Raw genomic sequence first — 72089 nt, 5'->3', positions numbered from 1 at the left:
TACGTTTTTTGGTCGCCGCGATATTGCATTAAAATGAAATAACAGGCGATCAAAAGAACACATCTGCACCAAAATGGTTTCATTGAAAAGTAAGGTCAGCACGCAAAAAATAAGCCCTCACCCAATACCAGGTCACGAAAAATGGAGACGCTACAGTTATCAGAAAATTGCGTGTTTTTTTTTTTTTTGTTTTGTTTTTTTTTCACCACTTAGATAAGAGATCCTAGACATGTTTGGGGTCTATGAACTCGTAATGACCTGGAGAATCACAATGGCAGGTCAGTTTTAGTATTTGGTGAACCTAGCAAAAAAGCCAAATAAAAAAACAAGTGTGGGATTGCACCTTTTTTGCTTGGAATTTCTTTCCCAGTTTCTGTTACACGACATGGTAAAACCATTGGTATAGTTCAAAAGTACAACTCGTCCCTCAAAAAATAAGCCCTCACATGGCCATATTGATGGAAAATTAAAAAGTTATGGCTCTGGGAAGAAAAGGAGCGAAAAATGAAAAAAGCTCCAGGGGGTGAAGGGGTTAAGGAAGTCAAACCAAGTACATTTGATACTCCCTTGGCATGGCCAAACATTTAAGTGCATCTTCCCATGGTCCCACCTACCTTTTCAATCTGTCTTCACCTTCCCCGTCCACCACCCAGTCTTTGACTCACAGCTCTGGCTTTATGGAGTCATAGAATGGAAGGAATAGATGGGACAGTGCGCTGAAATGTTCGGTCACACTGAGTCCACCGAGCACCAGTACTTGGTTTGAACAGTCATTCTGTTGCCCATAGACTCCATTCACATGTTATTTGCAAATTACTACTATAACTGCAGGTAACTAATATTTATAGAGGTGACCGGTTCCCTTTAATAAAAAAATTGCAGTGATATGTGATATATATATATATATATATATATATATATATATATATATATATATATATATATATATATATATATATATATATAAAACTCAGTAATAATTTTTTCTGTTTTGTTCTAATTTGACTGACATTAATTTATTTGGAGGTACATCTTAGACAAAGCTCAAACCATGCGTATAGGGGTTTCCAGATTGTCCCACAATGGCAGAATTTGGGAGCCAAAAGATCAGGCATTTTGCATTACAACATTCCCTATTCTTTCTTCTCTTGTGGGAAGCAGTTGCCAGGTACATCTGGATGTAGCTTATCCATCTCCCCCCCATAAAGAATCAAGCCAAGCATAAGGGAGGGATGGTAGATGGGAGGGAGGTGATGGATGTCCACTGAAATCTCTGAAATGACAGCCATGATGTAAGGTGATTGGCCACGGCTCTGCATTCACTTCTAAAGATGTACTTGCGGATTTAACCTTCTGCATATATTGATACAAATTTCACTTTGCTTTAGATAAAGTATCAGACTGGTGCCACACGGGCATGGGAAATCACATGATGCACAGGCCCATGTCCGATCCTGGAGTGTTTTCACAACATCAAGGAATAGAGCGAGATACATCTGGCATTGTAACGGCTTCAGGAGCATTCCATCAACATGTGCCTGCTGGCTACATGGACTTTCCAAAAGTTGGGGTAATAGTCCTAATCATAGCATATCATTGTTAATGTAGATTTCTATTTCCTCCCATATGAAATTGTATTGTTTCCTTGCAGGGCATGCCATTCTCCATGTATGGAAATGCTATGATTCCGTCTGTAACTCCAATGCCAGACGGCACCGGGGGACCGATTTTCAATGGACCTCATGCTGCTGATCCTTCTTGGAATTCACTCATAAAGATGGTTTCAAACTCCACAGAGAATGGGCCTCAAACTGTAAGTTATCGAGCAAAAAGAAAAGCCCGATGTTGGATCGCAGTGCTAAGGAAGTTGGTTTTCTGAAGTGCTGTCTTTGTTCCACAGGTATGGACTGGAACCTGGAATCCCCACATGAACAGTGTACACATGAACCAGATGGGTTGATCGGAATTACCTCGCTAGCATGGGAAATCCTTCAGCGAGTAGGGAAATTAAAACACAGATACCTTCATACCACAGAGGCAAAAAGATGACATGCTCCCAGATCACTCTACTGAAGTGCTTGACTGAAGTGTGCAGGCTTTTTGCTGATGAAATTACTAACTGACCTTTTTCTGTGACCGTTGTGACCGCCCAGTTCTCATTACCACAAATTTCAATATAGTTAGCCCTCTCCCACCTTTTATTTTATTTCCCTTTTTCTTTTACTTTTTCCCCCCCTCCTTGTTTTGTTTATGAACATAACTTTATTTTCCTTGAAGCTGTTTGGCTGGTTGGTTTTAGTACTGTAAACTGCTTTTGAGCAAACACAGAAAAATTAGCAAAATTATGTAACTGATTCTGAAGTTTTAGAATGGCAAATGTACAATTGTTTACATAACAGAAATGGCTAAGCAGAGAATTCAGTATGTCAGTATAGAGACTCTACATGACGTAGACTTAAATTAATGTGAGATGTACCTTCATATTCAGAAATCTGGATGTTTCCTTCATACATTAAACTATTAATAAGCATATGTTTTCTGCTTGATTCATTTTCAACTGTACTAAACAGGCTTGTTATGTGTTCCACACCCTATCTGGTACTTTCAGCTTAAAAAGGAAATGCTATCCAAAAGTAAACCTTGCCATGTTTTGTTTTAGAGCAAACCTGTCATCTGGTTTGGCCGATACGAGGTATGGCCAGCACCTTTTAGGGCTGATATACAGCTGTATATACAGTGGGGCAAAAAAGTATTTAGTCAGTCAGCAATAGTGCAAGTTCCACCACTTAAAAATATGAGGCGTCTGTAATTTACATCATAGGTAGACCTCAACTATGGGAGACAAACTGAGGGAAAAAAATCCAGAAAATCACATTGTCTGTTTTTTTATCATTTTTTTTGCATATTATGGTGGAAAATAAGTATTTGGTCAGAAACAAACAATCAAGATTTCTGGCTCTCACAGACCTGTAACTTCTTCTTTAAGAGTCTCCTCTTTCCTCCACTCATTACCTGTAGTAATGGCACCTGTTTAAGCTTGTTATCAGTATAAAAAGACACCTGTGCACACCCTCAAACAGTCTGACTCCAAACTCCACTATGGTGAAGACCAAAGAGCTGTCAAAGGACACCAGAAACAAAATTGTAGCCCTGCACCAGGCTGGGAAGACTGAATCTGCAATAGCCAACCAGCTTGGAGTGAAGAAATCAACAGTGGGAGCAATAATTAGAAAATGGAAGACATACAAGACCACTGATAATCTCCCTCGATTTGGGGCTCCACGCAAAATCCCACCCCGTGGGGTCAGAATGATCACAAGAACGGTGAGCAAAAATCCCAGAACCACGTGGGGGGACCTAGTGAATGAACTGCAGAGAGCTGGGACCAATGTAACAAGGCCTACCATAAGTAACACACTACGCCACCATGGACTCAGATCCTGCAGTACCAGACGTGTTCCACTGCTTAAGCCAGTACATGTCCGGGACCGTCTGAAGTTTGCTAGAGAGCATTTGGATGATCCAGAGGAGTTTTGGGAGAATGTCCTATGGTCTGATGAAACCAAACTGGAACTGTTTGGTAGAAACACAACTTGTCTTGTTTGGAGGAAAAAAAATACTGAGTTGCATCCATCAAACACCATACCTACTGTAAAGCATGGTGGTGGAAACATCATGCTTTGGGGCTGTTTCTCTGCAAAGGGGCCAGGAAGACTGATCCGGGTACATGAAAGAATGAATGGGGCCATGTATCGTGAGATTTTGAGTGCAAACCTCCTTCCATCAGCAAGGGCATTGAAGATGAAACGTGGATGGGTCTTTCAACATGACAATGATCCAAAGCACACCGCCAGGGCAACGAAGGAGTGGCTTCGTAAGAAGCATTTCAAGGTCCTGGAGTGGCCTAGCCAGTCTCCAGATCTCAACCCTATAGAAAACCTTTGGAGGCAGTTGAAAGTCCGTGTTGCCAAGCGAAAAGCCAAAAACATCACTGCTCTAGAGGAGATCTGCATGGAGGAATGGGCCAACATACCAACAACAGTGTGTGGCAACCTTGTGAAGACTTACAGAAAACGTTTGACCTCTGTCATTGCCAACAAAGGATATATTACAAAGTATTGAGATGAAATTTTGTTTCTGACCAAATACTTATTTTCCACCATAATATGCAAATAAAATGTTAAAAAAACAGACAATGTGATTTTCTGGATTTTTTTTCTCTCAGTTTGTCTCCCATAGTTGAGGTCTACCTATGATGTAAATTACAGACGCCTCTCATCTTTTTAAGTGGTGGAACTTGCACTATTGCTGACTGACTAAATACTTTTTTGCCCCACTGTATCTACCCCCAATCCGAACTGAAAGGGAAGAAAACAAGCTTTTATTAAACTCCCCTGTATGGCGATCTGGTCCAAGGGGTACTTATGTCGGTGCCTCCCATTTTCTGACTATCGCCGCCCTCCTTGCTTCATGTCAATGACTCGTCCCAATGTCGTCTACAGTCTCCCTGGCATTGCGCTCCTGCACATTTCTCTGCCCTGACTAGGGGCTCTGTAACCTTTCCCAACATCTGCGAACTGCAGTACTTTACCCTGCCCTCAACAGGGCAGAGAAGTATGCCTGCGCAGTAGCGCGATCCCGGGGAGACAGTGGCTGACGTAGGGAAACGTCATCCACACGAACCAAGAAGGACTGCATCCCAAGAAGATGGGAGGTGCTGGACTAAGACGCCCCTTTGGACCGGACCGCCCCGCAGATGAGCATAATAAAAGCGCTTATTTTTTTTTCTTTCAGGTTGGTTTGGGGGCAAATATACAGCATTAGAGAGTGCTGTGTGTGTCAGGTCAGAAAGGTGGTGGCTGTACCTCATATCGGCCAAACCCGCTTTAAGGAATTTCATGTGTCTCCTACTTGTTTTTATGTCCACCACCAAATGTCCGATCCCTCACACTGGGTAAGTTGCAGTCTGATCTGGCTTCTGTGACATTTCTGGTCAGTCGTCCTGTGTTATGTAATAATGGACTTCTCCAGACAGGCGGTAAATGAGATTGGTTACAGCTGGTAGAAATATCATAGAGATGGTCTATATTTATATCTGGATCTGTACATGTAATCTCTTTGGGTGTATTCACACCGGCCGGATCACATCTGATAAACTTGCATGTAGCTGATCTGCGGTTATTTGATAGCCTGGTCAGACACTTTTGTTTACACAGATCAGCCGTAAATAAGATTATTCTGTGCTCATAGAACATCATGTTCTCAGCAGCACATCTTGTTTACATATGATCATGTGCTGCCCAGAGCAATAATTTGTATAAGCAAACCTAATTATTTCACCAGACGAACAAGCATTTTACTCATTTGTCAGGTTATTGGCAAACTGCTTAGATGGGCCAATAATTGGGAATTGAGCATTCCCAGGAATACTCATTTCTTATCGGCCAGTGTAAATACACCCTTATTGTATTCATATCTGTAGAAGCCTAATGACAGCAGGCAGAGTACTGGAGGAGCAGGGCTGTGAAGTCGGTAAGCCAAACCGCTGACTCCAACACCGACTCCTCAATTCCCATGACACTGACTCCACGACTCCCTCATACATGGCTCATGTTTAAGCAATAAATTTACTGTAGTAAAATGGTAACATCAGGGTTTTAATCTTTATGATACAATAATCAAGCCATTTAGATAGAACTTAAAATATATTTATTGCAATACAACTTTAGAACAAAAAACTTTGCATATTTACAATTATACACTCTGCAGTAAGTGGAAAAAAGTTTTCAACAAAAACATACTGAATAACATTTGTGCAGGCAAGAAATGGTATCGCCTCCATCAGATCTTCCTTTATAGATGACCTCAAATCTGACCTAATTATTTTAAGGCTAGAGAACAACCTCTCTACACTAACTTGGGTTGGTGGCAAAGCAGTAACCACACGGGCATCATCTCTAACAATATCATCAGGGTATAAAGGAATTGCCTTGTGTACAGTCAGTTTCGATGAATAATTGAACTCTTCTACTTCTTTGAGAGCAAGTGAAAAATTTTGCTGAAATACGGTCAATCTGTTTTCTATAGGAGTGGAATCTTTATCCTGCAGCAACGCTGTGCCTGCTCCATGTCATCCAAATACTTGTTGAAATCAATAATCTCATCTGATGAGGATGATGGAACGGCAGCAGCAGCACTGGAAGGGCCAGAGTCCTCTTGCTCTTGCCAACTGTGATTAAACCTCCTCTTTGGGACAGGCAAAACAACAAGTTCTTCCACTTCTTTAAAAAAAATGGCAGGAGTTAAATCCTCTACTTGTAATTTTTAGTCACTGTAAATGGGTGATGAAGGAATTCCTTCAATTAAGCCACATGTGTCCATTGACCTTTATGTAGTGTTACCGGAGGGTTGGCCACATCTACAAGAAAGGATTTCAGCTCAAGCAATCGCTCAATCATTAAATAGGTGCTGCCCCACCGACTGGCTTGATCCACAATTGCCCCTTTTCCTGCTTGTCTCTTCAAGATTAAATCAATTGGGGGTTCTGGCAGCAATAGCCAATTTTCTCACTTTGCTAATCAGAGTTCCAGTGTGCCCTCTTGCAGACTATCACTTATTGCCAGCTGCAGCATGTGCACAACACAGCACATGTGATGAATCAGAAAGAGGTGTGAAGCAGCTTCAACAAGATCATCTACAGTGCCTACAAGTAGTATTCAACCCCCTGCAGATTTAGCAGGTTTACACATTTGGAATTAGCTTGGCATTGTGACATTTGGACTGTAGATCAGCCTGGAAGTGTGAAATGCACTGCAGCAAAAAAAAATGTTATTTCTTTGTTTATTTGTTTTTTTAAATTGTGAAAAGTCTTTTCAGAGGGTCATTTATTATTCAACCCCTCAACCCACCAGAATTCTGTTTGGTTCCCCTAAAGTATTAAGAAGTAGTTCAGGCACAAAGAACAATGAGCTTCACATGTTTGGATTAATTATCTCTTTTTCCAGCCTTTTCTGACTATTTAAGGCCCTCCCCAAACATGTGAACAGCACTCATATATGGTCAACATGGGAAAGACAAAGGAGCATTCCAAGGCCATCAGAGACAAGATCGTGGAGGGTCACAAGGCTGGCAAGGGGTACAAAACCCTTTCCAAGGAGTTGGGCCTACCTGTTTCCACTGTTGGGAGCATCATCCGGAAGTGGAAGGCTTATGGAACTACTGTTAGCCTTCCACGGCCTGGACAGCCTTTGAAAGTTTCCTCCCGTGCCGAGGCCAGGCTTGTCCGAAGACTCAAGGCTAACCCAAGGACAACAAGGAAGGAGCTCCGGGAAGATCTCATGGCAGTGGGGACATTGGTTTCAGTAAATACCATAAGTAACGTACTCCACCGCAATGGTCTCCGTTCCAGACGAGCCCGTAAGGTACCTTTACTTTCAAAGTGTCATGTCAAGGCTCGTCTACAGTTTGCTCATGATCACTTGGAGGACTCTGAGACTGACTGGTTCAAGGTTCTCTGGTCTGATGAGATCGAGATCTTTGGTGCCAACCACACACGTGACGTTTGGAGACTGGATGGCACTGCATACGACCCCAAGAATATCATCCCTACAGTCAAGCATGGTGGTGGCAGCATCATGCTGTGGGGCTGTTTCTCAGCCAAGGGGCCTGGCCATCTGGTCCGCATCCATGTAGATGGATAGCACGGCCTACCTGGAGATTTTGGCCAAGAACCTCCGCTCCTCCATCAAGGATCTTAAGATGGGTCGTCATTTCATCTTCCAACAAGACAACGACCCAAAGCACACAGCCAAGAAAACCAAGGCCTGGTTCGAGGCAAAAAATCAAGGTGTTGCAGTGGCCTAGTCAGTCTCCTGACCTTAACCCAATTGAAAACTTGTGGAAGGAGCTCAAGATTAAAGTCCACATGAGACACCCAAAGAACCTAGATAACTTGGAGAAGATCTGCATGGAGGAGTGGGCCAAGATAACTCCAGAGACCTGTGCCGGCCTGATCAGGTCTTATAAAAGACGATTATTAGCTGTAATTGCAAACAAAGGTTATTCCACAAAATATTAAACCTAGGGGTTGAATAATAATTGACCCACACTTTTATGTTTAAAATTTATAAAAATTTAACTGAGCAACAAAACTTTTTGGTTTGTAAGATTTATGCATCTGTTAATAAATCCTGCTCTTGTTTGAAGGCTCTAACTTATTTGCATCTTATTAAACCTGCTAAATCTGCAGGGGGTTGAATACTACTTGTAGGTACTGTAAAAAGAATCATTTTGCTGTTCTTCTGAAGTAATATCTGTGCTGAATCAAATTCCAGAACACACACATATATATGTCCTCATCGATCCTGTTACTGTATTTCTGAATTTGAGATGTTAAAAAGGTTTTTCACCTTATATTCTATGTATAGTGTATATAAGTCATCAGAGCAGCTAATTTCTCCAAACATGAGCTAAGAGGAAAAACAAACTAAAACATCAAGCATACAGAGACAAAATATTACTGGACTATTGATTTCTGCACAGTTTATTGAAAGTTTAGATATGCTTTAGGAAGTGCTTACCTTATTTAATCCCGATTTCCTGTTCACTCCAGAAATTCTGAGATGAATGTAGGCTTTCCTTCCCTGTTTATTTTTCTCCTTATCTGTAGAGGAGGAGCTTCACTACTTATCATGAACATAAACTCCAGCAGATTCATCTCCGCTAAAAGTCTAGATCTTAGATCAGGATTAGGACAGACATTTATAGGACATTTCATAACTTTCCCAAATTCTTATGAAAAATATTGCCCACAAACTGCATTGAACTGCTGTACCCAAGTTATTATATATTTTAGGAGTCTGAGTCTGTCCATTTTATACCAACTCCGACACCACCAAAATGGACTTGGACTCCAACTCCACAGCCCTGTGGAGGAGTGGTATAAAAAGAAACTGTTAAGTTCCCAGGGGTCACCATGACTTTTACTTCTCTCTATAATTCACTTTAACTCCTAAAATTAAAATGGTGCCCATATGGATGTATCCATCACCCCTCTTTATGGCTATTAGGTGAGAGACTACACTGTGGTGTTAATCTGCATGCTGCAGTCTGACTTGGTAAAACAGTTGATCACTTACAATCATACGGAGTGCTGAAATAATGAAACACAAATATTTCAGTAGAGAAATATTGATGCCTCACTGCGCTGTATTTAGTTCACATATAGATTTCTGTTCAAATAGGCTGTGTGAAAATACAGAATTACCAGTACTCTGCTGCTATTCAGAAATGGGCCTGATGGCCTTACTTCAAGACTTTAGAATTGACAGTTCTGTGCTGTGTTGTGTATAAATACATGACTCTTCAGATGTTGTATTACTCAATGCCTGATGAGACCTGCGTAGTCTCGAAACCTTGCAATTTGTTACCATCTTTTCAGTTAGCCATTAAAGGTATCAACCACTGAGGACTCTCAATTCCAAATATTATTATTAAATTGCCATACCTAATTTTTATTACAATATACCGTACTGGCATTGTTACACAAGATTAGAGTTCTAAAAATATAGTAAAACAAAATGATTGCATTAATAAAAAAAAAAAACTTTTATAAAACTGGAAATGCAAATGTACAATTACAAGGGGTTAAAGTTTCTGTAGGACCCTCGAGAGTAGTAGTTTTCTATTTTGATGGCTACACAGGGCCCATGGAGTGCTATTAAGTCTGTGCTGAGTTTTTGACACTTCATATTTTCGCTGCGTCAACAATGCAGCATATTATGGTTCCAGCAAAGTGGATGGGATTCATAGAAATCTTATTCCCACTGTGCTTTTTTTCACGTAGTCTAAACTAACCTGCGGTGCGTGTTTCAAATCTCCAACAAGTGAATTTCTCTTGCGAGCACTCATTTGTTTTATGTGCAGATCTTTCCCATAGACTTGCATGAGATGTGTAAAATTCATAGGAAAAAAATGTACATGTGCATTTATGCCTGCGGAATTGCCTCAAAAACTAATGTAATCTGCAAATATCAATAAAGATTTGTCAGCCAAATACCAGTAGGTATCAAAAAACAAAGCAAACATGCAGTGTCAAAAACACAATGAAAACCTGTCAGAAGATTACGGCTGCTCGTGGTTTGACTGCATTATTGCAATCAGATCTGTTCTACACTGAAACACTATGGCGTTTCAGAATAAACATACCTTGCCATGCTAGCCAGGGACTATGGACTCAATTTATTATTCCATGTCCACCTTTTTTTTTTTTTTTTGTTTAGTTTTTGGTGGTTTCAACTGTTTCTCATTTCCACTATTCTTTTAAGTTGCATCTTTTTTAAAGTTTGCTTTTACAAGTTCCCCTAATTTTCTTGTTCGTCTTAATAGCCTGGGTTTTGGCTGATTTAAAAAAAAAAAAAGCTAAATTTCTGCCCAAACGTACTCTAGTCTTCCCTTAAGGTACCGTCACACTAAACGATATCGCTAGCGATCCGTGACGTTGCAGCGTCCTGGCTAGCGATATCGTTCAGTTTGACACGCAGCAGCGATCAGAATCCTGCTGTGATGTCGTTGGTCGCTGCAGAAAGTCCAGCACTTTATTTCGTCGCTGGACTTCCTGCTAACATCTCTGAATCGGCGTGTGTGACGCCGATTCAGCGATGTCTTCGCTGGTAACCAGGGTAAACATCGGGTTACTAAGCGCAGGGCCGCTGGTTACCAGCGTAAAAGTAAAAAAAAAACACACTACATACTTACGTGACGTCACCGCTGTGCTTTCCGGCCGCTGTGCTTACACAGGGCAGAGCGCCGAGGGACAGACAGCGGAAGGTAAGTATGTAGTGTTTTTTTTTTTACTTTTACGCTGGTAACCAGGGTAAACATCTGGTTACTAAGCGCGGCCCTGCGCTTAGTAACCCGATGTTTACCCTGGTTACCGGCATAGTTGGTCGCTGGAGAGCTGTCTGTGTGACAGCTCTCCAGCGACGCTGCAGCGATCCGGATCGTTGTCGGTATCGCTGCAGCGTCGCTTAGTGTGACGGTACCTTTAATGTATTCTAGTCTTCCCTTGAAGTAATTTTATGTACAGCACTGTGCAACACTTAGGCAAGTGTGGCAAGAATACGTCAAAGAATGAATGCTTTAAAACATGGAATTGCTTAGTTTGTTTTTGCAGCTAAAATGCAAAGTGAAGGAACAAAAGAAGTTTAATTTCATCAAAATCACCGCTCTTTGCCTTCAAAGCCCGCACAAAAACATCATTTCTTCTAGGTACACTTGTAGACAAGTTATTGATGGAACTCAGCTTGTGCAAATCCTTTTCACCCTTCATGTAACCCAAGACATATTCTATCACTTCCAGGACTCCTTGCTCTTAGTTACACTGAAGATAGTAGTTTATGACATTGTCTCACCATTTATTCTGCAATAGAACAAAGACCCCAAACATACAGCCAATCAGATGCCTCCCTGATGGTATTGCATGATGGGTAAGTACCAGTATTTCTCTGCTTTGCGGATGCCAAGAAATGGGCGACACTGAGAACCATAGATGTAGCAGTTGGCCAAGGAAACTTCATACAGTGGATGAAAGACACATCACTCTTCCCTTTGAAATTGGAAGGTGTCTAGCAGTGCGATTAGCTCAGAACTGGCAGCAACTAGTGGTACCCAGCTACACTCATCTACTGTTTGGATAAGACTGGCCAAAGTGGTCTGTATGGAAGAATTGATGCCAAAAAACTTCCATATGGAGACGAGGCCATGTGATTCAACTGTGCTTAAAAAAAAAAAAAACTGCTGAAAAATCGCACCAGTTGCTCGACTGATGAATCAAAAATCGAAATATTTGGCTGTAACAAGAGGCACTTTGTTCATCGGCTGAAAAGCAGTCAAATAAGGAGTGCAGGTAAAAATGAGGCATGGTGCAGATTAAATGCAAGTTTTACGGCAAATGGAATAGGAGATTTCATCAAGACCAGAAAGATTGCCCCTGTTCCCATTTTAGTTGTCAGGCTGTCCCGTGCGGTAAGCCAATGCCTTAATTTCTTGCAGCATCCAGTGTCCGTAATCCATGCAGCACTTTTTTTTCCTGACTTCTTGTTTACTTGGTATTGCAACCTTGGCAAGGAGTGTATGTAGATTCAGCTTCATGTAAAAAACTACACTTCCCAATGCTCCATTGCCCCTTATTCGGGTCCTACTGCTTACTGTTGTTCTGGGACTTCCTGCACTCCAGCTATGGTAAAATAAAAATAGAATTATTCTTACCGTTAATTCGGTTTCTAGGAACCTTCCACGACGGCATACGGAGGTTGCCTCTTTGCCCTAATGGGGAACAGGAAATGGAGAGGTTAAAAGGCCCTCCCACCTCCCTCTCACCAGTGACTTATAACTGAAAACCATAGCACCGGTTTACCTTAAATCCCAGATTTTAATCCAGGAGTATATAGGGAGGGAACTAGCGCCGTCGTGGAAGGTTCCTAGAAACCGAATTAACGGTAAGAATAATTCTATTTTCTCTAGTAACCTTCCACGACGGCATACGGAGGAATACCAACTAATATTGGCGCTAGGGAGGGACAACAGCCTGGAGAACTTTCCGGCCGAAGACTAAATCCTTGTTGGACATTACGTCTAGTCTGTAATGTCTGGTGAAAGTATGCAACGAAGACCACGTGGCTGCCCTGCAGATTTGCTCTGTTGATGCACCTGCTCTTTCTGCCCAAGAGACTGAGGTTGATCTAGTCGAATGAGCCTTGATTCCTACTGGAGGAGTTTTATCTTGAGCGAGATATGCTTCTGCTATTGCTTTCTTTATCCAGTTGGCAATAGTGCTTTTTGCTACTTTCTTTCCTTTATTTTGTCCTGATGGATGGACAAACAGATTCTGATCAATTCTGTACGAGCTGGTCTGCTCTAGGTAAAATAATACAATGCGTCTGACATCCAGAGTATGAAATTTCTCTTCTTTTGGATTTGTTGGATTCTGGCAAAAAGAAGGTAAAATGATTTCCTGAGAGCGGTGGAAATCTGATACGACCTTTGGAAGAAAAGAGGGGTCAAGGCGCAGTATTATAGAGTCATCACGGATAGACAAATATGGTTCTCTCATTGAGAGAGCCTGTAATTCTCCTACCCTCCTTGCTGAGGTAATGGCCACTAGAAAAATTGTTTTATAAATCAGATTTTTCTGCGAGCAGGAGGATAATGGTTCAAAGGGTGCACCTGTAAGTCCTTGTAATACCAGGTTCAGGTCCCATAAAGGTACTGTTATTTGTTTTTTAGGATTCATCCTAGAGGCTGATGTCATGAACCTCTTAATCCAGCGATGATTTGCCAGATCCTGGTCAAATATTGAACTGAGTGCGGAAACTTGTACTTTTAAGGTACTCGGCCTGAGGCCTATTTCTAGGCCTTTTTGTAAAAAATCTAGAATTTGCGACAGATTTGGATTAAGAGGATCTGGTACTTCGGGAAGACAAAAGGATGAAAATTTCTTCCAGATTTTATTATATATAGCAATGGTCACCGGTTTCCTTGATTTTTGAAGTGTGGAAACCACTGCTTCTGATAGTCCTTTGGCTCTCAACACCTGGGCTTCAGTAGCCATGCCGCCAGATTCCATTTGTGGACGTCTAGGAGATGTATTGGTCCTTGAGAGAGAAGATTTTCTTCCATCGGAAACTGGAATGGCCCATCCACTTGTAATTCCACAATCAGGTTGTACCAACTCCTCTTTGGCCACAAAGGAGCTACCAATATAGTTGGTGTACGTTCTTCCCGAATCTTCTGCAAGACCTTTGCCAATAACGGAATTGGTGGAAACGCATATGCCAGTCGAAAATTCCATTCCTGGGCCAATGCATCCACTCCTCTGGAGCCGTCTCTGGGGTTTAGGGAGAAGAATGCTTCGACTTTCGCATTTTTCCGAGATGCAAAAAGGTCGATTTCTGGAAGACCCCATTTGTCCACCAGCATTTCGAAACTTTGGTTGCTCAAACCCCATTCCCCAGGGTGAATGTCCTGACGGCTTAGATAATCCGCCTGAGTGTTGGATGAGCCTTTCAGGTGAACTGCTGTCAGGGATAACAGATGTCTTTCTGCCCAGGAACATATTCTGGCAGATAGTTTCTTCAGGTTGTTGTTTTTTGAACTGCCCTGATGTCTGATGTGAGCCACCGTGGTCACATTGTCTGAATATATTCGGACATGATGTCCCTTGATAAGATGACCCCCCATCAGGAGGGCTTCCTCTACAGCTTTTAGCTCTCTGTAGTTGATTTTCTGCTCGTCGATTGATCCCAGAGCCCTTGGAGAGGTGTGTGATTTATCATGGCCCCCCAGCCTCTTTTGCTGGCATCTGTTGTGACCGTAGTCAGAGGAATCTGAGACCAACTGACTCCTTTTTGTAAATTTTTCGGAGTCATCCACCATGCCAGAGAGGCCTTGACACAGCCCGGTGTGTATAGTCTCCTGTTCAAAGAACTGGGCTGACCATTCCAATTCTGTAGGATATGTGCCTGAAGAATCCTGGAATGGGCTTGGGCCCAGGGTACCGATTGGATGCAAGCTGTCATCGATCCTAGTAGAGACATGCCTTCTCTGATTGTAGGAGATCTGGTGTCTCTGAACATCTTGACTTTTGATAGTAGAGTTAGACGATGTTCCAAAGGGAGGAAGGACATTTGTCTTGCAGAGTCCAGAAGAACTCCCAGGAATTTTCTGCATTTGGAGGGTCGTAGGTGAGATTTCTCTACATTGGGCACCCATCCCAGAGATGTCAGAATATCGAGGGTCTTTGATACATGAGACTCCAGAGATTGTTTGGTGGGAGCCACTAATAAAAGGTCGTCTAGGTATGGCACTATACAGACGCCTTGCCTCCGGATGAAGGAGACTACTTCCCCCATTACTTTGGAAAAAACTCTTGGAGCAGAGGAGATCCCAAATGGAAGGACGTTGAACTGATAGTGTTCTATCATATGTCCCTTCTGCACTGCAAACTTGAGATATTGGCGATGCCTCTGATGAATGGGGATGTGAAAGTAAGCATCTTTCAAATCGATAGTGGCCATGTAGGAGTGCGGGCTTATCAAGGGAATCGCATTTTTCACTGATTCCATCTTGAATTTCCGGTATTTGACATGCCGGTTGAGGCCCTTCAGATTTATAATAATACGGGACTCGCCCGATGGTTTGGGAACCAGAAATAGACGAGAGTAGTGTCCCCGATCCTTCTCTGATTCCGGAACCTGTGATATCACATTTGACATCTTCAGGGTCCTGAGACCCGACTCTAGAGTGGACTGGTCTTTCATGGAGGGAAGGGAGGTGATCTTTAGACCCCGTGGGGGAGAGGAGATGAGTTCTATTAGAAGACCCTCTTCGATGACCTTGAGGACCCAGGAGCAATTGGTAATTTTTTGCCACTGGGGAATAAAATCTGAGAGTCTCCCCCCCACCGGGTCGAAGTCACCGCTTCTCTTGTTGAGACTGCTGCTGCTGTTGCTGAGGGATAAGGATGTTTCTCCCGCCTCCCTTCGGGTAACTCCATCTCCCAGACTTGCCTTTCCCTCTCTGAGAGGTTTGGCCCTGAAAGGGACGAAAAAACTTCTTTTTGGGAGTTTTTTGCTCTGGGAGGGCTTTCTTTTTATCGGTTGCCTTCTCCAAGATGTCATCCAGGGAAGGTCCGAAGACATAATTACCTTTAAATGGTATGGCGCATAATTTAGCCTTGGAGGTGATGTCACCAGACCACATTTTTAACCAAAGCGCCCTTCTAGCCGAATTGGTCTGTACTAATGACCTGGCAGCAACTCTGATGGTTTCCATAGAAGAGTCTGCTAGGAAACCCGTGGCTCTAAGGAGACTGGGTAGTGATTCCAATAATTCAGCCCTAGATGTACCTTGGGATATATGAGATTCTAGTTCACCTAACCAACGAAAAAGTGCTCTAGCCACGCAGGTTGAAGCAATGTTGGCTTTGAGGGCTACCGAGGAGGTTTCCCACGATTTTTTTAACAGACTTTCAATTTTTCTGTCCATCGGGTCTTTCAATTGAGACGAGTCTTCGAATGGAAGAGCCGTTCTTTTAGCCACTCTTGCCACCTGTGAATCAACTTTCGGAACATCCCATTTAGTCAGATCTCCTTCTAAGGGGAATCTATGCTTCATCTCAGATGGAGTACTGAGACGTTTTTCAGGAAGTTCCCACTCCTGATCGATCATATCAGATATATTTGAGTGGATCGGGAACCCCACCCGTTTACCCTTGGATATACCGCCAAACATCTGGTCCTGTATGGACTGTGGTTCTGGCTCTTCCTCCAGCCCCATAGTACTGCGTACAGCAGCTACTAAATCCTCAACCCATTCTGAAGAGAAAAGGTATTTCCGAACTTCAGAGGTTATAGGGGACGTAGGTTCCTCCCGTCTACCCGAGGATGAGGCATAGGAGAGGTCTGATTCGGATTCAGAATCCTCCTCCTGGATTTTTCTTTTTTTAGCTGGGGAGGGTGGCTGTGGGGGTGGGGGGGTAAAGGCCGCTAGGGAGGATTGCACCTCTTGTTTGACCAAGGAGCGTATTTCTTCTAATAAAGAAGGTTGCTCTGCCCTGACAATCTTGTCAGTACAGGTCTTGCAGAGTTTTTTCTCCCAAGTTGGTGGCAGCTTAACGTTACAGATGGCACACTTCTTTTTTGTAGTAGTTTTGGGGGTAGACTTTTCTCCCTGCAATGAGAGGGGAGAGGGAGTCATGCTAATATTAATATCCCAAAAATACCATCTAAGGACCCCTTGTCCCTGCAACACTTACTGTGGCAGGGGCAGCGCTGGGCTCTGCAAGTGCAGGGCAGGTACTGCTCTCCATGATAGGATAGTCTTACCTGCGACGTCTTCTGGCAGGTTTTATGCTCTAAGGCATGTCCCAGCCCCCAGCGATTGGAATTCCTCCTCCCCTCCATGGCCCAGGGTGGAGGACGCCGTCCTGCACGAGATGCCGCCGGCGGAAGTGTCTCTAGGCGCCCAGAGAAGACCGGAAGTGACGCGCGCGCTCACTTCCGGGTTGCCAGCGGCATGTGGAGGAGAGGACACCGGAGAGCTCCAGGAGGACTCCGGATAGGAACACTAGCCTGCTTTGCCCTCACGGGGGCGCGGGAAGGCTAGGACCAGGTCCCGAGGACACCGCAGCGCGGCGCGACGGGAGCAGCATAAGCGGGAAGGGGAGGTAAGAAACGACCCCATGCTGCCCGGTATAATTTTTAGGCAGAGCCTGCATAGCAGTAGTTACCGGCCACCACTGCATACGAAGTAAACCTCTCCTGTCCCATGGGGAACAGGAAAGACACTGGTGAGAGGGAGGTGGGAGGGCCTTTTAACCTCTCCATTTCCTGTTCCCCATTAGGGCAAAGAGGCAACCTCCGTATGCCGTCGTGGAAGGTTACTAGAGAAAATGTGAATACCCATCTTTAGGTATAATGCATACAAGAATAGCTGGTGCATGGACATGCATGTGATATAAAAACACAGAGCCATTAATCTTATGAAAAAGTGGGCACGGCGAACGTAACATCATTTGCACATAAAACAAGCCAAACATACAGCATACTGGTAAACATTCTGAGGGTATGTGCACACGTCAGGATTTTTTCCTGACAAAATCCTGAGATTTCTGCCAGAAATCCACGTGTTTTTTTTTGCGCAGATTTCTCGCGGAAATTGCGCGTTTTTTGCGCAGATTTTTTGCGGATTTTTAATTTTTTTTTCCCGGAATGTCATTTTGGCTTAGAAATCCACAAAAATTCCGGAAAAAGATAGAGCATGTCCGGATTTTTAGCGGTAAGCGTTTTTTGTTTTTCGGAAAAAAACGCTTACATCTGCACAAAAAATCCGGAATACATTCTAAATGATAGGATGCATAATTTTAGCGTTTTTAATGCGGAATTATAGCGTTTTTATAGCGAAATTCCGCAAAAAAAAAAAACGCTAAAAATCCTGACGTGTGCACATACCCTAAGGCCACCTATAGCAAATTCTGCAATGTGCCCACTTCATGAAGATCCAGGGGGTGTTGCCGCCTTCTCTGACTTTATGAAATTTGTCCTAATCCAGGGGAATGTGTTATCCTGGGCTGCTTTCCCAATCATGTTCCAGAGGAATAGCATCAGTCCGTGGACAGGTCAGTGCTTTAGAAGCATTGTACCACCTGACCAGTTGACGTGATGCCAGCAGAGGATTATGGATGGCGCTAAAGGAGTCGGGTGACCAGAACTGAAATAGATGTTAATTGAAAAATTGCCTACCCTGATGATTTGAGCACAGTGTGGGGTAAGTAGATGAAAGGGAACAACCCCTTAATCCCATATGACGTATTATCCCGTCGAGATGACCTGGGACTTAATTACCAGTGACGGGATAGTACGTCATATGCAATCGGCCTTTCTCACGGGGGGAGCGCGGCCGGGTGTCAGCTATCGCAGCTGACATCTGGAACTATGTGCCAGGAGCTGTCACGGACCGCCCCTGGCACATTAACCCCCGGCACACTGCGATCAAACATGATCGCAGCGTTCCGGGGGCATAGGGAAACATCGCGCTGGGAGGGGGCTCCTTGCGGGCTTCCCTGAGACCCTCGGTACAAGGCGATGTGCTCACCTTGTACCGAGTGTCTCCTTGTACCGAGTGTCTCCTACCTGCAGGCCCTGGATCCAAAATGGCTGCGGGGCTACATCCGGGTCCTGCAGGGGGGTGGCTTACCAGCGCCTGCTCAGAGCAGGCGCTGGAAAGCCTGCAGCCCCGCATGTCAGATCGCTGATCTGACACAGTGCTCTGCAAAGTGTTAGATCAGCGATCTGACCCTGTAAACTGATGCCCCCCCCCGCCCCCGGGCAATGTTATAAGGTAAATAAAAAAATATTCACATCAAGTGTAAAAAAAAAAAAGAAAATTCCTATATAAAGAAATTATATATATATTATATATATATTGTTCCCATAAATACATTTCTTTAAATAATAAAAAAACAATAAAAGTACACATTTATTATCGCCGCGTCCGTAACGACCCCACCTATAAAACTGTCCCGCTAGTTAACTTAGAAGGAATATAAACCAGCTCACCCGTGATGCATAAACCAAACCTCGGGAGCACGGACCCGCTGTGTCCAGGCGTATAAAGTCCAAAAAAGAAAAGAATGTCCAGCTTCACCGAGTCCGTAAAAAAGAGTTTTCTTTATTCACAAACTTTAAACATAGAGGATACAGACTTCAGCATGAACCATATGGGTAAGAATCTCAACGTTTTTCTGGAGACTAAGCTCCCTTAATCATGACTTGTCAAGAAACGCGTTGAGATTGTTACGGACTCGGTGAACCCGCTATTTAACCCTTTCAGTGAAGGCGGTAAAAAAAAAACCCCACTTTATTATCATACCGCCGAACAAAAAGTGGAATAACACGCGATCAAAAAGACGGATATAAATAACCATGGAAAAAGTCATCTTGTCCCACAAAAAACGAGCCGCCATACAGCATCATCAGCGAAAAAGTAAAGTTCTAGTCCTCAGAATAAAGTGATGCAAAAATAATTTTTTCTATAAAATAGTTTTTATCGTATAGAAGCACCAAAAACATTAAAAAAATGATATAAATGAGGTATCGCTGTAATCGTACTGACCCGAAGAATAAAACTGCTTTATCAATTTTACCAAACGCGGAACGGTATAAACGCCTCCCCCAAAAGAAATTCATGAATAGCTGGTTTTTGGTCATTCTGCCTCACAAAAATCGTAATAAAAAGTGATCAAAAAATGTCACGTGCCCGAAAATGTTACCAATAAAAACGTCAACTCGTCCCGCAAAAAACAAGACCTCACATGACTCTGTGGACCAAAATATGGAAAAATTATAGCTCTCAAAATGTGGTAACACAAAAACTATTTTTTGCAATAAAAAGAGTCTTTCAGTGTGTGACGGCTGCCAATCATAAAAATCCGCTAAAAAAAAACACTATAAATAGTAAATGAAACCCCGTCATCACCCCCTTAGTTAGGCAAAAATAATAACATTAAAAAAATGTATTTGCATTTTCCCATTAGGGCTGGGGTTAGGGTTGGGGCTAGGGTTTGTTGGAATTGGGGGTTTCCACTGTTTAGACACATCAGGGGCTCTCCAAACGCGACATGGCGTCCGATCTCAATTCCAGCCAATTCTGCGTTGAAAAAGTAAAACAGTGCTCCTTCCCTTCCCAGCTCTCCCGTGTGCCCAAACAGGGGTCTACCCCAACATATGGGGTATCAGCGTACTCGGGACAAATTGGACAACATCTTTTGGGGTCCAATTTCTCTTGTTACCATTGGGAAAATAAAAATGTGGGGGGCTAAAAAAAAACATTTTTTGTGGGAAAAAAAATTATTTTTTATTTTCACAGCTCTGCGTTATAAACTAGTAAAACACTTGGGGGTTCAAAGTTCTCATAACACATCTAGATAAGTTCCTTGGGGGGTCTAGTTTCTAATATAGGGTCACTTGTGGGGGGGGGGGTTTACTGTTTAGGTACATTAGGTGTCTGGTGTCCACATGCGGTCTCGTCCTCCTTACTGGCTAACTCGGCGGTATCCGGCTCTTGCGCCGCACGGACACCGAGGGACGCCTGTCACCGGCAGGGACAGCTCCTCCGAAAATACAACTATTTTACAGCAAATGCCTCCATGCAGCGGGAGGACGACACCTGAAGTGGACACCAGACACCCTAGCAGCTTTGAAGAACTCGCAGCGCATAAGGTAAATTTATACAACACGTACTTGTTTCTACTCATTCAGGTTAAACAAGCAGATTACACAGTGCCATCTGATTTGTGACAAGAGCAAAACAGATATATGCACTCTCATGACCACATTCTCCTACCTTGGCTTTCCTCTTAGTTTAGGATTCATAGCGCAAATATTCTAAATTTGCATTAATCATTTAGGGACAAAAAGTGTGGGATTGTCCCATTATTTGCAGCGGGTGTCCTATCAAAGCTAGCGCCCCTGCTTTGCCTGTAATTTTATTAATTGGATGCTATCCCTGGTGGCTTCTACCTACCACATCTCTCCATAAGTTTACACACAGAGAAACCTGTTGATCAAAGATATCGGGGTGGGGAGAAGTTATCTGGAACCTCATCGGACTACTCAGCTCAGACGATGCAAAGTATGTTTATTCTGAAGAACTGCAGCATTTCAGAATAAAACATACTTGACTGTAGTTGCGCAGCCAGGATCTGATTCATCCCTGCCCGTGGTTTGGGCAGCATGAAACTAATGACAGGCGTTTGTAACTAAAAGAGCCACCTTGTGCCGCACTGATGCTGCATTCTGACAAGGTGGCTCTTTTAGTTCGGGTCCCTGGCACTGCTGCAATATTCGCTTGTGAAATTTGTTCCTCATACCGTGAAATCGTCCCGGGGCAGATCTTTCCCCCCGAATCCAGATACCTCGCAGCCGTCAATCATGGCCTCTGCGCGCCGCCTCCTCTTCCTTCAGTAGCGTCCCCGGAGGGGATTATTTTTATACAGAGGATCACTATATGTTCCATGGTTTATCACCAAGTTTACCTTCTCATCACAGTGCTGAGCCAGGGCTTGTGTTTCCTGACTACAGAGTGTAGGGATGGAACAGAAGCTTCTAGATACTAGGAGACCCAGTCAGCTCTGCTGTGCAGGCAGAAAGATGAAATTCATAATAAAAAGATGATGTACAATAACAAATTGTATTGTGGTACCATGTTAGCCAGAAAAATCGATGTGAATACTTTTCTGCCCAATGATGACGGAAGCACACTCCCAGAATACTTGTCATCAGTGGGCAGAAAAGTATTCACATCGATAATAAAATGATCAGATCTTATGGGGGGGGGGGTCACAGTGTGCAAACTTTGTGATGAAAAATAGCAAAGATAAAATAGAAAAAAAGCATGCAGGAGTCTGAATTGCCGTTTCTAGCCTCGGTCATCAAAAAAACATACATTATATACAAAGAATTTAATATGATTTTAGCGGCGGCAAGAGAAAAATATATGAAAAGAAAGTAATGTAATAGACAGATATTTCCAATTTTTCTTTACATTCCCCTATCTGCAATAAATATAAAAATTGAGACCCCTGTGTCTTGGTTACCGCACCAATGCCCTGTGCGCTGCCTGGTGGAGACAGCACCCTCACAGGGTGTTTATAGGCACACGCCACCCCGGCTCCTGCTGGATAAGGCCGTAGTAACAGCAGCACTAAAGTGGCGAGAGAGCGGGCAGCCATTAGCCAGCCGCCGTATACAAACACAAAACCACTGTTCACACAGCGAGAACGTGAGCGCCGCCATCACAGGAAGCTCTTTGGTGACGTCACTGACTCGCGCAGGAAGTCGCACAATGATGACTGCGAGGATTGAGAACCTCCCGTGATCATAGAGTGAGCAGAGCGCACATGACTGATGCAAGCGAGGTCAGCCCGGTAACTCTGTTAGACGGCGCCTTCTGGCGGCTGCATTGTGGTACTGCAGACGTGGGGGACTGATTGAATGGACGTATTTCTAGTAAGTGACGGGCGTGTCATACTCTGCGGCGGGTCAGGGCTCCGCTCAGTCCTAGAGCTCAGGGTCAGATTGCTGCAGAGACACACCAGGGGTAGTAGTGATTGCCCAGCATGCCAGCTCCTCATCTCTGTGCCATGCACTGGGTAGAACACATGTGCACACGATTATGTCATTTTATTTTTGCAGTGGAGATTTTCTACTTTCAATTATATTATTTTGTGCATGTTTTATATGGATACGAGTCATTTCTCCACAATTTGTACCCTGATAACTAATCCCATAGTTCTGGGGAACATTTTATTCCCAGGGTAACTGCGGCATCCATGGGGGCACTGCCCTCTGCAGCAACACCCCGAAAGGATCCATGCACTATAATGAGGCCACAGAGCTAACGCTGTTCAGCGGTTTCCTTCTTTTCAGAAGTGCACAAAACTATGGTGGAGCACGTTCTATGCCCGCCTAAAAAGGCGACCCCGCTGGATCATGGGGCAGACGGCGTCCTCAGTGCCTCCATCTGCCTCATCATAGGGAATCTTCCTGAATCACGTATTTCAGAGATTTCCACGGAAGCCCCGGTTGTAGCTTTCAGAGCAGAGCGCAGGATAAATGTGTGCCGAGCCCTACTGCGATCTTTGGGAGCCAGAAGGAAAAAATCAACTTCAGCTGAAGAGTTAATTTTATTTTTTACTCTGTTCCTCGTGCGGTATAAGTGATTAGGCGACTTTATTCTTCACGTCGGTGCGATTTACAGCGATACCATATTTATATTGGGTTTTTATGTTTGACATTTGTCAGACTATAAAAGACTTTTTGTTTTTTGCATCTCCACATTTAATCTTTCCATATTTTGACCAGCACAGTCATGTGAGGGCTTTTTTTGCGGGACGAGCTGACGTTTTTATTGGTACCATTTTTGGACACATGACATTATTCGGTTTCTGTTCTGATTTTTGCACTTCCTGCAGTCTTTTCTCTTGTAAAGCAGGAGTTTTGCTTTGCCTTATAAACGGTCAGCGCTGCACTGACACACAATCATGCTACATCGTGCTCTTTTTTAATGAATGATTCCTGTCTGCATGTGAGTGAGCTGGCAAAACAGCTTTCTTTCTCTTCTGTGTGCTCTGAGCATGGTGTAAGCAAGTTTGCAGCTATGGTGACCCGGATGTTGTCATGATGACATCAGGTCACCATGGCAACGATCTGCCCCTCACGATGATGATCGGAGTGCTAAGGGGGGTTCCCTTTCTCTGCTTGCCTGCTAAACATTGCTGTCAATATCGATTGCAGTAGAGGTTAAATTGCCTAGAGCAGCGCAGGCCCCACTCCTGCACTGAGTGCCGGGTGTCAGCTGTCAAAATCAGCTGACACCCGGCGCTGAACGTGCACGCACAGCCTTTGTGCGTGCAAAATCAGCATGACATTTCAATACTTCTAAGGTCAGTAATTACCAGGTGACTTGGACATATGGATACATCAAAGGTCATAAAGGGGTTAAAACACCACTCCAGCGTTTTGTGTTTTTTTTCAGCACTGGAGAAGCGCTTTAAATGTAAGTCCCCTGCCCCTTGTAATATACTCACCCCCCAGCATCTTCATCATTTTTCGGCGTCTCTCCAGTCCTGCCGCACCATATTGTGACAGTAGCTCCTGACTGGCCAGAAGTCAGAAGCTATGTCTCTAGCTCTCAATGCAAGTCTATGAGAGCCAGAACAAGGCTCTCATAGACTTGTATTGAAGAGCGACCTTTGGCGCCTCCATGAAGCACTAGTCGCTTTTCGCTGGAGACCATCAAGAGCGGTGGCGAAAACAGATGAAAACGCCTGAGACAGGGGGCAGGTCAACTACATTTAAATCACCACTGCAGCAGTGCAATATAAAAAAATATTGGAGTGGTGCTTTAAATGCTACCTCAGCACTGCTCTATTTACATTTTATAAGAGTGATGGACTGTCCTGCAGATGCCTGACATATGTACGCTGATGGGCAAAAGGGTAGCAATGATTTGAACTTTTGACTTTGAGACTCTATATCTCACCTTACACTACTGCTTTGAATGTGAGACTACCATCATTTATAGACAATCCTCTTGGCTATCTCTTACGTACATTTGACATACAACTATTTTGCATATGATTAGTTATGCAGACACTTGTCACTGCATTGATACTGTTTTGCTCCAGGTGGTGGAAAATGTTTCTTTTCCTGTATACCACAAATGACAAACTTTTCTCAGTTCCCTAATAAATCAGTGTGTTATTAGGTTGATTCCCAAGCAAAAGGTCACTGGTTCAAATCGAGGCACAGCCATGAAGGAGATTTCCCAAGAAAGAGAAACCGCATCATCCAGCTCATTGATAGCGGTCTCTCGGCCAAGAAAATTGCCAAACTACATCATGTGAGTGTCATGACAGTTGGTAGAATACAAAATGAAGTCCATCCTTCCATTCAAAAGCCAAGAGAAGGACGTCCAGGCAAAATATCAGAGTCAACAAGTCGACTTATCAGAAGGTGTAATGTGCTGCTGCAGTGCAGTTTAGAGCAACCTCCACCAGGGGGTGCTGGTTAAGGAAAGGAGGTTGCACACACAGCGCAGCAACACTGAACAACAACACAGGTGTCACAGGTAATGAAAGGGACATGAAACAAGCCAAGGTCATACACGGAGATAGCAACGCGGTACAGAAGGGGCAAGCAGAGAATAGTCGGGAACAAGCAAGACGTCAGAACCTACCGGAAACGTGGTAACCAAAACGTGAGCCGTAAGACGGAGTCGGGGTACAGGCCAAAGGTCAGAACAAGTCATAAACGGGTGCAGTCAGTCAGAGGCAAAGAGGAACACTAGTATAGGGATCCAGGTCAGGAGCTCAAACAGTGCAGGATGAACTATAGCTGACACTGGCCCACAGGCTGCAGAGGACTTAAATAGCTCAGCCAGCTTCAGAGTGAGGCAGAGAGGATTAACTCCCACATGACCAGTCCAGAGACAAGAGAGCTGAACATAATCTCAGAACTGGATCATGACAGAAGGTCTATCAGTTCTGACGCAACAAACACGGCAGTGGAGGTGGCTCGTCTGCTTCGTAAAAGTGAGATCGATTAAGAAGAGTGGGCTTGAGTTTGAAAAAAAAAAGTACGAAAAGTGGACAGTAGAAGATTGGAAACGGTGATTTGGAGCAATGAGACGAAATTCTAGGCTCTGATGGGTGCCAATAGGTATGGAAGAAACAAGGGGAAAAGGGGCTAATGGAAAGAAAAATTGAAGAAACTGTCAAGTTCTTTTGAGAAAACCTGATGATATGGGGTTGTTTCATAGCAAAATTGTTGGATACTTGACTGGGATCCATGGTGGTCTCAATGCTGAGCTTTATGTGAGTATCCTGCAAGATAAGTTACTTCATACACTCGAGTACTATTGGTATAATAGCAGGACAACGGCCTAAAGCATACTTCAAGATTAGCGAAAGATTGGTTCAGTGACAATGAAGTAGAGTTGCTGGATTATCCCCCACAGTCCCCAGATCTCAACCCAATTGAACACTTGTTTGTAGAATTGAAGAATAAACTGCATACGTACCCAAGTGAGTCGACCAGTATGCACCAACTTTGGGAATGTGTAGAAGAGACCTGGGATCAGATTTTGGTCGAGACATGTTTGAATCTGAGCGAGAGCATGCCCAGAAGTATTCAGCCAGCGTTGATAACTACAGGTGGATTTACAAAATACGGACTAACTAATAAACATTAAAATTTAGATTTTTAGGAACAAAACAGTAACAATGCAGTGACATGACTAAAATTTGAACAACTAATAGTGTGCGAAATAGTTGCAAGTCAAATTTATGTATGAGATAGCCAAGATGATTGTCCATAAAATGATAGTAGTCTCACGTTCAAAGCAGTAATGGATGGTGAGTTATTGAGTCAGAAAGTGAAAAGCTCAAAACATTGCTACCCTTTTGCTCTTCAGTGTATGACATCAGCACTGCTTCACTCTACTATAGGACTGATGGACAAATCCAAGTACAGTGTTCAACTATCTCCGTCAGTTTCATGTGCATGTGTGACTCCCTCCCCCCCCCTCGCTCCATTGAAACATCTCTGAAATGGGGACTCACAACCCCTGTTCTAATAATCAGCTTAAACCCCAGCAATCATTATCCTGTAGTTTGTTCTGTGTTGTATTATTTTTTTTCTGGGTTTATCGTTTTATCGTGCAGATCTGGTCAACAGTGGGCATTTCTGAGAATCCAAGGAAGGGTGCACGAAATTTGTGCTGGGTCAGGCTGTTTCTCCTGGATCTACTGCTGCCAATATGCATTTAGCCAGATACGCAACCCATGCCTACTGTAAACTCACTTCCTTGGAAAAAAAATGATTGTCCTCCGCTAGTGAGTCTCCAGCATTGTGGACCTCATGCCCATCAGAATAACCTTTCTCAGCCTTCTTGGAGTATAATTCAGCTTTAGAGCTTGGGGTATTTTAAACTGGAGCTACATGACCACATTTAGTTGTAGCCCAGGATTACTGACCAGTGATCACAAAGTTTCAATGTTCCGACTTTCTAAAAAAGCCTAATATTGTTTGTGATTATCACAAAGAAGCTTGCGATATTGTTCTTCTTTAAGGAACCTCAAATTTCCCATTACTCACAAGAAAGTAAATGTCTCCTTTTAGTTTAGTTTTATGTTTTAAAGGAGTTGTCTGATACTAAAAATGTTATCCTTAACATGCCATTGTGACTAGATCAGTATTTCCTAATTTATATTTATTCAAACTAAATGTACCCTTCTGCCTATATTGATCTTGGTCAAGTCATGCTCTGCTCTCAGATGCCCTCCACTGCTGATGGCGTTCCATTCGAATGTCACATCATGCCAAGCACAATTTTGAGAGCAGGGCCTCCTGACCATGATGGATATCGACAAAAGGCTTTGTTTTTGTTTTTTAAATTAATGCAAATTCGAAAAAGGCTTGGATGGGATATTAGGGCTAAGGTGTAACTAAACTTGATTGTATTAGTTTGTATTGTGTAAGCTCTTAAATTCCCTGCAGCTTGATGGAGGTACATGCTGGAGACCCCTTCTGATTGTTTAGAAGTGCTGAGCCTGGGAGGCAGAAGTTCTCACCTTCTGCCTGAGTTCATAGAGCGGAGTACAGACCAATAGACTGTCTATTGACCAGGGCTGTGGAGTCGGAGTTGCGGAGTCGGAGTTAGTTTTGGTTGGAGTCGGAGTCGGTAGAAATGTTCCGACTTCATTTAAAAAAATGTATTAATATTTCATAATTGAACTTTCATATGAATTTTATAAATGTTACTCAAATATATATGTTCTATCAAACGATGAACAACAGTGATAAGCAGTTCTGCTGGAGATAGAGACATTTCCTAAGGTACCTTCACACATAACGATATTGTTAACGATATCGTTGCTATTTGTAACGTAGCAACGATATCGTTAATGAAATCGTTATGTGTGACAGCGACCAACGATCAGGCCCCTGCTGGGAGATCGTTGGTCGCTGAACAAAGTCCAGAACTTTATTTCGTCGCTGGATCTCCCGTGGACATCGCTGGATCGGCGTGTGTGACACCGATCTAGCGATGTCTTCACTGGTAACCAGGGTAAACATCGGGTAACTAAGCGCAGGGCCGCGCTTAGTAACCCGATGTTTACCCTGGTTACCATGCTAAAAGTAAAAAAAAACAAACACTAGATACTTACCTACCGCTGTCTGTCCTCCAGCGCTGTGCTCTGCACTCCTGTACTGGCTGTGAGCGTCGGTCAGCCGGAAAGCAGAGCGGTGACGTCACCGCTCTGCTTTCCGGCTCACAGACAGTACAGGAGGAGTGCAGAGAAGCAGAGCGCAGCGCTGGAGGACAGACGGCTGTAGGTAAGTATCTAGTGTTTGTTTTTTTTTTACTTTTAGCATGGTAACCAGGGTAAACATCGGGTTACTAAGCGCGGCCCTGCGCTTAGTTACCCGATGTTTACCCTGGTTACCGGCATCGTTGGTCGCTGGAGAGCGGTCTGTGTGACAGCTCTCCAGCGACCAAACAGCGACGCTGCAGCGATCCGGATCGTTGTCGGTATCGCTGCAGCGTCGCTTAATGTGAAGGGGCCTTTACTTCTTGTGTGTCGCTGTTCTCCACTGCCCTTATCTAATCTTATACTTGGTTAACCTCATGCTGCCCCAACCCCCCTACTTACAATGTATGAAACTGAAAGTGAAAATGTGTTGCAAATTGTTAGTAGTAAAGCTCCTCCTCTAGACTAGATGTTTGGTGTGCGTCTTCCAAGCATCTCACAGCTGCTAATCAGAATAGGAAGACTGTAAGAAGTATTATCCTTTCAACAAACTTTGCATCAGTTAACTGTGAGTACATGAGGAATAACAGTATTACTGACCACTATATCAGTTGTACGACCTGGCAATAATTTTGTACAATTGTTTTTAGGAAAAACATTTGTCATTTGGATTGTAAATGCAGAATTAAAAACCTGAGAATGTCAAAGAAACGTCACATTAAATCAGCTGTATTTGAACATTTCACCATCACTCAAGATAGAAAACATTATGTCTGTCAGTGTATGACAAATGATCCAGACGAAAACAAATGCTGTGAAGCTAAGATCAGTGCATATTCAGGCAAAGATAAAAATGCTCCTACCAGAGCTTCTAATCTAAAGAGACATTTACAGCGCTTTCGTCCAGAAGTACTGAAAGCAGTGGATGAGAAAGACTGCATCCAAACCAATGAACCAGTGCCCAGCTCTTCCAGCCAAACAAAGGAGCAGAGAACTTTGTAGCCATCATTTGCAAGATATTTTGTCAGTGACAAAGTTACTGTGACAATGACAGTAGATACATTTAAAAAACAGATCATGTATTCTAATAAATATAGTTTTTGCTCTAAGTGGTCTGATTACTTATATGATGGTGAGAAACTGAATAAGCACGTTGTTAATATTTGACAACAGTAAATTTATTGTTACGAATTGGCCATTTATGAAGGAGTCGGAGCCGGAGTCGGAACCTGATAAAATCCAGGAGTCGGAGTCGCAACTGTGGCTTTCTGACTTCACAGCCCTGCTATTGACACCATATGCCACTCTGTAGACGCTCAGGCAGGACGTGAGCACTCCTGCCTTCTGAACTGTGCACTTTGTCTTTTGAGCAATCAGTGGGTGTGTCAGGACTCTATCCTTCACTGACCTACAGAAATTTAAGGGCCTACACAATATAAAATAATGCACTAAAGTTTTGCTACACTTTGTCATTTTAGTATCAGACAACCCCTTTCACGTAGAGTTCCCTTTTAAGAGGAATTGTCTTGCCTTATAAACATTTAATTTGGATAATCGTGTGAATGAAATATCTTATATACTGTGTATTTTTGCCTTTAGTCTTAGAGCAATGTTTTTTAAATGCTTGAAGACCCTGACAACTTGGACCAGAACCACTGAACTTCATTCTTTGAATGCATTGTTACCCAAAAGATGTCACCAGGCACGATCCTTTGGAATCACCACTATCCAAAAACATCAGCAAGGACTGAAAAATCCAGTGCAGACCTTACCACACAGCCACAGATGTGTTTCTGTTAATGGCAAAAGTCTTTTGTGTGCCGCATATGTGGCTACTGCACCCCATCACAGGACTATTACCACTACAGGTGTTATTGCCGCTGCTTCGACAGGGCAAGTGAACAGTGATTCTGGAGTATTTGCAAAAATGGCCGACTCTGCTCCTGTTCATTTGGCTGAGAACATATTAATGTCTGTTCAGGAAGTCACGGGGCTACCATGGTGGGTGACTATAATGTGCACAACAATAGTTCTGAGGACGGCTGTCACCCTCCCTCTGTCAGTATACCAGATGCACATCCTAGGCAAGGTGCGTATTTTACTGCATCATACTTTCTGCAATCTAGTGAATGAGAGTGTCCCATCATTAAAGGCTCTATATACATTCACTTTACAGAATGAATTATGTATCTGTCAGATGGGGTCTGACTGCTGGAACCCCCCAATCCTGAGAACCAGGGCTCTATGTTCCTTTGTAAATGGAGCCGTTGTAGATTATGCCGCACTTCCGCTCCAATCGCTCTCATTTGGACCGCCGGAGATAGCTGACCTTCGGCACTCCCATGAAAGTGAATGGAGCAAAGGTACGCATGATCAACCACTGCTCTTCTGAGCCCTGGTTCTTGGAATCAGTAGGGGTCCCAGCGTCCGATCCCCCTATTGATCTGGAAGTAGAATTTAGAATATCCCTTAAAAGATTTGGTCTGTCTTATGTATAAGAGTTAAAATCTGGTCTAAAAATGCATAGTCCGTATATGCTGTGTAGGATATCTATATCTAGAAGTTTCAACAGTTTCTTCCTATGTTTCTTTGTGTGAGGACTGGGGTCACTGTCAGGGGATGTCTATAGAGATGGGATGGTGAGTGCAATATTTAGTTACAAGTCCTAATAACACTGACCTCTGCGTTATCTTCAGCTAGGTGGAAAAATTACAACCAGAAATAAAAGATTTAGCAAAGGAGCTACAGTATGAGGTGGCGGTGTATGGGAAGCAGCAGGGCTGGAGTGACAAAGTTGCAAAGTAAGTTTTTTTTAATATTTCTTATGTGTTGTGTATATGTAACTGCAGTTACCTATATTTGTCCAGCACACTTTTCTGCATATTTGTATTAGAAAACAAGCTTAGGTTTTTTAGGCCCCTAAATGGTAACCCTGACTATAATTATGGTGGCGGACACTAATTGGGGGTATAGAGGAAGCTCAGCAGATGACCACGTAATAACAGCGGCCCTCCTAGTGCCCCACATAATAATGCTCATCACTGTGTCCCTACTTAATAATACCTCCTTTGTGTCCTTTAGAAGGTAAAATTGCCCCCTAGGAAATGTTAATGCCCTGTGCAAGTGCCATAGAAAACAGTGTCCAGCTTTTGCCCCTAGAAAGTAATAATGCCCCATATGCACCTTTGACAGTCACTTTACTCTGAGTGGCCCTATAACAATAATGCTTCTTTAGTGCTCACATAGCATGTAATATTGTCCCCTGAGTCTGCCAATGCACAGCTCCCCTATGCACAGTATGATGGGCCAACAGCTCCCCTATACACAGTATAATGGGCCAATAGCTCCCCTATGCATAGTAAAATGCCACCCCAGCTCCCCTTTACTCAGTATGATGGGCCCATATTTCCCCTATACACAGTATGATGGGACCACAGCTCGAAAAGTTTGCATCCCTTAACCCTTTACTGACATTGGACGTATTAGTACGCCAATGCCAGTATCCTCCTCTTTGATGTGAGCTCCGGCGGTGAGCCCACATCTTGCCGGAGACATGTCAGCTGTTTTGAACATCTGACATGTGCCCACAATAGCCGCGGGTGGAATCGTGATCCACCCGCGGCTATTAATTAGTTAAATGCAGCTGTCAAACTCTGATATCGGCATTTAAATTGCGCTTCCGGCCATCGGGCCGGAAATACACACACCGGTAACCTTTGCTTTTCATTAAATCGATACTCCAGTCTGTGTGTGCGCTCAGGAAGGATTTACAATAAGGTTCCTGAAATATGGTTCTTTTTATTTAATGCTAATCGTGTAAAAATGCAGAGCAGCCTAAAGGCACTCCCCCAAGAATTCTGCGAGCCACACCCCATTGGAAAAAAAACATAAAAAGTAGCACTACATCAAAAGGCCAATATTTCTGGAACCGTATGGTGGATTTAAAAATAAAAGGGCGTATTTATGGGAGTAGCAGAATAAAATAAGAACAAGAACTGTCAAATTTTTTCGTAGTTGCACATTCTCTTAAAAGTTAGCTTGATCTGCTTGTGTGTATCTTATCCTCTGACACAGACCACATTATGGATAATTTTATGTAAAACAGGACAGGGTGACTCACAGGGATACTTTGAACTCGATATTAATGTTTCCTATCTGAAATTATGTAGATTATTAGACTTTTTTTTTCAATACATTAGAGCCCTTTCACCCAAAACCTGTAGAAACACTTGGTCTTGCTGTCATCGTCCACCAAAAGTTAGAATAGGATTACAACAGTACTATAGTTGGGTGGACATTTTCCTTTGTTTACCAGCTTGCATTGCTTCTGCCTTTTTTGAAGTTTGACTGGAGAATGTCTTCCACCACTTCCTGTAAACTGTCTCTGTGCCTCTGCTGCTAGAGACGGATTATACTCGGCAACAGGCAGTAGACAGCAAGTCAGACCGAGAGGAGACATCTAGTGGTCGGCAAGGGGGGGATTTTGAGGTTCAACTTCCTAAGTTGAAAATAAAAGGATTTGTGGATTGTCTATCATACTTTCAACATGATCTAAAAGTACAGGGACCATTTATCAGCCGCTTCTCCTGACCTCACAGTGAACCTACTAGCTCTCTAGTCACATGTCATCAGTCAAGGAATGTAAAGTGTTTTTGTAGTTTATGGGGTCCTTAGCCTACACTAGTGACAGATTTTGATGACAAATTTTCATGTTCGAATTTCTAACAACGATTTTCCCATTAACATAGACATGTGTGGACTTGTTTTTGTGGGACAAGTTATAGCTTTAAATGACACTTTTTTACCATGTGATATACTTATTAATGAGAAAACAAAATGCAAGAGGGGTGAAATGGTAAGTTAAAAAGAAGTAGTTCCACTGTTTTTTTGTGTTTCATTTTTACTGCATTCATTATGTGGTCAAATTTAGCTGGCAGCATGATCCTTGAGGTCAGTTCTATTACAGCAATACCAAACTTGTATAATTTAGTGTATTAATTTTTTTCATATACATTTTAGTAATTCTTTCATATCACAAAGTAAAAATAAAAAATCTTTCAATTCTCTCTCTGCCACTGGGGCTATGCTAGACCTTTTTTTTGTTTCAGGAAACTACACATGTACATAGTCACAATGGTCGGAATCTGAACCTATCTTTTATATTGACATATTTAAAGAGCATGTGCAAAAGTCATTGTGAAAGGAGGGGGAGCAGAGCCAGCTGCGACATCACCTATTATGATTAGTGGATTGTCTTCCTGCCTTTGGTGATAAGGAGCCTGCTGAATACTCTTGCTGAAAGCACAGGAAGTATGTGTTAAATAGCCCTAGAGGCCACCAGTAACACAAAAACCTGATTTACACAATAGGTCATTTTTTACAACATGTTCCTTGAAATAAAGTCTTAAACGTAATGTTAATTTGTATGTTGGGTTCTTTTTTTCCATGCAGGTTTCATTTCCGTAAAAACATGAAAAGGTTAATAAAAGATCTCTATGTACGAGATAATTGTCATCCGTTTAAGGCCAGCCTGATCATGTGGATCCAAATACCCATGTGGATCTGTGTTTCTTTGGCTCTGAGGAATTTCAGCTTTAATTCAAGTGGCTCAAATACAGGTACATTCTGTCTCGCCTTTTTATGTGTATACTAGATGGAGGTCCGATGCTATCGCATCGGGAGAGTGGTAATGTCACGATGGGGGCAGGCTTTGCAGTGTTGAGAATCTCTCCCCCATGTGCTCACCCACCTATCCACTCTCTTTTCCCCATGTGCTGACTTCTCCCATCTGTGCTCCCCTCTTTGACCTGTCTACCCCATGAGCTATCCCCCTTGTATGCTGTCTCTCCCCTTCCTGTGCTGTGTTCTCCCCTCATGTACTGTCCCGTTGGAGCTTTCTCCCCCTTGTGTTCTGTCTCTCTCACCCCCCCTCTGCACTTTCTCTCTCCCCATCTGCTGTCTTCTCCTCTCATGTCATCTCTTCTTTGACCTGTGTACCCCATGTGCTCTCCCCCTTGTATGCTCTCTCTCTCTCCACCACTGTGCTGTCTTCTTCCCTCATGTTACGTCGCGCATCTGCCGCCTGGATCAGCCGAATGACTCACTGCGCCTGCGTGGAATTGGCGCAGTGAATCAGACCGCCGCCATCTTTGTGCAGACAGATTGCGGTGGTCACATTAAAACTGTGCATGCGCTCCTCCTGTACAATGATGGTGGCGGTCAGTGAATCATTCAGCTGATCCCGGCAGCGGCGTGTTCGCGACAGTGTTCCGCTGTGTTCCTCTGGTGGTACCGCGCAAGAGACTGTGTACAGCGTATACAGTGTGTGTGTGGTGGGTACGGCGTATACTCTGTGTGTGGTGTGTGCGGCGTATACTGTGTGTGTGTGGTGCGTACGGCGTTTACTGTGTGTGTGTGGTGCATACAGCTTATACAGTGTGTGTTTGTGTGTGTGGTGCGACGGTGTGCCAATGGTGGTACCGCACAAGAGGCTGGTACCACCAGCAGTTTCCATATTGAGACACCCATTACTTGGGTGTCCCAATATGGAGGTCTGTGAACTTCCGCCACTTGGAATTCTGGGATCCGGACACATCTGGACGGAACAGGATGTGAAGACATTACAAGGTAAGAATATATTAAGATAGCCTGATATCTTTCACGAGTGCCATTCATATTTGATAGTTCAGGTAAAAAATAGGACTATTAGTGCCAATTAATAAAGTATTGTAACAATGTATATTGCTATGTAGTACAGCATGTTTGCTATATACACAGATTTGTGTGGGAAAAAAATGCAAAACCGCTTCATAACATGGTACGTACCCAGCCTTAGTGTATGTTCACACTTCTGTTCTTTCAGCGGTGTGCTTAAAAAATGTCAGGAAAAGCACTGACAAAGCAGTAAAAGAAACAGTCCTAATAACTTGTATGGGAAAACATCTTTCTTTTCATATGTTTTTTAACCGTTTTAGGCTTTCAAGGGCGCCAAATGTGTAAAAGAAGCAACATGTACAATATTCTGCCGTTTTCTGCTAGGATAACGCTCAATGCATTTTAACATAAGCTAATGTAAAGGCTAAAAGATGCCACGGCACCTTTTTAGTGTTTTGTCAGTGTTCTTGCTTCAAGAAATATTAGCATTTTGTTTAATAGTTTAAAAAAAAAAATTCTCTAACACTAATTAAAAAAAAAAAAACTCCAGCAGAAAGAAACAAAAGCTCAGGAAATGACAAAAAAAAAAGACGCTTCAGGTTTACAAAACTCCAGAGAAAAGGAACAATTCCTGGCGCATCGGGAAACGGATGTTTCATCTCTGACAGATGGTCATGAGCCATGTTAAAATGCTTGCAACAAAAAAAAAGAAATGTGGCCTTAAGCCCCTGCTTGCGACTACAATAAAGACAGAGATTAGGTGGTGGTTGGGTACGGTCTCATTCGCTAAATTCTCATTTTTTCCAATATACTTTTATTATTTTAATAATTTTTTTAATTATTGAATTCAACCCTGCAAAAATATTAAACTCTTTTGATGTTTTTACTCCTTTGTATACCTTTTGAATGTAGACAATTCTCCATGTCAAACGTCAAGATGATTCAGTGCATCGTCCTTGGTTTATTGCATTGTAGTTGGCATTGCAACCATTAGGTGGCATTTTACTTTCTCCCATGCTTTCCGTGCATTTCTACAAGATTACTTTCCCTTCCTACGTTAATGTAGGTGTAGGCACGTTCTCCCTCTTGTGGCGGTGACTCCATATGAACAGATGTGCCTTAAGTATCTGACGCAAGTTCTTCTTTTGGGATTCGCTCCTGTGTTAGGATTTAAGGTTCTCCAGTCACTGTTCCTAATGAGGTTCTGTCTCTTTCCATACAGAGAATTAGTTTTTTTTTTTCATCAATATGGATATTTATAGTCACACGTAACTTAATTTTAGTAAAACTCTTTGTTATTGTCCATGTTCATTTTTCCCATTAGAAAAAAAGACCTTATACTATTATCATGGCTAATTTCAATGAAATCTCCCTTGTTTTTTCCAGATGAGTTGGTTCACACGCAGCTACAGAATGGGGGAACACTGTGGTTCCCGGACCTCACAATGCATGATTCTACTTGGATCCTTCCAGTTCTTCTGGGATCTATCAACTTGCTACTAGTAGAGGTATACATGCCAAAACAGTGCACACTCCTTTTTTCTCTATTTTCTTCTCTGTTACTTTTTCTACACTATTCTACTTTTTATAGAAGACTTTGTAACCAAGGTGTGAAACGTGAAGGGTCCTCACCACGCCACCCCACCTGACGTCAATATTACGTCAACGGGATCACGTGGTAAGACATCCGCACTTATACCAATGTGGCGTTCTGTACCCCCTGGGGACACGTAAGGTCAGCTTGGCACAGTTTTACACAGACACTCCCCTGTCCACACAGGCCCAGGGAGGCACAGGGTGTAAAGGTACCGTCACACTTTAGCGACGCTGCAGCGATACCGACAACGATCCGGATCGCTGCAGCGTCGCTGTTTGGTCGCTGGAGAGCTGTCACACAGACAGCTCTCCAGCGACCAACGATCAGGGGAAAGACTTCGGCATCGTTGAAACTGTCTTCAACGATGCCGAAGTCCCCGGGTAACCAGGGTAAACATCGGGTTACTAAGCGCAGGGCCGCGCTTAGTAACCCGATGTTTACCCTGGTTACCATCGTTAAATTAAAAAAAACAAACGCTACATACTTACCTACCGCTGTCTGTCCCCGGCGCTGTGCTTCTCTGCTCTGGCTGTAAGCACAGCGGCCGGAAAGCATAGCGGTGACGTCACCGCTCTGCTTTCCGGCTGCCCGCCGCTCACAGCCAGAGCAGAGAAGCACAGCGCCGGGGACAGACAGCGGTAGGTAAGTATGTAGCGTTTGTTTTTTTTAATTTAACGATGGTAACCAGGGTAAACATCGGGTTACTAAGCGCGGCCCTGCGCTTAGTAACCCGATGTTTACCCTGGTTACCAGCGAAGACATCGCTGAATCGGCGTCACACACGCCGATTCAGCGATGTCAGCGGGACCTCAACGATCAAAAAATGGCCCAGGCCATTCCGACACGACCAGCGATCTCACAGCAGGGGCCTGATCGCTGCTACGTGTCACACATAGCGAGATCGCTACTGAGATCGCTGTTGCGTCACAAAACTTGTGACTCAGCAGCGATCTCGCTAGCGATCTCGCTATGTGTGACGGGGCCTTAAGAGAAGGTGGCCCACGCAGTCACTGATGTGGTACCACACTCATCTACAATCCTGACAGGCTTGAGAGGCCCCTTTCACTAGCACAGTGAAACAGAACCTTATCAGCCTGGTAGGACTGTCATCAGTTCCTCGCTCAATATACGTCTGGTCCGTTAACAAGGTTTTATCAGGCCAGAATCCTGCCTCCAGTAGCATGTGAAATTAGACAGAGAAACGGACGTATGGATTCGTGGATCGAGATAAAAGAGCAACCTAAGCTTAAATTACATATTTAATCGCCTTAAGGGCATTCTAGGCAATACACTATATACACACAATGGTTATACATATATACTGGTCATATATGCAAATACAGTAGTCGTAGGACAAAAGGTATAAGCAGAACATATGGTCAGTTACCTGTTAAATGAAAGGCCTGGCTTTTGGGGGGAGAGCAGTCACATGAGAGGCTTGTGGTCCCCTTTGTGTGTGACTTCTCCTCACACGATGTGTTCTTGTGAACTCCCAAAACATAGGATATACTTAACACAAGCATTTAACCTTCTGTGTCACTCCTCTCCTGCCCTCTGGGCTGAACCTAAATCTCCTTCCCTGTAGGTTTGGAGATAAATCTCCCAAAATCTATGAAAGATCATAAGTCTTTTCTGGTCGGTTCTAGGGCAGAGGTTCTTGCGCCATCGATTCTGACCAGGCCACTGCTACTCATTGAGGCTATACACAATTTCACTACCTATCTGGTAGTGGCTATTCTTTATATCTCTCTTCCCGTGTGGGTTACGGTACGTTCACATTTGCGTTGTTGGGCGCAGCGTCGTCGACGCAGCCCACAGCGCATATACACAACGCAGCGTTTTCATAAAATATAAAAGTTCAGGAATTTGGGCACAGAGAAAACGCTACAAATAGCGTTGTCTGCGCCCTGTCTGGTGCGTCAAAATGACACATGCGTCGTAAAACGCATAACAACGCATACCGGCGCATGTCCATGCGCCCCCCCCATGTTAAAGATAGGGGCGCATGACGCATGCGTCGGTATCCGTCGATGCCGCTGCGCCCAACAAGGCAAATGTGAACATGGCATTATAATGACTCAAGACCCAGGCAGGCGCTTGCCCTGTTCTGAGGATCTCAGAAATAGAGGCGATGTACAGCTAAGACGTATAGTATTTCCATAAATCAAGCCACATGTCTTGGATTCACAGGGGGTCTTTCCTGTGGAAGTTTGCATGCCAGCTGGCGCTGTGGTGTGAATCTTTTGTTTGAAACTGATCAGGTGTCATGTTAACACTGCATGTGCTGAAGGATTTTTTTTATAATTCTATGCCCAATAGTGTACAGATGATTGACATGTAATTATGTCTCCAATATTCTTCACACAAGGAAATACAGTATATTAGCAATAAACAGTACTAAAAGTTTTAGGCAGGTGTAGAAAAAATTATTTGAAAAATAGAAATGTTAATATATTATTTATATCAATTAACAAAATGCAAAGTGAATGAACAAAAGAGACTTTGTCTTCAAAACAGCATCAATTCTTCTAGGTGCACATGTACAAAGTTTTAGAAAGAACTCTGCAAGGAGGTTGTTCCAAATATTTTGGAGGACTAACCACAGATGTACAGGGGCAGGCTGGGTGTGGGGGTCAGAAAAGAAAAGGCCCCCAAGCAAATACTCAACAGCTGATTAGATTAGATCCGCTGGCAGCCGGCATTGCGCCTTAAAATGAATATTATGTGTTAGATAGGGGTGACCTGGCCTGTGTGAGAGCAGGGCCCTCCAACGCCAGCGACTATTGTCAGCTAGATGTGCATCCAAAGACACACATTCATCTACTTTGTATTGCGGTGCAGACACCCTTCGGCTCCCTGCACAGCAATACATGCCGCTGGCCAATCCGAGGACAGCACCTGGCGCCTGTGTAACTGTCACGGGGAACACACGGCAGTGATGTCATGCGCCACTAGTGGTGAGCATGCTGATGTCAGTTGCTGGACTCTACATCAGCTGTGGAAGAGGATGCCGCATGTCATGGGAGTGGGAGAGGGTAAGAAGAATCATATATATATATATATATACAGTGGGGCAAAAAAGTATTTAGTCAGTCAGCAATAGTGCAAGTTCCACCACTTAAAAAGATGAGAGGCGTCTGTAATTTACATCATAGGTAGACCTCAACTATGGGAGACAAACTGAGAAAAAAAATCCAGAAAATCACAGTCTGTTTTTTTAACATTTTATTTGCATATTATGGTGGAAAATAAGTATTTGGTCAGAAACAAAATTTCATCTCAATACTTTGTAATATATCCTTTGTTGGCAATGACAGAGGTCAAACGTTTTCTGTAAGTCTTCACAAGGTTGCCACACACTGTTGTTGGTATGTTGGCCCATTCCTCCATGCAGATCTCCTCTAGAGCAGTGATGTTTTTGGCTTTTCGCTTGGCAACACGGACTTTCAACTCCCTCCAAAGGTTTTCTATAGGGTTGAGATCTGGAGACTGGCTAGGCCACTCCAGGACCTTGAAATGCTTCTTACGAAGCCACTCCTTCGTTGCCCTGGCGGTGTGCTTTGGATCATTGTCATGTTGAAAGACCCAGCCACGTTTCATCTTCAATGCCCTTGCTGATGGAAGGAGGTTTGCACTCAAAATCTCATGATACATGGCCCCATTCATTCTTTCATGTACCCGGATCAGTCGTCCTGGCCCCTCTGCAGAGAAACAGCCCCAAAGCATGATGTTTCCACCACCATGCTTTACAGTAGGCATGGTGTTTGATGGATGCAACTCAGTATTCTTTTTCCTCCAAACACGACAAGTTGTGTTTCTACCAAACAGTTCCAGTTTGGTTTCATCAGACCATAGGACATTCTCCCAAAACTCCTCTGGATCATCCAAATGCTCTCTAGCAAACTTCAGACGGGCCCGGACATGTACTGGCTTAAGCAGTGGGACACGTCTGGCACTGCAGGATCTGAGTCCATGGTGGCGTAGTGTGTTACTTATGGTAGGCCTTGTTACATTGGTCCCAGCTCTCTGCAGTTCATTCACTAGGTCTCCCCGCGTGGTTCTGGGATTTTTGCTCACCGTTCTTGTGATCATTCTGACCCCACGGGGTGGGATTTTGCGTGGAGCCCCAGATCGAGGGAGATTATCAGTGGTCTTGTATGTCTTCCATTTTCTAATTATTGCTCCCACTGTTGATTTCTTCACTCCAAGCTGGTTGGCTATTGCAGATTCAGTCTTCCCAGCCTGGTGCAGGGCTACAATTTTGTTTCTGGTGTCCTTTGACAGCTCTTTGGTCTTCACCATAGTGGAGTTTGGAGTCAGACTGTTTGAGGGTGTGCACAGGTGTCTTTTTATACTGATAACAAGTTTAAACAGGTGCCATTACTACAGGTAATGAGTGGAGGAAAGAGGAGACTCTTAAAGAAGAAGTTACAGGTCTGTGAGAGCCAGAAATCTTGATTGTTTGTTTCTGACCAAATACTTATTTTCCACCATAATATGCAAATAAAATGATAAAAAAACAGACAATGTGATTTTCTGGATTTTTTTTTCTCAGTTTGTCTCCCATAGTTGAGGTCTACCTATGATGTAAATTACAGACGCCTCTCATCTTTTTAAGTGGTGGAACTTGCACTATTGCTGACTGACTAAATACTTTTTTGCCCCACTGTATATATATATATATATATATATACATATATACATATATACATATATATATATATATATATATTTTTTTTTTTTTATTTTTTTTAAGTGTTTTCGAGAGGAACTGCAGAACAAGGGACATTATAACAGGAAAGGGCTTGCGATGGAGAAAATTATTACTGGAAGGGGCCAAGAATTATGGACGTTACACCAAGAATGGGCCAAGGATTTGGAGGCATTGTTACTGGAAGGAGCCCAGACTGGGGAACATTATTACAGGAAGTGGACCAGGATGGTGGACATTATTAAAGCGAACATGTCACCCCATTTTTTCAGTAGGAGATAAAAATACCGTTAAATAGGGCCTGAGCTGTGCTTTACAATAGGGTATTTTTTGTCCCCTGATTCCCTACCTATGCTGCCGAAATACCTTACAAAAGTGGCCTTTTTCGCCTGTCAATCAGGCTGGTCAGGTCAGATGGGCGTGGTCACAGCGCTGTTTCTCCCCCACATCTTGCTTATGTTCCCGTTGGTGGCGTAGTGCTTCTCGCATGCGCAAGTGCCGAATGCACTGCGCAGCTGTAGAAAAAGAGCGCGCTCGCCGCTATTCAGCGGTTTCTCGGTGGGCGCGGCCATCTTCCTGAGGCCGCGCGTGCGCAGATGGAGTCTCCTGCTTCCCGGGGCTTCAGGAAAATGGCCGCGGGATGCCGCGCGTGCGCAGATGGACATCGCGGCGGCCATTTTCCTGAAGCCGAGATTCGAACGAGGGCAACACATACAGCTCTGACAAAAATTAAGAGACCACTGCAAAATGTTCAGTTTGTCTGATTTTTCTCTTTATAGGTATATTTTTCAGTAAAATGTAAATTGTACTTTTATTTTATAAACTTCTGACATGTCTTCGAATTTCCAATTAATAAATTTTGTATTTTTTTCTGAAAAGGAGAAATGGTCAAAATTAAAAAAGAAACTGTGCTTTCAAACCTCAAATAATGCAAATAAAACAAGTTCATAATCATTTAGAATCAACAATACTAATGTTTTAACTCAGGGAGAGTTCAGAAATCAATATTTTGTGGAATAACCATGATTTTTAATCACCGCTTTCATGCGTCGTGACATGCTTTCCACCAGTCTTTCACACTGCTTCTGGCGCAAAAATGTAAGCAGTTCTTCTTTGTTTGATGGCTTGTGACTATCCATCATCCTCTAGTCTTGATTACATTCCAGAGGTTTTCAGTGGGGTTCAGGTCTGGAGATTGGACTGCCCATGACAGGGTTTTGATGTGGTGGTCTCTTAATTTTTGCCAGAGCTGTATGTATGGGAACTAGAACTCTACAAGGACCCATAGATATGATTAACATTTAGGTGGGGACACAGGTCCAAATTTTTCATCAAAGTCCATTGGTCTGTAGCTACGCCACTGGTGCCGGCTCAGCCACATTACAACTAATGCAGACATGCTCACACTGCACCCTGTGTGCGACCCCTGGCTGCTTACTCCTGATGAAGATGAGAAATCGGTAAGTATGAGCTCTCTGTACAGTGAAGGGGCGGCAAGAGGCTGCTAACCTCCTGATAAGTCCAGGGCTGGATAACGTATTGCCTGCAGTCACTCTGCCTGCAGGAGGTTCAATAACATTTATTGCAGCAGCTTAAACTTTCATCTTGATAAGGTCAGGCTGTTGGGATTCTCCAGCTTCGGGAGCGGCCAGTCACATTTCCTCAAGTGTAGTTTTAATTTCCCAGTACAAACAAAAGGCACCACCTTTAACAGGCATATGATCACACTCCATCATCCTGTATATAAGCCCTCATCTCCCTCTGTATATCCCCAAAAATACCTTTTATAAGTCACAGGTGCCTTATATTAAACAGCACAATCTGGTGTGATGGGCATTGGTGGTCTGGGGTCTGCGCCTCCTCTGTTGAATGAATCACCATCCTTTTGACCTGGTTGATTGTGGATGACTTGTCCTATGTCATCCACAGATCATTGCAAATCCTGCGGAGGCACACTTTACTCTGCCTAATAAGGTTGGTGCATGTGCATTATAAAACTTTGCTCTGCCCCTGGTATTTTACGGGATACGTATGGGAAGTTGTGGGTTTATTTACAGGTTGATGAACTGTGGTAATAGAGCAGTTAAAGGTGGTGGCTTTAGTTTGTATTGGCAGAACCTGGTGACAGGTTGCCTTTAAAGCCTTGTTACCTTTACTCTCTTTATGAAGCAGCCAGAAATAAATACAGGCTCAGTTTTCTGTTGTGAAATACATTGAAATTTCCCCAAATTTTTGTGCAGATTGGAAGCTGAGCAGAAAGTTTGGGACTTTTGGTGTTTTCATGCGAGTCCTACAGAGCTTCGCAGAAATGAGCAGATCATGGGCGGGAAAAGGCTGAGCGCTCTAGTCTGATTCATGAAAATGTATGCCAAAGTGGTGTAAATTTCATAAGAAATGTACTCCACTTACGAATGACGATCAATTCATTAAGTGGCATGCACCTCTTAATCTGAATCATACATGCCAGTTTTAATAAATTTGGTCCAATAATTATAGGCCGCTAATCAAGGGCCATTGTTTTGGGCTTGCCACCCAGGCCAAAATTTGCTAGCCAGCCCCTGGATCTGTGAATGTAGGCTAAGAAATACAGGCAAATACTTTATCGATACCATCAGAGAGGCTTCTGATTTGCTCCAAATTTATTCTGCAGGACAATAACACCAAACACACAGCCATTGTATTTAGGAACTATCTTCCTTGTAAAGAAGAACAAGGAGTCCTGGAAGTGTTGATAGAGCCCTGATCTCAACATTATCAAGTATGCGTGGGATTATATTAGGCGACCAAAGGATTGGCCCAAGCCTCCCTACACAGAAGATCTGTGGTTAGTTCGCCAAGATATTTGGGACAACCTTCCTGCAAGTTCCTTCAAAAACTGTGTATTAGTGTATCTCGAAGAATTGATGCTTGCATGTTGTTTTGAAGACATAGTGCCAGTGCCATAGTGCCATATTCCTGCCAGTTTAGCTGAGCTGCAATTACAGAAACAACCCAATGACACCGTGACAATAGCTCTATTTTGGGGGAAAAAAAAACAACCATCTTTTTAGCACAAGTTTTTTTTTTCATTCTTGCTACTTGCAAGTTGCTGCTGTTTGAGGACTTTGTATAGTTCCCTATATGCACATATGCACATGTACATACATAGGTGGGACTTCTCATTCCCTATACATCAGCTTTCTATCATCGAAAAGTCAAAAAGTTTGTGTGAACTCAACCTAACTCTTCCTAAGCAGACGACAATGGGGCTCATGAGTTGGACATTTTCTATTTCATCTACATCTCTTTGCATTACTTTTCTGTGGTACTTGGCCATCTTTCTAGCTTCGGGCTCATAACCATTGAAAGCTTTACAGATGATGCCAATTTATAATGCATGATAATAGTTTCCAAGTGAATCCCTGTGCCATATCTAAGTGCTCCATTTTCTCACTTGTAAACAGATGTTTTCCTTGCGGACAGTGGAGATGTCTAGATTTCAGAAATACTTAACCAACATTGTTCGAGGAATTTCTATTCTAATGATTCCTATTGCAGCCAGTGTTCCCTCAGTAAGTAACGCACTTTTTTACCCATGTGTGTATCTTCATTAACATCTTAATGGAAGACTTCATTTGTGAAGTAGTGTCACATCATCTCAAAAAAATGTAAATGTTTTTTTCTATTTGAAATTTTACACCCTTGTAATGTGAATAGATATACAGTCGAAACCAGAAGTTTCCATACACTATATAAAGAAACACAAATGCATGTTTTTCTCAATATCTGATATGAAATCAGAATAAACGTCTCCCGCTTTAGGTCCATTAGGATTACCATAATTATTAATGTTTGCCAAATGCCAGAACAATGAGAGGATATGTTTTCAGGCATTCGTATTGCTTACTGCAAAGTCAAAAGTTTACATACACTAAGATTACCATGCCTTTAAACAATTCTGGACGCCCATATGATGATGTCATGTGTTGGGAAGCTTCTGATAGGATTTTTGGCAACATCTGAGTTAATTAGAGACATACCTGTGCTGTATTTTGGTGCAACATGTGCATATCAACCCAAGGACAAAAGCAAAAGACCTTGTGAAGATGATGATGGAAGCTGGTAAGATTGTGTCAATATCTACAGTGAAATGAGTACTGTATCAACATGGGCTGAAAGACCACTCTGCCAGGAAGAAGCCATTACTCCAAAAGAAACATAAAAAAGCCAGATTAATGCTTGCACATGCACACAGGAACAAAGATCTTAATTTTTGGAGACATGCCCTGTGGTCTGATGAAGCTAAAACTGAAGATATTGGGCATAATGACTATTATAACGTTTGGAGGAAAAAAGGGAGAAGCTTGGATCCTATGAACACCATCCCAACTGTGAAACATGGGGGTGGTAGCATCATGTTGTTGGGTTGTTTTCCTGCGAAAGGGACTGGTGCACTTCACAAAATACCGTATATACTCGAGTATAAGCCGAGATTTTCAGACCAAATTTTTGGGCTGAAAGTGCCCCTCTCGGCTTATGCTCGAATCACGGTCGGCGGTGGGGTCGGCGGGTGAGGAGGAGAGAGGTCTGAGGCATACTTAACTGCTTCCGGGGCTCCTGGCGCTCCCCCTGCCTGTCCCACGGTCTTAGGGAGCTGCAGCTCTTCCCCTGTTCAGTGGTCACGTGGGACCGCTCATTAAAGTTATGAATATGGACTCCACTCCCATAGGGGTGGAGCCGCATATTCATTTCTCTAATGAGCAGTGCCAGTGACCGCTGACAGAGGAAGAGGCTGCGGCACCCGGAGATCAGCTGTCCGGGAGAAGGAGCCAGGGATGCCAGGATCAGGTAAGTATTTCATATTTACCTGTCTACGTTCCACACGCCGGACGCCGCTCTGTCTTCCCATCCTCTTGCAGTGACTGTGCAGGTCAGAGGGCGCGATGACGTACTAGTGTGCCTGAACAGTCAGTGCGGAGAGACGGCGACGCCAAGACGGGACGCTGAGGAGCTGCAAGCAAGAGAGGTGAGTATGTTGTTTTGTTTTTTTTATTGCAGCAGCAGCATTATATATGGGACAGTTTTACTGTATATGGCACATCTATGGGGCAATAATCAACGGTGCAGAGCAGAGCACTATATGGCACAGCTTTCTATGGCACATCTATGGGGCAATAATGATTGGTGCAGAGCACAATATGGCTCAGCTTTATATGGAGCATCTATGGGGCAATAATGAACGGTGCAGAGCACTATATGGCACAGCTTTATATGGCACATCTATGGGGCAATAATGAACGGTGCAGAGCACTATATGTGGCACAGCTTTATATGGAGCATATATGGGGCAAAAATGAATGGTATAGAGTATTTTTATTTTTGAAATTCACCGGTAGCTGCTGCATTTCCTACCCTAGGCTTATACTCGAGTCAATAAGTTTTCCCAGTTTTTTTGTGGCAAAATTAGGGGGGTCGGTTTATACTCGGGTCGACTTATACTCGAGTATATACGGTAAATGGCATCATTAGAAAAGAAGTTTATGTGGCAATACCGAAGCGACATCTGAAGACATCAGCCTGGAAGTTAAAGCTTGGGTGGAAATGGGTCTTCCAAATGGATAATGACCTGAAGAATACTGCCAAAATGGTAACAAAGTGGCTTAAGGATAATAAAGTGTTTTGGAGTGGCCATCACAAAGCCTTGATCTCAATCCTATTGAATATTTATGGGCAAAGCTGAGAAGGCAGGTGCGAGCAAGGCTACCTACAAACCTGCACCAGTTTTGTCAGGAGGAATGGGCCCAAATTCCAACTAACTATTGTGAGAAGCTTGTGGAAGGATATCCCAAACCTTTGACCCAAGTCATTCAGTTTAAGGGCAATGGTACCAAATACTAATGAAATGTAATTAATTAAAATGCCTTAAAACATTCTCTCTCTCTCATTATTCTGACATTTGGCAAACATTAATAATTATGGTAATCCTAACTGACCTAAACTGGAAAGGTTTATTCTGATTTCATGTCAGATATTGAGAAAAACATGCTCGTGTCTTTTTTCATATAGTGTATGTAAACTTATGGTTTCAACTGTAGTGTGCGCGGTTTATGATAAGTTGTGTGTTTTTATCTTATTTTGTCTCTTAAAGAAAATGCATCCCAGAAAATCGCCTATTGTTTAAGTTGTGATATGACTTTACGACCATATGGCGTAAATATGATTTATTTTGCCTCTGGGGGTATAAGAAGCAGACTGAGTCCGAACCATACCTGACTGTGTCTTTACAGCCAGCATCAGCTTGTAACAGCAAAACAGCAACAACCAGAGCCAACTCTGATTACTGCTGTTTAATCATTTAGATGGCACTATTAATGATTAACATCACTGGATCGCCGATCACTAGTGATGAGCGAGTATACTCGTTACTCAAGATTTCTGAGCATGCTCGGGTGATCTCCAAGTATTTTGGGCGTACTCGGAGATTTAGTTTCTGTCCGCCGCAGCTGCATGATTTGCGACTGCTAGACAGGCTGAATACATGTGGGGGTTGCCTGTTTGTTAGGGAATTCCCACATGTGTTCAGGCTGATGAGCAGTTACAAATCATGGAGCTGAGGCGACGAAAATGAAATCTCCGAGTTCGCCCAAAATACTCGGAGATCACCCGAGCATGCTCAGAAATCTCGAGTAACGAGCACACTTGCTCATTACTACCGATCACCACATCTGTAGCTCCTTTCACTTTATCTCCCATGATGCACCAGCCGGGTGCCCGTGGTTTGCTATCACCCGCCATTTTGGTCTTCCAATTAAGCCCAGCCTGTGGAAAGCATGATTTTTACTATTGACCTCAATGCAATGCAAGGGACAGAAAAAAAAATGTTTTTTTATTTTTAATTTATTTTAAGTTATAAAAAAATCTAAACTTAAATTAATTCCCCCCCTACTCCATTTCACAAAAATACAATAAAATATAAATAAAATAAACGTATTTGGTATGTATTATATACGTAAACGCTGGTCTACTAAATATACAGTCATTTAAACTGTAGGTTTAAATACAGTCAAGGATGTGGGAGACATTTTGGAAATGGAAAAAAAATCGAAATACGTGAATTGCTGTTTTTATTCTCCGCACCTTGACTAAAACATTGTATGTATTCCAAAATGGTGTCTATGGATACGTCAGCTGGCCAAGCAAAAAAAAAAAAACAAGCTCTTATACAACTCCCCTTACAGAAAGATAAACAAGTTATAAGTCCCAAAAAATGGTGACACAAACCAATTCTTTTTTTTTTTTTTACAATGTTGTCAATTACTTTACATTAACCTCTTAGTGACCGAGCCAATTTTGACCTTATTGACCAAGCCAAATTTTATAATTCTAATCAGTAAGGGCATGTGTCCACGGGCCGTATTACATCTGGAATAGCTGCGGATTGAACGCTGCGTAGAGCCGCAGAGTTCAACCCGGAATGTCCAGATGTTACAGCATATTGGAGGGGATTTTATGAAATCCCGTCTCCACTATGCGTGCGAACACGCACCCGGCGGCCCTGTGTTTACGGACATGCGGTGCGTCTTTTTAGATCACAGCATGTCCGTTTACCTTGCGGCGACGCTGTGCCGCCGCAAGGTATAACACATGGCCCTATGTGTGGGGTGCGATGATTTTGGATGTGTGCAATGAACACATCTGGAATCATCGCGTCTACAGAAGGGGGCGGCACTTTGGGAGAGTTTTCCACTCCGTCCAAAGCGCCGGCCATCCTGAACGTGGACACATACCCTAAGGGTCTATCACAGTGATCAAAAGGAACCAATAGGAAAAATGTCCTATTGTTGCCGGGTACCGGCTGGCAGATCTCGGCTTCCACCATTTTTTTTTTTCAGGAAGATGACGGAGGACTGATCAGGAGGGATGGCAAAGGTGCCAAGGTGTCTTGAGGAGGCAACATTCCTCTCTCCTCTGACATGTATATCATGTCAGATGAGAGAAAAATCATTGATGCATCTGGCATATTTTTTTTGTGATCGCCGTTATTCACTTGTTAATGGCGATCATGTGATCGGACACCGGAAAATCTGGCCCTGATCATGTTCTCTGGGGTCTCTGGGGGGTGCTGCAGCCTTATTCCTGATCGCCATTTTAAAACGCTGATGAGGGAATAAGTACACTTAGCAGCCGCCGTTTTAATGTGTATCGGCAGTCGCTAAGGGGTTACACAAAAGATTAATGATCTTATCCTAAAGTTCTTTCGAAGAAATATTCGTGGATGAAAGATCCTCTTCTAAGAAGAATAGATCGTTTGATCAACTACAAGATGAAAATGTCAAACATGGAAGACTTCTAGGTGTCTAACGTATATGGGGCCTTAGAACATTGCTAGGCTTTTATTGTATTTTTTTCTTTTTGCAGAGTATGGCACTCTATTGGGTTTCATCCAGTCTTGTGGGTCTGGTCCACAATCTACTCCTACGTTCTCCGGCTGTTCGCCGTCTCCTCCGGATTCCATCAACAAAGTCAGATTCTGACACTCCGTATAAAGACCTTCTGGCGGCATTTGTAGCAAAATACATCCAAAGGAAATAGCTTTTTACTTATGTTATGTCATCTACATGAGTTCATTTAAAATATTCCTTTTAAAAATGTGTAAGCCTCATCTTTTACTCTACTGCTGGGTTATATTATTGACTGATGTGCTTAGTACCAGAATCTACATCCGGTCTGTACCTGTGGCATTTTATTTAACCCCTTAGTGACGGGGCCAAATTTTTAAAATCTGACCAGTGTCACTTTGTATGGTAATAACTATGGAACACTTCAACAAATCACAGTGATTTTGAGATTGATTTTTTTTGTGGCACATTATACTTTATGATAATGGTAAATTTAGGTTGGTATGTTTTGTCTTTATTTATAAAAAAAATATCAGAAATTTGACAAATTTAAACAAATTAGCAATTTTCAAACTTTGAATGATTCTCCCTTTAATCCAGATAGTGATACCACATAAACGCTCTTAAATAGCATTTCCCTCATGTCGGCTTTACATCGGTACCATTTGTATAATGTTATTTTATATTGTTAGCATTTTAGGAGGTTTAAAAATGTAGCAGTAACTTTTCATTTTTTCATGGAAATTTTACATTTATTTTTTTAGGGACCTATCCAGGTTTGAAGAGACTTTAGGGTCCCATATATTGGAATACCCCCAAAAGTGATACCATTTTAAAAACAGCACCCCCTCACACACTGAAACCGCTTTCAGGTAGTTTATTAACCCTTCAGGTGCTTTTCAGGAATTAATACTATGTCACATAACAGGAATGAAAAAGTGTATTTTTACCACCTAAAGGTCGGTAACTTCTGAACAGGCCCCAGTAGCCTTCAGACTCTAAGGCCGCTATTTAATAATAATAATAATAATAATTTTATTTGTATAATGCCAACATATTCCGCAGCGCTTTGCAATTATAGAGGCGCTTTTGGCTGCGAACTGGCATGGCAAACATCAGGACCACACAATCATGATTTCAGGGTGCCAATGGGGATAAAGAAGGAGCCCCCACACTCTGTTAACCATTTATATGATATAGTCATTATTAACAGCAGCATCTAAGGCTAGGTTCACACTGCGGTACACCAGCAGCCCGTTCAACACATACGTTAAACGGGCTGCTGTAACGCAAGTGCCGACTTTGGCACATCTGCTAGCTCCATCTGCGCCAGCAGTGACGGATCCGGAAACGCTGCAGCCCGCGTCTCAGGGTCCGTCACTCAGTGACGGCACATGGCTAGTGCACGCCCATTGTGGGCGTGCACTAGCGATGCGTCCGACATTGGAGTCAATAGCGGCGCTAGCGGACTACGTTACACCGCGTTATGCCGTTGTGTAATGTAGATGCATGTAAAGAAGCTGCGGAGACACCATCACGTGTTTCTCGACGCAAGCAGTGAATAGCCAGGCCTTTCCCCGGGAAGGAACAACCACGGGAAGGGCAGCATCCTATGAAGGAAAGCCACCTATGCCAAGCATGGTATCCATCCACAGACAGCTGTTTCAGGGTTTTTGCCCCTCATCAGTGTGGAGTAGGAATCTGGCTATTAGGAGCAGTGCCTAGTAAAAAGGCTATAAAGTCCGTGTCTCGCATGTGAAATCCAAGCTCTGGCGCCGACACTCCAGAGCGGAGCGTGTGGCTCCATGTGTTCCTATGCGGCCGCACGCTCCGCTCCCAAGTGCCGGCGCCAGAGCTTGGATTTCACATGCGAGACACGGACGTGTTTCTCATATGTGTGATCCCGGCCGTAAGGGGAGGCTTTTCTCTTATATCTCAGGTCAGTAAAAAGACGAATTGGCGGTCATTAAGGGATTAATAATTTTACAGAGCGTCTTATAATGATCAACAACGAACTGATAACACCCTCCACATCTCTCAATCCCACTTTAAGGGGTTGTCTGAGATATTGATAACCTGAACTTGGAATAGGTCATTACTATCAGATCAGTGGAAATCTGAAACCCAGCATCAATCAACTGTCTTCAAGTTCCACTGCTGCAGGATCTGCACAGCTTCCTAGGCTGTATAGTGGCTGTTCTCGAGTACTGCTGCTCAGTTTCTTCTCACTTCAGTGTGAATGGTCACTACACACTGTTTGGATCTCCAGTGTTACTGCTCCTTCACTTCAGTGCTTCCTGCGGCCGTGGGACCTGCCAACTGATGCTGTTCGTGCAGTGTCAGACTCCCACTAGCCTTACAATATTGATAACCTATCCTTTGGATAGGTCATTATTATGTTTCTGGACAACCCTTTAATGGCCTCATAAAATGTTGCTATTGCTTTAAACTATTATTAGGCTATGTGCACACGTTCAGGATTTTTTGCATTTTTTTCGCGATAAAAACGCATAAAGGCATACATATGCATCCTATCATTTAGAATGCATTCTGCAATTTTTGTGCACATGATGCGTTTTTTTCCGTGAAAAAAAACGCATTGTGGCAAAAAAAACAGCATGTTCATTAATTTTTCGGATTTTTAGCGTTTTTCCCGCTATTTGATTCATTGGGGAAAAACGCGCAAAAAACGCATGCGGATTTCTGCCAGAAATGTCTGGTTTTTGTCAGGTAATTTCTGCAAGAAATCCTGACCGTTTGCACATACCCTTACAGCAAATATTGCAAGCAGTGGTTTGCATGCAATATTCTTAGGATATGGAATAATATTTTCAGCAGTAATATCATACTGTCAGACAACATAACTACTTTTAATAATCAGGACTGGACTATGCAAACAGAGGACCTTGCCGCTGTACGGAGCATCCCAGGGATATGCTCCATCCATCATGTCCATCTGGAGCAATCCTACTAACCAGTGCACATACTCCATCATCTGAGGCAAGAGTCATAGCCAGCGGACCCAGAAGAACATTTTTAGTTAATATTGGGCATTTGGTTAACTTTTAATTTACCTGCCAAGCCTCTAGAAGCAATGGTTTAAAGCAGCGTCCTGTATCTGGTTATCAGTGCAACCCTGGCACAGTACAGCCCAAACTGCTCTATTCCCTACAGGCAGGTTGATCAGCACCACAGGACACTTTAACAAACCTCCATCACCATCATTCCTGGATATATTTATTTTACTCACTTTTATAGCGCCATTAATTCCCCAGTGCTTTACAGATATTATTGGAACTCTTCCGATTGGGGATCACAATCTAGATTCCCTATCAGTAGGTCTTTGGAGTGTTGGAGTACCCGGAGGAAACCCATGCAAACACAGGCAGAACATACAAATTCCTTGCAGATGTTGTCCTTCCTGATGTTTGAACCCAGGATCCCGCAGAGCTGCAATGCTAACCACTGAGCCACCGTGCTGCCCATGGAGCCCTCCATCTCTCCTAAGGCACCACAGACAGAGTTTAGCAGCTGTGCCATAGCTATCACTGTAATCTGCACTGCTAGAATGTGTGTTACAGGTGAGATGACGCTGTACCATTCACACCTCTTGATAAAAGATGCCTTCCTGCTGTGACTTCTAGAGGAATCCCAGACAGGTGACTTACCGTATATCTTATACTTTGCCCAACTCTGGTCTACAGCCTCCTACACGTATGATCATGGCAAGCCGAGGTTGCATATTTCCTGAGCATCGGGATAGTAACTTCATTGACAGAACCTTCATTTCATACCTCAGCCCGCAAATTATGCAAAAGCCAGGAAAATTACACCATTGATACCCCAATGTCTGCTTTATCCTGTTACATCACCAACTTATGCCTTAAATTCCTGGTGTCCACAGACCCATCATGGCATTATTATTACTGGGTCTATGTTGGAGGTGATTTAATATCCCTCTCTCATATCCCCACCTAAAGTGGTGTTGCTGCCATCAGTGGCCGAGTTAATATTAACCAAACATGCTTCTCCCATCTTTTTCTAGCACCTTCTTGATTAACCTCTTATTCCCCTCATTCTTTTCAAGAATTATGTTGCTAAATAAGTTATGTTTTAATAAAGTTTCTTGTCCAGGACAAGGGTATTCTTTGTGCTTCCCATATATGCTTCAATGTGTTTCTTTAAAAACCACCATCATTTTCAGTTTCCATTTGGGAGTCTCTACCATGGTAATACCACGCCTTTGTCTACCCTCCCTAGTGGCACCATTATGACTGTTTCCCCCAATGTTTCCCCTTTTTGTTCCTGTGGAAATTCTAGAACATTCCAAATTCTGTAGGGATCAAATTCCTAGATTAATGCATAGAGTGTTCCAAAATGATTACCATAAATCATGGGTTGGAAGACCAAAGGGATTTAAATCCTCGTAGCGCCAATCCCTGGGAATTCCTAGATTATTATAGTGACAAGATTGGGAAGTTTCTGTTTGTGAAGAACAGGATAGTGTGTTCAGTGTGCACTTTCAGCATGTGGTCGATAGGCCTTTTTGGGCAGCATGTTTAGGGAAGCTGAGGAGGTTGTTTTGGGGAAACCTTCAAAATGGCATCTTGCTAAATGTGTCATCTAGCACCTCATGTTTTTTTTATTTTATGTAAAGCTAAACATACCCATTATGAACTACAGTTTATGGACACATGGCATCTTCACAAGCCTTTTAGACCACACATATTCATAGACTGATCACCGACTCATGTCCTATTATCATCTCCTGTTGACATGTTTACAAAATTTTATTCCTGGTTCCTTTGGTAAAAGATGAAGTTGATAATGAACGTTCCATTTCCTTCCATACCAACTCAACGCCCTACATGCATCCAGCATTAATCTGTGAAACTTTTTTTTTTTAGGGTTTTCCAGACTTCAGCTGTGTGACTGCAGTTTGGCAAATCCATAAAGTATGCATTCTGCACTCTGTCAGTATTCCCTTAAATTGCATGATCTATTGGGTGGTCATGTGACCACTAGTATGCGATGTGCATACTGACATTCACATGGCAACTAGATGATCTCATAATAGAACTGTGAAAAAAATTGCTGAGAATCTAGTAGTATGTGATTTTCATTCTGGCAGTTATGTGGTGACTGAAGTCTCATCCGCTAACCTCAGTGTTCTATTGAGAGAAGCAAATGAAAATCTAGTTGGCCCGTGACCGTCAGTATGAACCCGCATACTGTTGATCCTGAGACCACCAGCTCTATCTTGACCTTAAAGATTTAAAGATCTCACCGACTGGCAAGGCTTACCTTAACTCCTTGCAGCTACTCTCAACAGTCTCATTAATATCTATCTTCACTTGTCAGTGTACTTTTATATATTGCATGTCCCTCAAGGTCCTGCCTATTGATGGAGGTTCGAATCCTGAGACCACTGGTGGCTCAAAAACACTGTTCCAAGCGTTAATTTCAGAAGGCAAGTGTCATTCTCCAGGATGACCTCAGAAGTCCAGCCCCGTCAACTGAAAAAGAAGCCTCCGCTCTGTAGACGTGACGTCAGCAGAGGCTTCTGAATCCCTCGGCGGGAGCGGTCTCTGACCACTCAGTGCTGGAGAAGAAAGTCGCCGTGCACAACAGGCAGGTAAGTTGGAATTACCTGCCTGTTAGTGCTTAGATGCATTTATTGTTTTTGGAAAGTCCCGGTATCCCCTTTAACGTGACAGCTTCCTCTCATACTAATTCGCAATGACAAACAACTCGAAGAGGATGCCTACCCTCCCCTGAAAATTACTCTCACCCTGGAACCTTTTCTCCATTTCATCAGACTAATTCCTGACATAGCTGATCTCTCCCTGAAAGATTCAATTTACAAAGTAGCTGGTAAGATCAATGATTTACTTTTTTCTCTTGTCCCATCATTTTAATGCCCAGCCTTCCTCAAGATTTGGCTTTGCGAGACAGTGTAACTGTAAAATAAGCTTTCAAAAGTGTGAGGCACTCACTGTCTCCCTCTGGACCTCTAGCATCATGTCAATCTCATCCTCTTTCACTTTCCATTGTGGCAAATCATCATTACAATAACTTGGGAATCAGCTTCCCTCAGACACCTCCAGACTCCTTGCCCACTTCGCCATAAGCCTTCATCCTCTCAAAGCAGATTTAGACCAATGGTCTACAAGATCCTTATCATGGTGTGGCTTGTGTCCTATGATCAAGATTACTGTCCTTCCTGGGATTTAATTTTGTAAATCCATGCTGATCCAAATCCCTAGACATTTTTTCGGCAAGCCATTTTCAGTGGCCACCAAATTCATATGGAATAACAGCTCACCTAAAGTTGGTCAGGTCTAGAGGAGTCCGATTACTTAACATCTACTCTCTCTCTTATTTGGCTAGGATTGTAAATTGGCGCCATCATGGTGAAATTAAGCTCTGGGTGTCCTGTTTTCTGTGTTGTCTCCTTGTCAGTTATTCTTTGGAGAACGTTTAACTGCTCTTGCAGAATATTTAGTCACTAGATGGTAGCCCGATTCTAATGCATCGGGTATTCTAGAATATATATGTAGTTTATTTATGAAGATTTTAGAATAATACATTGAATACACAGTATTTGGCCAGCCGCAACCAATTAGCGTCTGTCGCTGATTGTTCGTGGCCGGCTACGTAGTATATAGCACAGCCACGTAGTATATAACAGCCCACGTAGTAAATAGCACAGCCACGTAGTATATAGCACAGCCCACGGAGTATATAGCACAGCCCACGGAGTGTATAACAGCCCACATAGCATATAACACAGCTCACATAGTATATAACAGGCCACATAGTGTATAGCAGGCCACGTAGTGTATAACACAGGCCACGTAGTATATAGCACAGCCACGTAGTATATTGCACAGCCCACGCAGTATATTGCACAGCCCACGCAGTATATTGCACAGCCCACGTAGTATATTGCACAGCCCACGTAGTTAGGGTTGAGCGAAACGGATCGGTCATTTTCATAAATCGGCGACTTTTAAGCAAAGTTGGGTTTCATGAAACCCGAACCGATCCTACAGTGGGATCAGACATGCGGTACACGATCAGAGCGCCAAAGTCGCGTTTCATATGACGCTGTCACCGCCGTTTTTCATCCAATGAAGGAGGACGCAGAGTGTGGGCAGCGTGATGACATAGGTCTCGGTCCCCACCATCTTTGAGAAGGGCATGGCAGTGATTGGCTTGCTGTCTGTGGCGTCACAGGGGATATAAAGGGGCGTGCACGCCGACCGCCATCTTCTGCCGATCTGAGCATAGGGATAGGTGTTGCTGCAGTTAGTCAGAAGCAGGGACAGAGTTAGGGAGGAAATATAAACCCCCAAACCGCTTGTGCTGGAGCGATTTTCACTGTCCCACACCATCTTTTTGTGAAGGGACAGTGGAGGTCGTATTTTAGTGCAGCAGCTGCATAGCTGTGTGCACGGTGCTGTGCAAACCAACTGCTTATTTAAAAGCAAAATTCCTGTTGCTCCTTTCTGCACAGTTACCTATCTTGTTTATTTGTCCACATTTTTGTGTTAAGCAGTCCTTTTTATTGCTGCCATACTTGTCCTGAGCTCATTGTAGGGAGCTTGTTATTTTTTTTATTTTATTTTATTTTTTTTAAATAATAATTCCAGCCACTTTCTGGCACGTTCATAGTGTTGTGTTATACCACTGGGCCAGAGTTGTGGTTCTGTGTCTCCCCCCTTCCCCCCCCCAAAAAAAAGGGAGATTAAAATTCGCACACAGTGTATATTCTGCTGTACTGCTAGTGTGTCGTATATATCAGGCAGCCACTTTCTGCAACGTTCATAGTTTACTGTTATACCACTGGGCCAGAGTTGTGGTTCTGTGTCTCCCCCCCAAAAAAGGGAGATTAAAATTCGCACACAGTGTATATTCTGCTGTACTGCTAGTGTGTCGTATATATCAGGCAGCCACTTTCTGGCATGTTCATAGTTTACTGTTATACCACTGGGCCAGAGTTGTGCTTCTGTGTCTCCCCCCCCAAAAAAGGGAGATTAAAATTCGCACACAGTGTATATTCTGCTGTACTGCTAGTGTGTCATATATATCAGGCAGCCACTTTCTGCCACGTTCATAGTTTACTGTTATACCACTGGGCCAGAGTTGTGCTTCTGTGTCTCCCCCCCAAAAAAAGGGAGATTAAAATTCGCACACAGTGTATATTCTGCTGTACTGCTAGTGTGTCATATATATCAGGCAGCCACTTTCTGCCACGTTCATAGTTTACTGTTATACCACTGGGCCAGAGTTGTGCTTCTGTGTCTCCCCCCCAAAAAAAGGGAGATTAAAATTCGCACACAGTGTATATTCTGCTGTACTACTAGTGTGTCATATATATCAGGCAGCCACTTTCTGCCACGTTCATAGTTTACTGTTATACCACTGGGCCAGAGTTGTGGTTCTGTGTCTCCCCCCCAAAAATGAGGAAGTCTGGTGGAAGAGGCCGTGGGCGGGGGTTGTCAGCTGGTACTGATGGTGGTGCTGCATCTGGTGGTAGTGGCAAAAGCACAGTAGCACCTAAGGCTGGAGGTGTTGAGCCTGCGTCATCGTCTGGCTACACAAGGCCTCGAAGGCTCCCTTACCTGGGAGTAGGAAAACAGCTTTTAAAGCCGGAGCAGCAGGAAAAAGTTTTGGCTTTCCTTGCTGACTCAGCCTCTAGCTCTTTGGCCTCCTCTTCCCAAAGTTCAAAATGTCACGGCAGCCAGTCGTCAGTGGATGCTCCCGGTCAGGAACAGGACGTTTCCTTGTGTCCTTCTCCCAAACCAAAAGTGAAGGATGCGTCAGGCGACACAACAGGTTACTCCATGGAGCTCTTTACACATACCGTGCCTGGGTTAGAAAGGGAAATTGTACCCTGCCCATTACAAGAAGAATCGGACATGGAGTGCACTGATGCACAGCCACAGCTAGATTATGATGCTGTTCCATCGAGTCAGATCACTACATTGCCCTCGCAGTTTGCTGAGCCAGAATCTGACCCTGATGAGACTATGGTGCCCTGTCCCGAACGCTATAGCACCTTACACGGTGACACTGAGGAAGGTGCATATGACATTGAGGAGGAGGAGGTGATAGATGACCCAGTTGTTGACCCAGATTGGCAGCCATTGGGGGAAGAGGGTGGCGCTGCCACTAGCTCAGAAGCGGAGGAGGGTTATCCACAGCAGCACTAATCTACATCGCAACAGCTGTCATCTGGCAGGCGCGTATCAGGCAAAAAACGTTTGACAAAACCAGTTTTAGGACAGCGTGGCCATCCTGTGAAAGTTACACAGCGTGCAATGCCTGAAAAGGAATTCCATAGTAGGAAGAGTGCAGTGTGGCATTTTTTTGACCAAGATCCCAATGATCAGTCAAAAGTGATCTGTAAAAAATGCTCAAAGACCTTTAGCAGAGGGAAGATTCTTAACAATTTAAATACAACGTGCATGCGTAGACATTTAAACAGCATGCACTTGCAAGCCTGGACTAACTACCTAACGTCCCGTACCGTTGGTGCACCAGGTCTGAATGAAGGTAGTCAGCACTGCAACATTGCTTCCCTCACTGTAAGCCCACCGGTTAGGACACCAGCAGCAAATGTGGAGGGATCGTCACTAGGCCAAAGCAGTCAGGGAGTCAGAAGGTTATTGGTAGGAAGCACTGTATGTAGGCCAACATCACCAACTCACTCTCAATCTGCCATGTCCACAACCACCACCACCGCTAGTTACACCATAGGCAGCTCTCCAGTCCAGCTCACCCTAGAAGAGACTCTTGTTAGGAAACAAAAGTACTCACCCTGTCATCCGCGTACAAAGGGTTTGAACGCCCACATTGCCAGACTTATCTCGTTAGAGATGATGCCCTACCGGTTGGTTGAAAGCAAAGCTTTCAAAGCCCTGATGGCCTACGCAGTACCACGCTATGACCTACCCAGTCACCACTTCTTTGCGAGAAAAGCCATCCCAGCCCTCCACCAGCATGTCAAAGACCGCATTGTCCATGCACTGAGGCAGTCTGTCAATGGGAAGGTGCACCTCACAACAGATGCATGGACCAGTAGGTATGGCCAGGGACGTTACGTGTCCATCACGGCGCACTGGGTTAATGTCGTGGATGCAGGGTCCACAGAGGACAGCAATAGTGGGACAGTTCTGCCTAGCCCACGATCTAGGAAACAGTTGGCTGTAGACGTTCGCCACCCCACCTCCTCCAGAAGCGAAAGCTCATCCACAGAGCACTGTCGCACGACCACTCCATCCGTAGCTGCCAGTGTTGCACACGAGGTGTCCCATTACGGAACAGCTAGTGGGAAGCGTCAGCAGGCCGTGTTTGAAATGAAGTGTTTGGGCGACAACAGACACACCGCGGAAGTTCTGGCCGAGTTCTTGCAGCAAGAAACTCAGTCATGGGTGGGCAGTGTACATCTTGAGGCAGGCAAGGTAGTCAGTGATAATGGAAGGAATTTTATGGCTGCCATAGCCCTTTCACAACTCAAACACATACCTTGCCTGGCTCACACTTTGAACCTGGTGGTGCAGTGCTTTCTTAAAAATTATCCAGAGTTACCAGCCCTGCTCCTGAAGGTGCGAAGACTTTGCTCGCACATCCGCCGGTCGCCCGTACACTCCAGCCGTATGCTGAACCATCAGCGATCGCTCAATCTTCCACAGCACCGCCTAATTATCGACATTGCAACAAGGTGGAACTCCACATTGCACATGGTTCAGAGGCTGTGTGAACAGAGGCGTGCTGTCATGAATTTGTTGGAGGATACGCATACACGGGCAGGCAGTTGGATGGCAGACATGGAGTTGTCTGGTGTGCAGTGGTCCAAGCTACAAGACCTCTGTCAAGTCCTTCAGTGTTTCGAGGAATGCACACAGCTGGCAAGTGCAGACGACGCCATCATAAGCATGAGCATCCCACTTATGCGTCTGCTGATGCAAATTTTGACGCACATCAAGGAGCTGGCGTCTGCAGCCGAGGAGGAGGGAATCCTTGATGACAGTCAGCCATTGTCTGGTCAGGGAACTGTCCAGGATGAGGTGGCGGTCGAAGAGGATGAGGAGGAGGATGATGGGGATGACTGTTATGACCTGGTGGTTAAGAGGCCACACTGAAATGACCTGGTGGCTAAACCGCAACATGGAACGAGCTCTGAGAAGGTGGTATTTCTACTGACCGCAGTCCCTTATCCTAACAACACAACTAGAAATAGCCGTGGGATGTTCCTGACACTCCCTAGACACCTCGTCACAGCCTAAGATATAACTACCCCTAAAGAAGGAAATAGAAAGCTATCTTGCCTCAGAGAAACCCCCAAAAGGAAACATAGCCCCCCACAAATATTGACTGTGAAAGGAGAGGGAAATGACGAACACAGAAATGAAATTAGAATTCAGCAAAGGGGAGGCCAATACTAAACTAGATAGACAGAGAGCAAAGGATACTGTGCAGTCAGTATTAAAAACTACAAAATCCACGCAGAGTTTACAAAAATGAACTCCACACCGACTCACGGTGTGGAGGGGCAAATCTGCTTTCCCAGAGCTTCCAGCTAGCCTAAATAAGACATAGTGACAAGCTGGACAAAAGAGACAAAATGCAAAGCAATAGAGTCCAAACAAATGGACAAACAAACTAGCAAAACTTATCTTTTGCAGACAAGGACTGGCCATATGAGAAATCCAAGGGAAGAATCAAATCCAACCAAGAACATTGACAGCAGGCATGGACTAAAGCCCAGAGCAGGTTTAAATAACAAACCCAGGTGCTACAGCTACCTAACGGAGCAGCAGTTCCACTCAAAACCACCAGAGGGAGCCCAAGGGCAGAACTCGCAAACACACCATTAGCAACCACAGGAGGGAGCTCCAGAACGGAACTCACAACAGTACCCCCCCTTGAGGAGGGGTCACCGAACCCTCACCAGAGCTCCCAGGCCGATCAGGACGAGCCAAATGGAAAGCATGAACCAAATCGGGAGCATGAACATCGGAGGCAACAACCCAAGAATAATCCTCCTGGCCATAACCCTTCCACTTGACCAGATACTGAAGCTTCCGCCTCGAAAAACGAGAATCCCAAATCTTCTCTACCACATATTCCAATTCCCCCTCAACCAACACCGGAGCAGGAGGATCAACGGAGGGAACCATAGGTACCACATATCTCCGCAACAAGGATCTATGGAACACATTATGAATGGAAAAGGAAGCTGGAAGGGCCAAACGAAAAGACACTGGATTGATAATTTCAGAAATCTTATAAGGCCCAATAAAGCGAGGCTTGAACTTAGGGGAAGAAACCTTCATAGGAACATGACGAGAAGACAACCAGACCAAATCCCCAACACACCGACGACGGTTAGCAAAATGCTGAGCCTTCTCCTGAGACAACGTCAAATTGTCCACCACATGAGTCCAAATTTGCTGCAACCTGTCCACCATGGAATCCACACCAGGACAGTCAGAAGGCTCAAGCTGCCCTGAAGAAAAACGAGGATGAAAACCAAAGTTACAAAAAAAAGGCGAAACCAAGGTAGCAGAACTAGCCCGATTATTAAGGGCAAACTCGGCCAACGGCAAAAAGGTCACCCAATCATCCTGATCAGCAGACACGATGTTAGGGCTAGCGGAACGCACCAAATGATAAGACAGATAGAGTATGGTGCGTTCGCAGCCCGGGGTCCACCGTGCAGAGATGGAACCTGCTGCCAAGTAATGACGGACTATATGGCGGTACTCATAAGTATACACACGTGGGTTAAACTTCACCCAGCGTGAAGGAAGCGATCCTGTTGTGTCACAGGACCGCGGTACCGCACATAGAGCGCGAGCAAGTAGTCAGCGAACTCAACCCCAACTAGGATTGAAGTCCGATTAGACCCTTGCTGGTGTGTAAGGAAACTCAAAAACAATATTAAGGCACAAGAGTGCATGCGGTGCCGCACTGACGAACGCCACTAACCACCCAGGCTTGGGTAAGGAAAGCACAGAGGAAGTGCACGGCGCCGTACTGGCGGTCACAGCAACTGGACGCTGTAATGTGTGATTCGTGCTGTAGGATAAGTCGGGCGCTAGATAGCAACCATACACCTTCCGCGAACAGACATTCAATAGGGTAGGGGTATCCAAGGACGACTTGCACTCACAACATACACACATTAACAATTGTACACTAGCGCATGGCCGTGCGGTCATGCGCAGTTTATATAGTTGCAGCACAGGAAGTGGCCACAGAAACTTTGCCCTTCCAAGACCTGCCAAGAGGACCAATGGAATGTGCTGCAGAGCCTGAGCACATGACCCTCGATCTCCAACGGGAGATCTTGCCCTGGGCATGCTCAGTGTGTGCAGACAAGGACTTAGTCCCAGAGAAGTCCGCTCGCTGCTGACCAACACTGGCTTTAATGGCAGAAGCTGAAGAAGCAGCAGTAACTCTCTGTACAGAGTGAGACTGAGCAAGACGCTGGGACCGACGTCCTTGCTGAGCAGACTCCACTGCGGCTGGATAAGAATGGGAGACCGCAGCGGAGATGGCTCGAGATTCCCCCTGTGCAGAAGTGGGAACTCGAGACCTAACACACGAAGCATCTCAAATAGGTTTCCAAGGTCTGATTGGTTTGCTCCGTTTGGCCATTTGTCTGAGGATGGAATGCAAAAGAAAAAGACAAATCAATGCCCATTCTAGCACAAAAGGACCGCCAAAACCTAGAAACGAACTGGGAACCTCTGTCAGACACAATATTCTCCGGAATACCATGCAAACGAACCACATGCTGAAAAAATAATGGAACCAAATCAGAAGAGGAAGGCAACTTAGGCAACTGCACCAAATGGACCATCTTAGAAAACCGGTCACAAACCACCCAGATAACAGACGTCTTCTGAGAAACAGGAAGATCAGAAATAAAATCCATGGAAATATGCATCCAGGGCCTCTCAGGAATAGGCAAAAGCAACCCGCTGGCACGGGAACAGCAAGGCTTAGCCCGAGCACAGGTCCTACAGGACTGCACAAACGAACGCACATCCCGCGACAAGAAAGGCCACCAAAAGGACCTAGCCACCAAATCTCTGGTACCGAAAATCCCAGGGTGACCAGCCAACACCAAACAATGAACCTCAGAAATTACCCTACTAGTCCATCTATCAGGAACAAACAATTTCCCCACAGGACAGCGGTCAGGTTTATCAGCCTGAAACTCCTGAAGTACCCACCGTAAATCAGGGGAGATGGCAGAAAGAATCACCCCCTCCTTGAGGATCCCAGCCGGCTCAAGAACTCCCGGAGAATCAGGCAAAAAACTTCTAGAAAGGGCATCAGCCTTCACATTCTTAGATCCAGGAATATACGAGACCACAAAATCAAAACGTGAGAAAAACAAAGACCACCGACCCTGTCTAGGATTCAACCGCTTAGCAGACTCGGGGTAAATCAGATTCTTGTGATCAGTCAAGACCACCACGCGATGCTTGGCTCCCTCAAGCCAATGTCGCCACTCCTCAAATGCCCACTTCATAGCCAACAACTCCCGATTGCCGACATCATAATTACGCTCAGAAGACGAAAATTTTCTGGAGAAGAAGGCACATGGTTTCATCAAAGAGCCATCAGAATTTCTCTGAGACAAAACGGCCCCTGCCCCAATCTCAGAAGCATCAACCTCAACCTGAAAAGGGAGAGAAACATCTGGCTGACGCAACACAGGGGCAGAAGTAAAACGACGTTTAAGCTCCTGAAAGGCCTCAACAGCCGCAGAGGACCAATTCACCACATCAGCGCCCTTCCTCGTCAAATCGGTCAGAGGCTTCACCACACTAGAAAAATTAGCAATAAAGCGACGATAAAAATTGGCAAAGCCCAAAAATTTCTGAAGGCTTTTTACAGATGTAGGTTGAGTCCAATCATGAATGGCCTGGACTTTAACAGGGTCCATTTCAATAGCCGAGGGAGAAAAAATGAAACCCAAAAAAGAAACCCTCTGAACTCCAAAGAGGCACTTAGACCCCTTCACAAACAACGCATTAGTACGAAGGACCTGAAACACCATCCTAACCTGCTTCACATGAGACTCCCAATCATCGGAGAAAACCAAAATATCATCCAAATACACAATCATAAATTTATCCAGATAATTCAGGAAGATATCATGCATAAAGGACTGAAATACCGATGGAGCATTAGAGAGCCCGAATGGCATCACAAGATATTCAAAATGGCCTTCAGGCGTATTAAATGCTGTTTTCCATTCATCACCTTGTTTAATACGCACAAGATTATACGCCCCTCGGAGGTCGATTTTAGGTAACCAACTAGCACCTTTAATCCGAGCAAACAAATCAGAAAGCAACTGTAACGGATACTGGAATTTGACAGTGATCTTATTGAGAAGGCGATAATCTATACAGGGTCTCAAGGAGCCATCCTTCTTGGCAACAAAAAAAAATAAAAAAGAGGGAAGAAGCCAGCACTGCTTATGGTCAGAACGCAATAACTGAAGTGCAATTGCACATAAATTCTAACTGTATTTCAAATATGAGACATTTAGCAAACAATTGATCAATTCTTTGAGCTACCCCGCCACTTCACGGCAATCTCATAATGGGGCAGTCCTAATCTTCGTATTTTATTTACGTTGTGCCATTATGGCCTCCTGAATGTATAAAGAGTATAAAAAAAAAGAAAAAAAGGACCACATTAAATGCTAACTGTACCTGGAGCATTTTCAGAATCACTCCCTTGGTGCCAGGAAAGGCAAGCGCAGGTAAAGGCCGATCAGGTCCAGTGCGGACATTTCAGATCTGGCTTCCACACTGCCAAACCCGCACCAAAGATGAAGGGTGAGACAGGCTGAGACACAGGTGCACAATTAACTTGAGCCTGAGGCGGGGCAGGGCTGCTGTGTGTGTGCACAGCAGCCTATCAATCACAGTGAACACAGAAAGAATAGCGCACATAACCCAGCGTGCGCGGCAACAGTGGTGGTCAGCCACATACCAATGCAAAGCAAAAAAGAGGGAAGAAGCCAGCACTGCTTATGGTCAGAACGCAATAACTGAAGTGCAATTGCACATAAATTCTAACTGTATTTCAAATATGAGACATTTAGCAAACAATTGATCAATTCTTTGAGCTACCCCGCCACTTCACGGCAATCTCATAATGGGGCAGTCCTAATCTTCGTATTTTATTTACGTTGTGCCATTATGGCCTCCTGAATGTATAAAGAGTATAAAAAAAAAAAAAGGACCACATTAAATGCTAACTGTACCTGGAGCATTTTCAGAATCACTCCCTTGGTGCCAGGAAAGGCAAGCGCAGGTAAAGGCCGATCAGGTCCAGTGCGGACATTTCAGATCTGGCTTCCACACTGCCAAACCCGCACCAAAGATGAAGGGTGAGACAGGCTGAGACACAGGTGCACAATTAACTTGAGCCTGAGGCGGGGCAGGGCTGCTGTGTGTGTGCACAGCAGCCTATCAATCACAGTGAACACAGAAAGAATGGCGCACATAACCCAGCGTGCGCGGCAACAGTGGTGGTCAGCCACATACCAATGCAAAGCAAAAAAGAGGGAAGAAGCCAGCACTGCTTATGGTCAGAACGCAATAACTGAAGTGCAATTGCACATAAATTCTAACTGTATTTCAAATATGAGACATTTAGCAAACAATTGATCAATTCTTTGAGCTACCCCGCCACTTCACGGCAATCTCATAATGGGGCAGTCCTAATCTTCGTATTTTATTTACGTTGTGCCATTATGGCCTCCTGAATGTATAAAGAGTATAAAAAAAAAAAAAAGGACCACATTAAATGCTAACTGTACCTGGAGCATTTTCAGAATCACTCCCTTGGTGCCAGGAAAGGCAAGCGCAGGTAAAGGCCGATCAGGTCCAGTGCGGACATTTCAGATCTGGCTTCCACACTGCCAAACCCGCACCAAAGATGAAGGGTGAGACAGGCTGAGACACAGGTGCACAATTAACTTGAGCCTGAGGCGGGGCAGGGCTGGGCTGCTGTGTGTGTGCACAGCAGCCTATCAATCACAGTGAACACAGAAAGAATAGCGCACATAACCCAGCGTGCGCGGCAACAGTGGTGGTCAGCCACATACCAATGCAAAGCAAAAAAGAGGGAAGAAGCCAGCACTGCTTATGGTCAGAACGCAATAACTGAAGTACAGTTAGAATTTATGTGCAATTGCACTTCAGTTATTGCGTTCTGACCATAAGCAGTGCTGGCTTCTTCCCTTTTTTTAACAAAAAAAAATCCCGCTCCCAACGGTGACGAAGACGGGCGAATATGCCCTTTCTCCAAGGACTCCTTTACATAACTCCGCATAGCGGCATGCTCTGGCACAGACAGATTGAAAAGTTGGCCCTTAGGTAACTTACAGCTAGGAATCAAATTAATGGCGCAATCGCAGTCCCTATGAGGAGGCAGGGAACTGGACTTGGGCTCATCAAATACATCCTGGAAATCCGACAGAAACTCAGGAACTTCAGAAGAAGGGGACGAGGAAATGGACATCAAAGGAATATCACTATGTATCCCCTGACAACCCCAACCAGTCACAGACATAGATCTCCAATCCAGCACTAGATTATGTTCCTGTAACCATGGAAAACCCAGCACAACAACATCATGCAAATTATGCAACACCAAAAAACGAATATTTTCCTGATGTGCTGGAGCCATGCACATGGTTAACTGTTTCCAGTACTGAGGTTTATTCTTGGCCAATGGCGTAGCATCAATCCCCCTTAAGGGAATAGGACTCTGCAAAGGTTCCAAGGAAAAACCACAGCGCCTGGCAAACTCTAAGTCCATTAAGTTCAGGGCAGCGGCAGAATCCACAAATGCCATAACAGAAAAGGACGACAATGAGCAAATCAGGGTAACAGACAAGAGAAATTTAGGCTGCACAGTACTAATGGTAACAGACCTAGGGACCCTCCTAATATGCTTAGGGCAATCAGAAATAGCATGAGCTGAATCACCACAGTAAAAACACAGGCCATTCTGACGTCTGAATTTCTGCCTTTCTGCTCTAGTCAAAATCCTATCACATTGCATAGGCTCAGGACTTCGCTCAGAGGACCCTGCCATATGGTGCACCGCCTTGCGCTCACGCAAGCGCCGATCAATCTGAATGGCTAGAGACATAGACTCGCTCAAACCGGCAGGCGCAGGAAAGCCCACCATAACATCTTTAATGGTTTCAGAAAGACCTTTTCTGAAAATAGCAGCCAGCTCCTCTTCATTCCATTTAGTGAGCACAGACCATTTTCTAAATTTCTGGCAATATAACTCTGCCGCTTCCTGACCCTGACACAGGGCCAACAGTGTTTTCTCAGCATGCTCTACAGAGTTAGGTTCGTCATACAACAATCCGAGCGCCTGAAAAAATGCATCTACATTCAATAATGCCGGATTCCCTGTTTCAAGAGCAAATGCCCAGTCTTGAGGATCACCACGCAGTAAGGATATGATGATTTTCACTTGCTGAATGGGATCACCAGAAGAACGGGGTTTCAAAGCAAAAAACAATTTGCAGCTATTTTTAAAGTTCAAAAACTTGGATCTGTCCCCAAAAAACAAATCAGGAGTAGGAATTCTTGGCTCTAGAGCCGGAGTCTGAACAATATAATCTTGGATACTCTGGACTCTTGCAGCAAGTTGATCCACACGAGAAAACAAACTCTGAACCTCCATACCAGAGCATATATCCAGCACCACCCAGATATCAAGAGGAAAAAAAAGACAGATCAGAGCACAGAAAAAAAATGGTTCAGAACTTTTTTTTTTCCTTCTTTTGAGATGCATTCAGTTCATTCTTGGCCTGCTGTACTGTTATGACCTGGTGGTTAAAAGGCCACACTGAAATGACCTGGTGGCTAAAACGCAACATGGAACGAGCTCTAAGAAGGTGGTATCTCTACTGACCGCAGTCCCTAATCCTAACAACACAACTAGAAATAGCCATGGGATGTTCCTGACACTCCCTAGACACCTCGTCACAGCCTAAGATATAACTACCCCTAAAGAAGGAAATAGAAAGCTATCTTGCCTCAGAGAAACCCCCAAAAGGAAACATAGCCCCCACAAATATTGACTGTGAAAGGAGAGGGAAATGACGAACACAGAAATGAAATTAGAATTCAGCAAAGGGGAGGCCAATACTAAACTAGATAGACAGAGAGCAAAGGATACTGTGCAGTCAGTATTAAAAACTACAAAATCCACGCAGAGTTTACAAAAATGAACTCCACACCGACTCACGGTGTGGAGGGGCAAATCTGCTTTCCCAGAGCTTCCAGCTAGCCTAAATAAGACATAGTGACAAGCTGGACAAAAGAGACAAAATGCAAAGCAATAGAGTCCAAACAAATGGACAAACAAACTAGCAAAACTTATCTTTTGCAGACAAGGACTGGCCATATGAGAAATCCAAGGGAAGAATCAAATCCAACCAAGAACATTGACAGCAGGCATGGACTAAAGCCCAGAGCAGGTTTAAATAACAAACCCAGGCAAGGCGATTAGTGAAGGCAGCTGCTACAGCTACCTAACGGAGCAGCAGTTCCACTCGAAACCACCAGAGGGAGCCCAAGGGCAGAACTCGCAAACACACCATTAGCAACCACAGGAGGGAGCTCCAGAACGGAACTCACAATACATGACTATGTATGGGAGGAGGATGCTTCTCAGGGGCCACTTGAAACTGGTGGCGTTGCAAGGTCAGCTACAGGTTTCTTGCGAGACACTTGTGATGTGGATTTCCAAGAAAGTGCTCCTCAACCCAGCAGGACCAGTGAATTGACACCAGGAACATTGGCCCACATGGCTGAGTATGCCTTGCGTATTCTAAAAAGGGACCCCCGCATTGTCAAAATGATGACCGATGACGATTACTGGTTGGCCTGCCTCCTGGATCCACGCTATAAAGGGAAAATGCAAAACATCATGCCACATGAGAACCTTGAGCAAATATTGGCTACCAAACAAGCAACTCTTGTAGACCGTTTGGTTCAGGCATTCCCAGCACACAGAGGTTGTGATGGTCCTCACACTTGCCGTAGGGGGCAACATGGCAGAGGTGCTAGAGGTGCAGATATCCGAAGTGGCGTTGGACAGAGGGGTTTTCTGACAAGGTTGTGGAGTGATTTTTCAATGACCGCTGACACAACATGGACTTCTGCATCTATTCAAAGTGACAGGAGACAGCATTTGTCCAGTATGGTTACAAACTATTTTTCATCCCTTATCGATGTTCTCCCTCACAGGTCATTCCCCTTTGATTACTGGGCAGCTAAACTAGACACCTGGCCCGAATTGGCAGAATATGCATTACAGGAGCTCGCTTGCCCTGCTGCCAGTGTGCTTTCAGAAAGAGTCTTCAGTGCTGATGGTTCAATACTGACCGAAAAAAGGACACGTCTGGCTACCCAAAATGTAGATGATCTAACCTTCATTAAAATGAACCAATCATGGATTGCCAATTCTTTTGCCCCACCTTCCCCTGCTGACACATAGCTTGGGTGATAAATGACTCGCTTTTGCCCTCCTCTTACTGACTTTGCCAATTCCTCCATTTGCAGCTGCTGAATGTCCACCATAGGCCATTTTTATACCTCCCTAAATGGGCTGACTCCCCCCACAGGACCGTGGTCACCACTTGGCGCAAGCACCCGTGCAAGTGCCGTTTGCCTGGACAGGTGGGTGCGCCCACTCTACCTCTACTAAACAAAGCTGAGTTTGAATCTACAGGCTTTCGGCCTCTATCAACAATATGAAACTGCATTTGGCCTGGTTCTTGGTTTGGGCCTAGTGACGTCTGCTGCTGCCTCTTGGTTTCCTCAAAGAAACAAAGCTGAGTTTCAATCTAAAGGCTTTCGGCCTCTATCAACAATATGAAACTGCATTTGGCCTGGTTCTTGGTTTGGGCCTAGTGACGTCTGCTGCTGCCTCTTGGTTTCCTCAAAGAAACAAAGCTGAGTTTCAATCTACAGGCTTTCGGCCTGTATTTAGAATTTGAAACTGTAATTGCCCTACTAGTTTGGTTGGGCCCTACTAACAGTGTCTGCTGCTGCTTGTTGTTGTCCTCCACTGAACAAAGCAATGCTACCTGTTTACTCCTGTTACCAATTTTTTTCTGCTTTTAGCCTCCTTTTTTATTTTGGGCCTATATCTGTGTTTCCTCCTCATCCTGCCTATTACCCAGCCACTGCTAGATGAGTCTGCTGGTACATTGACCCAGACCACTACATTCCCCTGGCACTCTACACAGCCAGAATCTGACCCTGCTGAAAGTCAGGTCCCCCTTCCCGCATACTATACCACCTTACACGGGGACAAAGAGGAAGGTGCATATGAAAGTGCAGGTTCCTTCATCAGGTGGGGTGGGCATACTTGTTGGCGACGTCACTGTCACAGGGCCCGTCATAGTACGCAAAAGTGTCACTGCCGGTGGGAGGCGCCCCCGCCGTCAAACACACCGCCGTACTTTGAGGAGCCCTGTGTCAGTGCCAATGCGAACGAGTGGGTCCCCCTGCTTGCTCTGGATCACAGCACTTGCAAAGTTGAAATACTTACCTCTCCCTGCTCCACCGTCGTGACGTACTCCACATTTCCTGGGCCCAAGAAAAAATTGAGCCAGTACCCCACAACTTTAACCAAATGACCCCCAATTTTCAATACCTAACTATTATTATAAGGTTAATTAAGATTGACAAGCTTAAGTAACAAGAATTGATGTTTTTGACATTAAAATGGGCTCTGTAGGTGTTTTTCTGTCCTCCACTCACTGCCGACTTTTATTCCCCATTGACTTGCATTGGGTTTCGTGTTTAAGTCGGCCCCCCGACTTTTCGCAATGATCGGCCGATTTCACCCGACCCGACTTTTGACAAAGTCGGGTTTCGCGAAACCCGACTCGATCCTGAAAAAGTAAAAGTCGCTCAACCCTACACGTAGTATATTGCCCAGCCCACGTAGTACATTGCACAGCCCACGCAGTATTTAGCACAGCCCACACAGTACATTGCACAGCCCACGTAGTACATTGCACAGCCCACGTAGTACATTGCACAGCCCACGTAGTACATTGCACAGCCCACGCAGTACATTGCACAGCCACGTAGTACATTGCACAGCCCACACAGTATGTAGCACAGCCCACGCAGTATATCACACAGTATATTGCACAGCCCATGCAGTATATTGCACAGCCCACGTAGTATATTGCACAGCCCACGCAGTATATTGCACAGCCCACGTAGTATATTGCACAACCCACGCAGTATATTGCACAGCCCACGTAGTATATTGCACAGCCCA

At 44.1% G+C, this 72089-nt stretch overlaps 2 protein-coding genes across 10 annotated transcripts in view; both read left to right on the top strand.

Moving 5' to 3' along the window:
- The window catches only part of ANKRD17 (ankyrin repeat domain 17), a 163594-nt gene extending 161064 nt beyond the window's left edge, over positions 1-2530 (top strand). For all 7 annotated transcript variants that reach the window (XM_069743523.1, XM_069743524.1, XM_069743525.1 and 4 more), the window contains 3 exons: positions 1389-1570; positions 1652-1813; positions 1901-2530. In XM_069743523.1, coding sequence (XP_069599624.1) covers positions 1389-1570; positions 1652-1813; positions 1901-1960 — 404 coding nt within the window. In that variant the 3' untranslated portion in view covers positions 1961-2530. The remainder of the gene's footprint in view (positions 1-1388; positions 1571-1651; positions 1814-1900) is intronic.
- Positions 2531-22419: 19889 nt separating this feature from the next.
- On the top strand, positions 22420-49962 carry COX18 (cytochrome c oxidase assembly factor COX18). 3 transcript variants are annotated; one of them, XM_069743516.1, is made up of 7 exons: positions 22420-22565; positions 29972-30461; positions 31073-31173; positions 33824-33990; positions 36413-36534; positions 44778-44885; positions 49732-49962. In XM_069743516.1, exons 2-7 carry the CDS (start codon positions 29982-29984, stop codon positions 49903-49905), a joined length of 1152 nt encoding a protein of 383 aa, XP_069599617.1. In that variant the 5' UTR covers positions 22420-22565; positions 29972-29981; the 3' UTR covers positions 49906-49962. The 3 variants fall into 3 exon arrangements, with proteins under 3 accessions (XP_069599617.1, XP_069599618.1, XP_069599619.1); XM_069743517.1 differs by lacking the exon at positions 29972-30461 and having other exon boundaries at positions 22466-22565; positions 31069-31173; XM_069743518.1 differs by lacking the exon at positions 22420-22565 and having other exon boundaries at positions 30333-30461; positions 31069-31173.
- Positions 49963-72089: the final 22127 nt, after the last annotated feature.

This window comes from Ranitomeya imitator, chromosome 1 (genome assembly GCF_032444005.1).
Source record: "Ranitomeya imitator isolate aRanImi1 chromosome 1, aRanImi1.pri, whole genome shotgun sequence".
NCBI lineage: Eukaryota > Metazoa > Chordata > Amphibia > Anura > Dendrobatidae > Ranitomeya > Ranitomeya imitator.
This window is presented reverse-complemented; position numbering and strand designations above follow the sequence as displayed.

Coding starts and splice junctions, on each gene's coding strand:
- COX18 (XM_069743516.1), top strand. CDS start 29,982: ATGTTTTTTAAATGCTTGAAGACCCTGACAACTTGGACCAGAACCACT. Junction 33,991..36,412: donor TTCAAGTGGCTCAAATACAG/GTACATTCTGTC, acceptor TGTTTTTTCCAG/ATGAGTTGGTTCACACGCAG. Junction 36,535..44,777: donor TCAACTTGCTACTAGTAGAG/GTATACATGCCA, acceptor ACTTGTAAACAG/ATGTTTTCCTTGCGGACAGT.